Genomic DNA, 60948 nt, shown 5'->3' with positions numbered 1-60948 from the left:
CTGAGGCTGAGGGGCGGTGAGCACCATCAAGGACAAAGGTTGAACATCCACCATGCAGGGGAGAGAAGTTCCTTTTGCGAGCACGAGGGATTCACGTGAAGTGTTAGTGGCCGCTACTGTCGCTGAGCCGTTGCAGAACCTCACAAGACTAGACGGGAAGGCGATACCGCGTGCAAGATGACGATAAGACGGTGCGGTGAGTGCGTCCCCGGCAGTGATGTGGTCAGAAACAACGGTAAGCATTTTTTCGCACTGAGGAGGCAAAACAGTATCAGCGGCGGCAACGAGGAGATGATGTCGTTCAGAAACTTCAGATGAAAAATCGCTGTCTGTCATATGGATAACGCGGTCACCACAAGAAATTAACGCCGAAGCGGTTGACAAAAAATCCCATCCTAAAATCATCAGATGCGCACATGGTGAGAGCACAGCAAACTGCACATGATGGCGGACGCCGTCAATAACAATTCGTACGGTGCACTTTGCTAAAGGGCGCAAAGGGACGTCATTGGCTCCACGCAGTTCAGGCCCATCATATGGTGTCGTCACTTTTCGCAAACGGTAGGACAAATCAGCGGGAATGACAGAAATTGCAGCTCCTGTATCAATCAATGCTTCGACCGGTAATCCTTCAGCGAAAACATAAATCACATTATACGGGCAATCTGGAGGACTTGGTAAGTTCGCAGAGTGCAGTTTGACCTCCGGAAACTGCAACGCTTAGTTTTCCGGATGGCGGACAGGGATAGTTGTTGCGGGTTGGAGAGGGGAAACTGAGCGGCAGTATGGGGATAGGGACCGACGTCGGGATGCATGGGTTCCACGAGGCTCAGACGAGGATTCTGGAGGTGGGGATGATCTTTGAGGTGGGCTTGGAATAAACCGGCGTTGATAATATGACGTTGGAGGGATGCCACTTTCAAAGGTATCGTAACCACGGCGCTCGTTCTGGAGGCGGCGACGACAGACGCGGGATATATGTCCTCTAATGCCACAGTAATAGCAAATTGGTCGGGAGGGGCGCCAAGGTGCGTAATAGGGTGGTGCAGGTTGAGCCGTCGCTATTGCATTGACGTGATTGTAGGTTGGTGCCAGTCGAGGCGGGGGAACTAAAGGAGGGGGGGATGCTGCGAGGTGCGCGTAAGTCGGTACCGAGCGGGGTGCCGGAGGGCCAGATGTCATAGGTTCGGTGATTGTTGCCAGCTCTTCTTTGATGATGCTGCGGGGGCCGCCGTCATTAGATGTTGCGGAAGAGTGATCGCACCCGTGTCGACAGACAGGCTTGAGGGCCTTGAGCTCCTCGCGGATGATGACTCGAATAAGTGCCCGCAGGTCGAGATCAGCATAGGTCGGGCCAGTAGCGTTGGCGGGCTGCAATCGGGAGGACTGCAGCTGGTCGATGCGTTCGCAGGTCGTAATGATGGAATCAATAGTTGAAGGATTCTGAGCAACTAGGATGTTATACGCCGTAGAATTGATTCCTTTCAAGACGTGCTGTACTCGTTCATGTTCCGCCATGGTGGCACTAATACGCCGGCAGAGTGCACGTATGGCCGCTATGTAAGACGCATATGACTCATCAGGACCTTGAAGGCGTGAAGCGAGCTTGGTCTTCGCGATCTCAGTCCGAACTGCCGGGTCGGCGAAGTACTGTCGGAACTGCTGTTTGAAGGTGGTCCAGTTAGTTGTGTGGGGCTCGCGGTTGATGCACCAAGTCCTGGCGACCTCAATAAGGTAGAAAGAGATGTTGAGAAATTTCAGAGCATCGTCCCACCGGTTTTAGTCACTGCAGCGTTCATAGGTGTCAAGCCAGTCATCGACGTCTTCATCGCGACGACCAGCGAACAGCGGCGGGTCGCGCTGTCGTGTGGGCACAGTCGGAGGGGGTAGTGCAGCCGAGGTAGAGAGTCCGGCCTGTTCGTGGGTACTGTCGGTAGACATAGCGATGGTGGCAGTTGCCAAACGGCGACCGGAACGTAGCTACAGCGAGAGGCAGGGCCCAAGGCAGCAAGGGGATCAAATTTCCCCTCCACCACTTGTAAAAGAAGGCTAGGTCGAGACAGCGAGGTCGTGACGGCAAGGACAGCGAAGCCTTGTCTAGCGTTTTAATCCGATCACGAACCCAGGCGCGCGCCGGTGCCGGCGCCGCGGGACGATGATGATGGTATGTACAAATGAAAGAAAATTATGGCATGTAAAAATGAAAGGTCCACAGAAGGCTCACAATATCAATGAAATTTTCAGGGATGGCTTATCTTCCTCTCTTTGGTATATATTCTACGTTTCATCACCTTAGAAATTATAGAAAAATGTTGTAAAAGTCATAATGTGTAATTAAGTGTGTCGGAATAACAAAACTATGATTTCAAAAACCATGAATATGTGCTAATTCTTTGTGTTTGGATAACGTCTTGGGAGTTCATTGCGCAGGATAAGGACAATTACGGCTTCTTTATGAGCGTTATGTAAAATCTGAGCACTTTACCAGGGAATTTTTTTTTTCATAACATGTCATAATCTTGACGCTTGTTTTTCTTAGAGGATAACTAGGAATCCAAAAAGTGCCTTATTTTGTTCCCAACAATCTTTTAGTTCAGAAACCGCCTTGAAACAGCGTTTGGCAAAATCGTTTGGAGATGGTAATTTATCTCACAGTTGTGCTCTTACAAAAATGGCGAATTGCGAAAAATAATTTCAGAGGTTTCAGAACTTCGGAATAAAATCTAGGGCCAAAGTATTATATAAAAGTGACCTGGTGCATACGTTTGGCCATCCTTTTGAACAATGCACTGTTCTGTAGCGATTAATTGAGTTGCCTGTTTTTGTTTCAGCGTTACAGCTGTCTTGCGCCCGCATCTGCGTCCGTGACATGCTTTCCTTTGCTGCTTGACTCTTCGCCCAGGCTCTATCTCCTACTTTCCGAACACTTTGATTATTCTGGTTCCCAGTGGTGCGAAAAGAGCGTTCGGGTGTTCAGTCAGTTCAGTCGTTCAGTCGTGTCCGCCTCTTCGTGACCCTATGGACCATGTCACGCCACGCTTTCCGGTCTCTCACTATCTTCCTAACATCACATAACTTCATCTGCAGTGCCTCGAGGATGCCATCTAACCATCGCGTTCGCTGCGTACTACTTCTCCGGCGACCCTCAACCTTTCCCAACATCAAATCTTTCTCCAGCGACTCCTCTCTTCTCATCAGATGACCAAAGTAGCTGAGCTTAAATTTTAGAGTTTGACCCTCCAATGAGCAGTCAGGGTTTATGGTTGACAATATCGGCTGATTTGATCTTCTGGCAGTCCAAGGAACTCTTAAGAGTCTTCGCCAGCACCACAATTCAAACGCGTCAATTCTTCGGCGGTCAGCCTTTTTCACAGTCCAACTCTCGCATCCATACATCACAACTGGAAAGACCATAGCACGGGTTATACGGATCTTGGTTGGCAGACTAATGTCTCTGCTCTTTACTAGGCGGTCAAGGCTAACCATTGCTCTCTTTCCCAGAAGCAGGCGTCTCCTAATTTCATGACTGCAGTCTCCTTCCGAGGTAATCTTGGAGCCCAAGAACAGAAAACCTGTCACAGCTTCCACTTGTTGTCCATTGATGCTCCAGGACTTGATAGGGCAAGACGCTATGATCTTTGTCTTTTTAATGTTCAGTTTAAGCCCAAACTTCTCACTCTCTTCTTATACGAGCATCAAAAGTCTCGTTACTTGGCGCGTTTTATTCAATCCAAGCTTATATTTCTCTTAGCCAGCTAATCCGCTGTGGCCGTGTCACAAAATTTTGTTTTTCTACTTTGCGTTTCAGCTCTCTGCTGTACTCTTGATAGCAGGTCCTTTTTTTACTACAAAGCGCGGAAGACAAGCATTTTAACATGGGCATACACTCCATTTTATATTTATATGTTGTAAGAATGGGGGGTTTATTCAGCAGATCAACAGGACTTGATCAGCAGGACTGAGCAGATCAGCGGCGAAGACAGCGGCAGCGAACACAGTCAGATCCAGCACGCGCAGCGATCACGATGCCACTGACTGGCATGTTCCTTGTGCACTTCTTCCTCTTCACAATTACCCGCGGGACGAAGAGGAGACATCCTGGCAACTTACGGCGTGAGCAAGACGGCAGGGTCGTAATAGGGTTTGAGGCGCTGGACGTGAACAATCTCGCGTCCGCGCCTGCGTAGATCCTGGGACGGCGTAACAGGTTCCACCACATAATTAACCGGAGAGGTGCGCTCCAGAACACGGTATGGGCCATGATATTTAGCAAGAAATTTTGAAGACAGTCCAGGGGCATTGGAAGGTATCCATAGCCACACAAGAGCGCCAGACGAGAAGTGCGGTGTCGAGTGTTGGCTGTCATGGTTGGATTTATGGCGGTACTGGGTGTTAGCCGTGAATGCGCGGGCGATTTGTCGACAGTCTTCCGCATGCTGGGCTGCTTGAGACGCAGGTGTATACTCTGATATGTCTGGCTGATACGGGAGTATGGTGTCGATTGTTGCAGAGGGGTGACGGCCGTAGAGGAGAAAAAAAGGAGAGAAGCCAGTAGTTGACTGCGTTGCGGTATTGTATGCGCGCGTGACATACGGAACGACGAGGTCCCAGTTTGAGTGGTTGGAGGAGACGTACATAGAGAGCATGTCGCCAAGGGTACGATTGAAACGCTCAATGAGGCCATTAGTCTGGGGATGATAGGCGGAGGTGGTTCTATGAATAATGTTGCACTTGGTGAGCAAGGCTTTCACAACTTCACTCAAGAAAACGCGTCCTCTGTCGCTGAGCAGCTCTCGAGGTGCGCCATGGCGAAGAACAAATCACTGCAAAATGAAGGAAGCTACTTCTGACGCTGTGGTAGATGGAAGTGCGGCGGTTTCTGCATACCTCGTCAGATGATCAACGGCTACGATAGCCCAGCGGTTGCCGGCCGCATTGTAGGGAAGCAGCCCGTACAAATCAATGCCGACGCGGTCGAAAGGACGTGGTGGGCATTGATTTGTTATTTCATAGGTTATTTCAGCGGTGAGTGCATCACTGGAAAAAAATATATTTTTCAGATGCCCAGGTGCTAACCAAACTTCCTGACAATGTTCTTTATTATATGCACAATCCAGAGAAAACAAATTACCAACACGATTTTTATAGATATTGCGATATTAGCCCCACATTTCCCCTTAATGGCCCCCATAATTTCAGCTTCGTTGTGTGGCACAACGAAATGCAGGTTTGCAGTTACAGACAGACCAGTAGAATATGCATGACCAAATACACTAGAGCAAGAACAATTCAAATTTGGCGGTGAAGTCACATGATCACTGAGCCAGTGAGCGTTCTATTTCCATCATGCTTCCTGATCTTCTAAAAACAAGAATTCGTCTTTGCAGGGAATTTTCGTGAGATTTCATTTTGCCTAAGAATGTTAGGGAACTGCCTTTCGTTTTTTCGTTTTAAAAACTAATATTAAGTTATTATGTCCGAAACTACTATCTTGATTTTGACACTAATGGCAAATATAATTTCTTCTGAAAGCTACGTATTTGGTATCTCATACAGAGTCACTGTATTGCACGCTTTTTTTACGGCAAATTACATGTGTCTTGGCAACAGTATACTCCTGAAAATATACTTAGCAAATAAGAATTGCGCAAGTCTCCATGTCAGGCAATTTTAGGAATGGCAGTTCCCACAATTTTATGTTTGGGGAGGAAAACGAAAAAGTACCTTCATTTTTATTTTTTCTTGATTCTGTGCATATTTTTTTTCGTTCACATGTTCATCACATCGTCACATCACATCACTTTAGTACCTTAAAGACCCCCGGTTCGGGGGTATTACACAAGGGGTGGGTACATGTATGAATATTATATACAAAATAAACATAAGGGGTGGTACACGCATGAAGATTATATACAAAGTAAACATATTATTGGTTGAATATGGCAGTTATACAATCACAAAATGTGGATGGGCAGGTGATTCCAGCAATGTCGTGTGGAACGCCATTCCAGTCTACGGATGAGCGAGGAAAGAATGATGCAGCGAATGTTGCAGTATGAGACTTTGGACGCGCAACTTGCAGGGGGTGACCAATGCGGGGTGAAATGCGTGCCGGTGGGTTGATGTAGGGCGGAATTCGAAGTGATCTGGAAAGAAACTTATGAAACAAACACATACTGGCGATTCGACGACGACATGCAAGACTTGTTAGAAAGGACTTAGCTTTTAAAGATGAAATACTGGCTTTTTATGAATAGCAGGAATGAATGAATCTAGCGGCTCGATTCTGAAGGGGTTCAAGTGAAGTTATCAGATAGATTTGGTTTGGACTCCAGATGGGGGATGCATATTCAAGTTTTGTTCGTATTCGTGACTTATATGCGAGAAGTTTTACGTCTGGTGGTGCATGGCGCAAGTGCCGTCTTAAGAAACCAAGAAATTTATTAGCTGACGATGGGATGGTGGGGATCTGCGCATTCCAGGTTAGATATTCGCACAGAGTTACGCCTAAGTATTTATAAGATTTGGTTAGTTCTACTCGGGCGCCTGAGATTAAGTAGGAGAAAAGAGTGGGGTTACGTTTGCGGTGAAACGACACGTGCTTGCATTTAGTTGGATTAAGTTCCATGAGCAATTGGATGCACCAGCCAATGGCTCATGTTACACCCTTTGTTGTCACATGAGCGCATATTCAAACTCTGGGCAACCTAAAACGCCATCCATTGAGGCACTTTCAAATAGGCTGCAAACATTTGTTGCCGCTGTTGTATGCAGCTGTCTGGCCGTAGTCGGCACTTCTGAAATTCACGAATTTCAATTTTCAGTTCTCATTGAAAGCGTAGTGCAGTGCTTTGAAAATTTGCGCTTCGACGCATTCCTTGCGGCAGGTGCGCCTGTGACGGCATCTGTCGACAGTAAAACGAAACTAAAACTCGCTTCCTGGAAAGCTTACTTTCATACGTGACCCGCTTTGGGGTAGAGAAAAATGCTTTCAACGAATTAGCGATTAGACATACCGAAAATGTCAGCAGCACTAACATTTCTTTCAGAACTGACACAAAAAGGCTTAAATAAAACAGAATACGCTTATTCAACTGTACTTTTTTTTTCGTACAAACCGGGGCTGCTATGGTGACAATTACTTCAGTCCATTTTATTATAGCGCTAGTAAAAACAATGAGGCAGCGAGCTTTTCCCCGCTGTGCATAAGCACACTGTGTACAAGTCAGGTAGCGAAAATTGCTATATGTGCTAAACATTTGCAAAAAATATATATAACGAATTCAAATAGGCCGCAACGTAGTACACAAATTCATTTCTATTGTTCATTTCCGTCAGTTATTGCACCGCAGTAGACATGCCACAAAGAGCAGCCTTCCGGGCACAAAATTCAAGAATTTGGACAATTGTGAGCGTGTGGATCAGCTGACGATGGGCCTGGATTTCACTAAGCGCCATCCTGAGTGTACAGTAAGTGGTACCTAACTAAGTTTACACTCTAGGTAAATTATTAAGGCGACCTTTAAAGGCGGGGGCATAAAGCAGAAAAAATAAAAAAAATTGAGGAACTCAAGTCATAGGAAAATCTTTTATTTATCAATATTATTGATAACAACGTTTGGGGAGATAAAAAAGAATTTTATACATCAAGCATAGAGGTATTTGCTTGGTATAAAATAATTTGCGCCAATACCAGTGTCTGGTTCAGCGGACGATGAGCCTGCAGTTCAGTAGGCAGAATCCCGACAGGACCACTACTTGCATCTCTTAGATTTTACAAAGGCAAAGCAATAGGAAGAAGCGCAATGGTTAGAGCACTTAAGGTAAAAAAAATGGATGAACTCGTCACAATTGCCACTGAAATCTGGCAGTCATAGGGAAATATATACGCAAGTAGGTATCAATAATATTGCTCCACGAATATTTATTGAAGAGGCAAACATCACGCGCATTTCCCATGCTATTGCGTCAATGACTTCACTTATTAAAGTTGCGTAATTTAGGCTATCCTAACGAATAAATAGATGTCATTAAAAATTTTCAGACCTCAAAAATCAGGGTATAGAGTCTCAAGTAAATTTTTTTGACTGTAAATATTTTCGATGCAATGAGAAATTTGCGCAAATTCATGGGAAAAATACTCTTGCGTGTGTATGCCACTGTAATCGTGGAGAACAAGAGCGCAAAAAAACAGGACGCAAGGAACTCTTAGAAACAGGACTAGCGAAGTCCTGTTTCTATGTGTTCCTTGTGACCTGGTTTTTCGCGCGCCTGTTCTCCACGATGCTTCACCGCCTCGCCCACACAAAGGTATCAATCGATGCCACTGCTATGCTAGAATACAATAATTCTGGAGATACCTTCTCATAAACATGATTTTCCAATCATCAGAGGGCAACTTCGGTACCCATGGACGCTGCAAAAAAAAATGTGGCAGCGGAAGTCAAAATGAAATTCAAACACGTGCATCTTGCTTGAACGCCGCAGTGCCAATGCCTTTTTGAAAGCAGGTGACATAAAGTGCCGATTGATGGGGAAATTTTTGCATAGCCCTTTGTGCAATTCCAATGGCTACATCCAAAAAATGCCGCTAGGTCCGAGTGTATTGTCTGGGCTACCCCACGCCGCACATTCAGAGGTGCGATCCCGCTACTGCAGAGCGTGGGAGCTTTTGCCTGCCGCGTTTCCGCCCTGGGCCGGTTCGCTCCTCCTTAGGCGACCTGGTCGCCACCGAGCTCCCCCGGGGCCACCATATCGGCGCCCAGCTTAGCGCGGACACCCGATTAACATGGCCAGACATGGGGCAGGCCTCCCAGCCTCAACCCGTCCTCTAACGCCAGCCTCCAAGCAGCTGGATTACAGGAGCACGCCACTAGCCCCGGCGGGGAAGCGATCAATACGGCCGGTTCTTATATCCACCATTGTGTAATTCCCTCATAATTACAATCCTTCTTTTTTAACTGGATGATGTCTCCAGTGCACATGTGCTTTCATGTTCTTAAAAGAAAATTTCTGGGATCAGTTCTGGTTGACAGCTGAAATGTCACAGTTCTGAAACATACGCTTGCGCAAGGGCGTCTGGTTTTGTATTGAGCTCAACAGATGCCGCGCTAAGCGCAGCGACCTAACCTCCTGTCTAGTTCACTCGGTGGCGCCAAGCTCGGGCCTAAAGCGGAGCTTCGATACCCGTTCGAAAGATGGGAGGCCGATGCAAAGAGCGCGATATTTTGAATGGCCATAGCACAGTATAGAATGTGCTCTCCTTAAGATGTCTTTGTTTAGAAATTATGGACGCGAACAGTGTTGAACGTGCATATGAAAATCCTGAATCGTACTCGGTGGAAAGACGCTTCGTCTCGACGAGACCCCAGTTTGAATATTTTGATATGCAAGAAATCGGAGCACCACTCGTAATATGCAAGGAATTTACATTATTGTAAATCACCCAAGTTCGTTTAAGGGAATTGGCGTTTTCTGCCTCCCGAGTTATTCGGGTTATGGGTTTTTCCAACGTATTATCCGCTTTACATAAATAAAATTATTTGCGATTATTTTCTCATTTTTCTAAATGACATCAAATAGTCTCACAAATTATTATATAGCCTTGATGCTCGCCTGCTACTGTATTCCGTGCAAACATTGTTACTATTGAGCAGCCTGAATTTCCATAATGAATAAATAATGCGCAAATGCAGAGAATTCCCTTTAAACCACCTCAGAGGCAAAAGCAGTGCCATGATTAAGAAGGATATTTTTCCCTGCACTACACAGACCATACCGAACAAGTGTATCAATGCGCTCGAAGGTGAAATGTGTTTAAGTAAAGCTTCGTTCATTGCACCATGCTTCAGTGAAATGGCGTACAAGAGGAAACCGTTAAGGGACTTTATTATTTTACATTTCAAATACAAAATTTCTTTGTCGGAGATTTTCACTGTTTCTCCTTGGTGTAGGTACGTATTATCCCAGTTCGAGCATTATAGTGATAGAAATACGAAAATTTAAGACAAAACACTTGCACGAGTCTCTTTTTTTTTTGTCGTTGTTTCCAAAGTGTTCTGAATTAAATTCTGTGCAGTTATCCTTTTCATTCCATCTTTTATGCCCAAATAAAAACAATAAAGTAACTGAAACTGACTTGTTCCCTGCAGAGTGCTCATGCGATGCGGTTTCTCTCTTCTTTATTAAAGGGTGCTCTCCTGCACAGGAACCCTTATTGTATCAAAGCTCCATTTACAAGCTGTTAAAATTAGCCCCTAGTGTAGAATATGCCCCTCCTTCAAATCAGTGCCTTTTTTCAAACGAACGTTTTACGAAGGTGGCCAAAATTTTCCTCTAATAACACCTATGTTTTCTCGAAGCACAAGTCACCAACGCCTAAGCGCTTTATCGTTAAGCTCTACGCTGCAGTACTAGAAGCCTGTATGTAAGTTGGAGGGCCACATGGACAAGAGTGGTGGAAGCGGTGGGTTTTCTCAGGCGTAGCTGCAAAAAAAACATAAATGAATGCTGCAAAAAAAAATTACCAAAAGATTCGGTTTTCTCCTTTAAAGGGTACTCTGCTGCACTAGAATCCTTATCCTGGCAAAGCTGCATTTACAAGCTGTTAAAATAAGCCCCTAGTGTAGAGTATACACCTCCTCCAAATCAGTAACTAATTTTTGAAACGAGCTTTTTACAAATGTGGCCAAAGTGCTCCTTTTATAACATAAAAAAGGCAACATTGAAAAGGGGTAGACTAGACCAAAAACGCCTATGTTTTCTCTAAGCACAAGTCACCAATGCCTAAGTCCTTCATCGTTAAGGTCTATGCTGCAGTACTTGAAACCTAGATGTAAGTTCGAGGACCACGTAGACAAGAGTGGTGGAAGCGGTGGGTTGTCTCAGGCGTAGCTGCAAAATAACCATAAATGAATGCTGAAAAAAAAATTACCAGGAGGTTCTGTTTTCTCCTTTAAGGGGTACTCTGCTGCACTAGAATCCTTATCGTGGCAAAGCTGCATTTACAAGCTGTTAAAATAAGCCCCCAGTGTAGAGTATACACCTCCTCCAAATCAGTACCTAATTTTTGAAACGAGCTCTTTACAAATGTGGCCAAAGCGCTCCTTTTATAACATAAAAAAGGCAACTTTGAAAAGGGCTAGACTAGACCAAAAACGCCTATGTTTTCTCTAAGCACAAGTCACCAACGCCTAAGCGCTTCATCGTTAAGGTCTATGCTGCAGTACTTGAAACCTAGATGTAAGTTCGAGGGCCACCTGGACTAGAGTGGTAGAAGCGGTGGGTTGTCTCAGGCGTAGCTGCAAAATACCCATAAATGAATGCTGCAAAAAAAATTACCAGGAGGTTCTGTTTTCTCCTTCAAAGTGTACTCTGCTGCACTAGAATCCTTATCGTGGCAAAGCTGCACTTACAAGCTGTTAAAATAAGCCCCTAGTGTAGAATATACACCTCCTCCAAATCAGTACCTAATTTTTGAAACGAGCTTTTTCACAAATGTGGCCAAAGCTCTCCTTTTATAACATAAAAAAGGCAACTTTGAAAAGGGCTAGACTAGACCAAAAACGCCTATGTTTTCTCTAAGCACAAGTGACCAACGCCTAAGCGCTTCATCGTTAAGGTCTATGCTGCAGTACTTGAAACCTATATGTAAGTTCGAGGGCCACGTGGACAAGAGTGGTGGAAGCGGTGGGTTGACTCAGGCGTAGCTGCAAAATACCCATAAATGAATGCTGCAAAAAAAATTACCAGGAGGTTCTGTTTTCTCCTTTAAAGGGTACTCTGCTGCACTAGAATCCTTACCGTGGCAAAGCTGCCTTTACAAGCTGTTAAAATATGCCCATAATCTAGAATATACACCTCGTCCAATTCAATACCTAATTTTTGAATTGAACCTTTTACGAATGTGGCCAAAGCGCTCCTTTTATAACATAAAAAGGCAACTTTGAAAAGGGCTAGACTAGACAAAAAACGCGTTTTCTCTAAGCACAAGTCACCAACGCCTAAGCGCTTCATCGTTAAGGTCTATGCTGCAGTACTTGAAACCTAGATGTAAGTTCGAGGGCCACGTGGACAAGAGTGGTGGAAGCGGTGGGTTGTCTCAGGCGTAGCTGCAAAATACCCATAAATGAATGCTGCAAAAAAATTACCAGGAGGTTCTGTTTTCTCCTTCAAAGGGTACTCTGCATGACTAGAATCCTTATTGTGGCAAAGCTGCATTTACAAGGTGTTAAAATAAGCCTATAATCTAGAATATACACCTCCTCCAAATCAATACCTAATTTTTGAATTGAACCTTTTACGAATGTGGCCAAAGCGCTCCTTTTATAACATAAAAAGGGCAACTTTGTAAAGGGATCCACTAGACGAAAAACGCCTGTTTTCTCTAAGCACAAGTCACCAACGCCTAAGCGCTTCATCGTTAAGCTCTACGCTGCTGTACTAGAAGCCTAGATGTAAGTTCGAGGGCCACGTAGACAAGAGTGGTGGAAGCGGTGGGTTGTCTCAGGCGTAGCTGCAAAATAACCATAAATGAATGCTGCAAAAAAAATTACCAGGAGATTCTGTTTTCTCCTTCAAAGGGTACTCTGCAGCACTAGAATGCTTATTGTGGCAAAGCTGCATTTACAAGCTTTAAAATAAGCCCATAATCTAGAATATACACCTCCTCCAAATCAATACCTAATTTTTGAATTGAACCTTTTACGAATGTGGCCAAAGCGCTCCTTTTATAACATAAAAAGGGCAACTTTGTAAAGGGCTCCACTAGAGGAAAAACGCCTGTTTTCTCTAAGCACAAGTCACCAACGCCTAAGCGCTTCATCGTTAAGCTCTACGCTGCAGTACCAGAAGCCTAGATGTAAGTTCGAGGGCCACGTGGGCAAGAGTGGTGGAAGCGATGGGTTGTCTCAGGCGTAGCTGCAAAATAACCACAAATGAATGCTGCCAAAAAAATTACCAGGAGATTCTGTTTTCTCCTTCAAAGGGTACTCTGCAGCACTAGAATGCTTATTGTGGCAAAGCTGCATTTACAAGCTTTAAAATAAGCCCATAATCTAGAATATACACCTCCTCCAAATAAATACCTAATTTTTGAATTGAACTTTTTACGAATGTGGCCAAAGCGCTCCTTTTATAACATAAAAAGGGCAACTTTGTAAAGGGATCCACTAGACGAAAAACGCCTGTTTTCTCTAAGCACAAGTCACCAACGCCTAAGCGCTTCATCGTTAAGCTCTACGCTGCAGTACCAGAAGCCTAGATGTAAGTTCGAGGGCCACGTGGGCAAGAGTGGTGGAAGCGGTGGGTTGTCTCAGGCGTAGCTGCAAAATAACCATAAATGAGTGCTGCAAAAAAAATTACCAGGAGATTCTGTTTTCTCCTTCAAAGGGTACTCTGCAGCACTAGAATCCTTATTGTGGAAAAGCTGCATTTACAAGCTGTTAAAATAAGCCCATAATCTAGAATACACACCTCCTCCAATTCAATACCTAATTTTTGAATTGAACCTTTTACGAATGTGGCCAAAGCGCTCCTTTTATAACATAAAAAGGGCAACTTTGTAAAGGGCTCCACTAGAGGAAAAACGCCTGTTTTCTCTAAGCACAAGTCACCAACGCCTAAGCGCTTCATCGTTAAGCTCTACGCTGCAGTACTAGAAGCCTGTATGTAAGTTCGAGGGCCACATGGACAAGAGTGGTGGAAGCGGTGGGTTGTCTCAGGCGTAGCTGCAAAAAAAACATAAATGAATGCTGCAAAAAAAAAAATTACCAAAAGATTCGGTTTTCTCCTTTAAAGGGTACTCTGCTGCACTAGAATCCTTATCCTGGCAAAGCTGCATTTACAAGCTGTTAAAATAAGCCCCTAGTGTAGAGTATACACCTCCTCCAAATCAGTAACTAATTTTTGAAACGAGCTTTTTACAAATGTGGCCAAAGTGCTCCTTTTATAACATAAAAAAGGCAACATTGAAAAGGGGTAGACTAGACCAAAAACGCCTATGTTTTCTCTAAGCACAAGTCACCAATGCCTAAGTCCTTCATCGTTAAGGTCTATGCTGCAGTACTTGAAACCTAGATGTAAGTTCGAGGGCCACGTAGACAAGAGTGGTGGAAGCGGTGGGTTGTCTCAGGCGTAGCTGCAAAATAACCATAAATGAATGCTGAAAAAAAAAATTACCAGGAGGTTCTGTTTTCTCCTTTAAGGGGTACTCTGCTGCACTAGAATCCTTATCGTGGCAAAGCTGCATTTACAAGCTGTTAAAATAAGCCCCCAGTGTAGAGTATACACCTCCTCCAAATCAGTACCTAATTTTTGAAACGAGCTCTTTACAAATGTGGCCAAAGCGCTCCTTTTATAACATAAAAAAGGCAACTTTGAAAAGGGCTAGACTAGACCAAAAACGCCTATGTTTTCTCTAAGCACAAGTCACCAACGCCTAAGCGCTTCATCGTTAAGGTCTATGCTGCAGTACTTGAAACCTAGATGTAAGTTCGAGGGCCACCTGGACTAGAGTGGTAGAAGCGGTGGGTTGTCTCAGGCGTAGCTGCAAAATACCCATAAATGAATGCTGCAAAAAAAATTACCAGGAGGTTCTGTTTTCTCCTTCAAAGTGTACTCTGCTGCACTAGAATCCTTATCGTGGCAAAGCTGCACTTACAAGCTGTTAAAATAAGCCCCTAGTGTAGAATATACACCTCCTCCAAATCAGTACCTAATTTTTGAAACGAGCTTTTTCACAAATGTGGCCAAAGCTCTCCTTTTATAACATAAAAAAGGCAACTTTGAAAAGGGCTAGACTAGACCAAAAACGCCTATGTTTTCTCTAAGCACAAGTGACCAACGCCTAAGCGCTTCATCGTTAAGGTCTATGCTGCAGTACTTGAAACCTATATGTAAGTTCGAGGGCCACGTGGACAAGAGTGGTGGAAGCGGTGGGTTGACTCAGGCGTAGCTGCAAAATACCCATAAATGAATGCTGCAAAAAAAATTACCAGGAGGTTCTGTTTTCTCCTTTAAAGGGTACTCTGCTGCACTAGAATCCTTATCGTGGCAAAGCTGCCTTTACAAGCTGTTAAAATAAGCCCATAATCTAGAATATACACCTCGTCCAATTCAATACCTAATTTTTGAATTGAACCTTTTACGAATGTGGCCAAAGCGCTCCTTTTATAACATAAAAAGGCAACTTTGAAAAGGGCTAGACTAGACAAAAAACGCGTTTTCTCTAAGCACAAGTCACCAACGCCTAAGCGCTTCATCGTTAAGGTCTATGCTGCAGTACTTGAAACCTAGATGTAAGTTCGAGGGCCACGTGGACAAGAGTGGTGGAAGCGGTGGGTTGTCTCAGGCGTAGCTGCAAAATACCCATAAATGAATGCTGCAAAAAAAATTACCAGGAGGTTCTGTTTTCTCCTTCAAAGGGTACTCTGCATGACTAGAATCCTTATTGTGGCAAAGCTGCATTTACAAGGTGTTAAAATAAGCCTATAATCTAGAATATACACCTCCTCCAAATCAATACCTAATTTTTGAATTGAACCTTTTACGAATGTGGCCAAAGCGCTCCTTTTATAACATAAAAAGGGCAACTTTGTAAAGGGATCCACTAGACGAAAAACGCCTGTTTTCTCTAAGCACAAGTCACCAACGCCTAAGCGCTTCATCGTTAAGCTCTACGCTGCTGTACTAGAAGCCTAGATGTAAGTTCGAGGGCCACGTAGACAAGAGTGGTGGAAGCGGTGGGTTGTCTCAGGCGTAGCTGCAAAATAACCATAAATGAATGCTGCAAAAAAAATTACCAGGAGATTCTGTTTTCTCCTTCAAAGGGTACTCTGCAGCACTAGAATGCTTATTGTGGCAAAGCTGCATTTACAAGCTTTAAAATAAGCCCATAATCTAGAATATACACCTCCTCCAAATCAATACCTAATTTTTGAATTGAACCTTTTACGAATGTGGCCAAAGCGCTCCTTTTATAACATAAAAAGGGCAACTTTGTAAAGGGCTCCACTAGAGGAAAAACGCCTGTTTTCTCTAAGCACAAGTCACCAACGCCTAAGCGCTTCATCGTTAAGCTCTACGCTGCAGTACCAGAAGCCTAGATGTAAGTTCGAGGGCCACGTGGGCAGAGTGGTGGAAGCGATGGGTTGTCTCAGGCGTAGCTGCAAAATAACCACAAATGAATGCTGCCAAAAAAATTACCAGGAGATTCTGTTTTCTCCTTCAAAGGGTACTCTGCAGCACTAGAATGCTTATTGTGGCAAAGCTGCATTTACAAGCTTTAAAATAAGCCCATAATCTAGAATATACACCTCCTCCAAATAAATACCTAATTTTTGAATTGAACTTTTTACGAATGTGGCCAAAGCGCTCCTTTTATAACATAAAAAGGGCAACTTTGTAAAGGGATCCACTAGACGAAAAACGCCTGTTTTCTCTAAGCACAAGTCACCAACGCCTAAGCGCTTCATCGTTAAGCTCTACGCTGCAGTACCAGAAGCCTAGATGTAAGTTCGAGGGCCACGTGGGCAAGAGTGGTGGAAGCGGTGGGTTGTCTCAGGCGTAGCTGCAAAATAACCATAAATGAGTGCTGCAAAAAAAATTACCAGGAGATTCTGTTTTCTCCTTCAAAGGGTACTCTGCTGCACTAGAATCCTTATCCTGGCAAAGCTGCATTTACAAGCTGTTAAAATAAGCCCCTAGTGTAGAGTATACACCTCCTCCAAATCAGTAACTAATTTTTGAAACGAGCTTTTTACAAATGTGGCCAAAGTGCTCCTTTTATAACATAAAAAAGGCAACATTGAAAAGGGGTAGACTAGACCAAAAACGCCTATGTTTTCTCTAAGCACAAGTCACCAATGACTAAGTCCTTCATCGTTAAGGTCTATGCTGCAGTACTTGAAACCTAGATGTAAGTTCGAGGGCCACGTAGACAAGAGTGGTGGAAGCGGTGGGTTGTCTCAGGCGTAGCTGCAAAATAACCATAAATGAATGCTGAAAAAAAAAAATTACCAGGAGGTTCTGTTTTCTCCTTTAAGGGGTACTCTGCTGCACTAGAATCCTTATCGTGGCAAAGCTGCATTTACAAGCTGTTAAAATAAGCCCCCAGTGTAGAGTATACACCTCCTCCAAATCAGTACCTAATTTTTGAAACGAGCTCTTTACAAATGTGGCCAAAGCGCTCCTTTTATAACATAAAAAAGGCAACTTTGAAAAGGGCTAGACTAGACCAAAAACGCCTATGTTTTCTCTAAGCACAAGTCACCAACGCCTAAGCGCTTCATCGTTAAGGTCTATGCTGCAGTACTTGAAACCTAGATGTAAGTTCGAGGGCCACCTGGACTAGAGTGGTAGAAGCGGTGGGTTGTCTCAGGCGTAGCTGCAAAATACCCATAAATGAATGCTGCAAAAAAAATTACCAGGAGGTTCTGTTTTCTCCTTCAAAGTGTACTCTGCTGCACTAGAATCCTTATCGTGGCAAAGCTGCACTTACAAGCTGTTAAAATAAGCCCCTAGTGTAGAATATACACCTCCTCCAAATCAGTACCTAATTTTTGAAACGAGCTTTTTCACAAATGTGGCCAAAGCTCTCCTTTTATAACATAAAAAAGGCAACTTTGAAAAGGGCTAGACTAGACCAAAAACGCCTATGTTTTCTCTAAGCACAAGTGACCAACGCCTAAGCGCTTCATCGTTAAGGTCTATGCTGCAGTACTTGAAACCTATATGTAAGTTCGAGGGCCACGTGGACAAGAGTGGTGGAAGCGGTGGGTTGACTCAGGCGTAGCTGCAAAATACCCATAAATGAATGCTGCAAAAAAAATTACCAGGAGGTTCTGTTTTCTCCTTTAAAGGGTACTCTGCTGCACTAGAATCCTTATCGTGGCAAAGCTGCCTTTACAAGCTGTTAAAATAAGCCCATAATCTAGAATATACACCTCGTCCAATTCAATACCTAATTTTTGAATTGAACCTTTTACGAATGTGGCCAAAGCGCTCCTTTTATAACATAAAAAGGCAACTTTGAAAAGGGCTAGACTAGACAAAAAACGCGTTTTCTCTAAGCACAAGTCACCAACGCCTAAGCGCTTCATCGTTAAGGTCTATGCTGCAGTACTTGAAACCTAGATGTAAGTTCGAGGGCCACGTGGACAAGAGTGGTGGAAGCGGTGGGTTGTCTCAGGCGTAGCTGCAAAATACCCATAAATGAATGCTGCAAAAAAAATTACCAGGAGGTTCTGTTTTCTCCTTCAAAGGGTACTCTGCATGACTAGAATCCTTATTGTGGCAAAGCTGCATTTACAAGGTGTTAAAATAAGCCTATAATCTAGAATATACACCTCCTCCAAATCAATACCTAATTTTTGAATTGAACCTTTTACGAATGTGGCCAAAGCGCTCCTTTTATAACATAAAAAGGGCAACTTTGTAAAGGGATCCACTAGACGAAAAACGCCTGTTTTCTCTAAGCACAAGTCACCAACGCCTAAGCGCTTCATCGTTAAGCTCTACGCTGCTGTACTAGAAGCCTAGATGTAAGTTCGAGGGCCACGTAGACAAGAGTGGTGGAAGCGGTGGGTTGTCTCAGGCGTAGCTGCAAAATAACCATAAATGAATGCTGCAAAAAAAATTACCAGGAGATTCTGTTTTCTCCTTCAAAGGGTACTCTGCAGCACTAGAATGCTTATTGTGGCAAAGCTGCATTTACAAGCTTTAAAATAAGCCCATAATCTAGAATATACACCTCCTCCAAATCAATACCTAATTTTTGAATTGAACCTTTTACGAATGTGGCCAAAGCGCTCCTTTTATAACATAAAAAGGGCAACTTTGTAAAGGCTCCACTAGAGGAAAAACGCCTGTTTTCTCTAAGCACAAGTCACCAACGCCTAAGCGCTTCATCGTTAAGCTCTACGCTGCAGTACCAGAAGCCTAGATGTAAGTTCGAGGGCCACGTGGGCAGAGTGGTGGAAGCGATGGGTTGTCTCAGGCGTAGCTGCAAAATAACCACAAATGAATGCTGCCAAAAAAATTACCAGGAGATTCTGTTTTCTCCTTCAAAGGGTACTCTGCAGCACTAGAATGCTTATTGTGGCAAAGCTGCATTTACAAGCTTTAAAATAAGCCCATAATCTAGAATATACACCTCCTCCAAATAAATACCTAATTTTTGAATTGAACTTTTTACGAATGTGGCCAAAGCGCTCCTTTTATAACATAAAAAGGGCAACTTTGTAAAGGGATCCACTAGACGAAAAACGCCTGTTTTCTCTAAGCACAAGTCACCAACGCCTAAGCGCTTCATCGTTAAGCTCTACGCTGCAGTACCAGAAGCCTAGATGTAAGTTCGAGGCCACGTGGGGCAAGAGTGGTGGAAGCGGTGGGTTGTCTCAGGCGTAGCTGCAAAATAACCATAAATGAGTGCTGCAAAAAAAAATTACCAGGAGATTCTGTTTTCTCCTTCAAAGGGTACTCTGCAGCACTAGAATCCTTATTGTGGAAAAGCTGCATTTACAAGCTGTTAAAATAAGCCCATAATCTAGAATACACACCTCCTCCAATTCAATACCTAATTTTTGATTGAACTTTTACGAATGTGGCCAAAGCGCTCCTTTTATAAACATAAAAAGGGCAACTTTGTAAAGTGGCTCCACTAGAGGAAAAACGCCTGTTTTCTCTAAGCACAAGTCACCAACGCCTAAGCGCTTCATCGTTAAGCTCTCACGCTGCAGTACTAGAAGCCTGTATGTAAGTTCGAGGGCCACATGGACAAGAGTGTGGAAGCGGTGGGTTGTCTCAGGCGTAGCTGCAAAAAAACATAAATGAATGCTGCAAAAAAAATTACCAAAAGATTCGGTTTTCTCCTTTAAAAGGGTACTCTGGCTGCACTAGAATCCTTATCCTGACAAAGCTGCATTTACAAGCTGTTAAAATAAGCCCCTAGTGTAGAGTATACACCTCCTCCAAATCAGTAACTAATTTTTGAAACGAGCTTTTTACAAATGTGGCCAAAGTGCTCCTTTTATAACATAAAAAAGGCAACATTGAAAAGGGGTAGACTAGACCAAAAACGCCTATGTTTTCTCTAAGCACAAGTCACCAATGCCTAAGTCCTTCATCGTTAAGGTCTATGCTGCAGTACCTGAAACCTAGATGTAAGTTCGAGGGCCACGTAGACAAGAGTGGTGGAAGCGGTGGGTTGTCTCAGGCGTAGCTGCAAAATAACCATAAATGAATGCTGAAAAAAAAAATTACCAGGAGGTTCTGTTTTCTCCTTTAAGGGGTACTCTGCTGCACTAGAATCCTTATCGTGGCAAAGCTGCATTTACAAGCTGTTAAAATAAGCCCCCAGTGTAGAGTATACACCTCCTCCAAATCAGTACCTAATTTTTGAAACGAGCTCTTTACAAATGTGGCCAAAGCGCTCCTTTTATAACATAAAAAAGGCAACTTTGAAAAGGGCTAGACTAGACCAAAAACGCCTATGTTTTCTCTAAGCACAAGTCACCAACGCCTAAGCGCTTCATCGTTAAGGTCTATGCTGCAGTACTTGAAACCTAGATGTAAGTTCGAGGGCCACCTGGACTAGAGTGGTAGAAGCGGTGGGTTGTCTCAGGCGTAGCTGCAAAATACCCATAAATGAATGCTGCAAAAAAAATTACCAGGAGGTTCTGTTTTCTCCTTCAAAGTGTACTCTGCTGCACTAGAATCCTTATCGTGGCAAAGCTGCACTTACAAGCTGTTAAAATAAGCCCCTAGTGTAGAATATACACCTCCTCCAAATCAGTACCTAATTTTTGAAACGAGCTTTTTCACAAATGTGGCCAAAGCTCTCCTTTTATAACGTAAAAAAGGCAACTTTGAAAAGGGCTAGACTAGACCAAAAACGCCTATGTTTTCTCTAAGCACAAGTGACCAACGCCTAAGCGCTTCATCGTTAAGGTCTATGCTGCAGTACTTGAAACCTATATGTAAGTTCGAGTGCCACGTGGACAAGAGTGGTGGAAGCGGTGGGTTGACTCAGGCGTAGCTGCAAAATACCCATAAATGAATGCTGCAAAAAAAATTACCAGGAGGTTCTGTTTTCTCCTTTAAAGGGTACTCTGCTGCACTAGAATCCTTATCGTGGCAAAGCTGCCTTTACAAGCTGTTAAAATAAGCCCATAATCTAGAATATACACCTCGTCCAATTCAATACCTAATTTTTGAATTGAACCTTTTATGAATGTGGCCAAAGCGCTCCTTTTATAACATAAAAAGGCAACTTTGAAAAGGGCTAGACTAGACAAAAAACGCGTTTTCTCTAAGCACAAGTCACCAACGCCTAAGCGCTTCATCGTTAAGGTCTATGCTGCAGTACTTGAAACCTAGATGTAAGTTCGAGGGCCACGTGGACAAGAGTGGTGGAAGCGGTGGGTTGTCTCAGGCGTAGCTGCAAAATACCCATAAATGAATGCTGCAAAAAAAATTACCAGGAGGTTCTGTTTTCTCCTTCAAAGGGTACTCTGCATGACTAGAATCCTTATTGTGGCAAAGCTGCATTTACAAGGTGTTAAAATAAGCCTATAATCTAGAATATACACCTCCTCCAAATCAATACCTAATTTTTGAATTGAACCTTTTACGAATGTGGCCAAAGCGCTCCTTTTATAACATAAAAAGGGCAACTTTGTAAAGGGATCCACTAGACGAAAAACGCCTGTTTTCTCTAAGCACAAGTCACCAACGCCTAAGCGCTTCATCGTTAAGCTCTACGCTGCTGTACTAGAAGCCTAGATGTAAGTTCGAGGGCCACGTAGACAAGAGTGGTGGAAGCGGTGGGTTGTCTCAGGCGTAGCTGCAAAATAACCATAAATGAATGCTGCAAAAAAATTACCAGGAGATTCTGTTTTCTCCTTCAAAGGGTACTCTGCAGCACTAGAATGCTTATTGTGGCAAAGCTGCATTTACAAGCTTTAAAATAAGCCCATAATCTAGAATATACACCTCCTCCAAATCAATACCTAATTTTTGAATTGAACCTTTTACGAATGTGGCCAAAGCGCTCCTTTTATAACATAAAAAGGGCAACTTTGTAAAGGGCTCCACTAGAGGAAAAACGCCTGTTTTCTCTAAGCACAAGTCACCAACGCCTAAGCGCTTCATCGTTAAGCTCTACGCTGCAGTACCAGAAGCCTAGATGTAAGTTCGAGGGCCACGTGGGCAAGAGTGGTGGAAGCGATGGGTTGTCTCAGGCGTAGCTGCAAAATAACCACAAATGAATGCTGCCAAAAAAATTACCAGGAGATTCTGTTTTCTCCTTCAAAGGGTACTCTGCAGCACTAGAATGCTTATTGTGGCAAAGCTGCATTTACAAGCTTTAAAATAAGCTCATAATCTAGAATATACACCTCCTCCAAATAAATACCTAATTTTTGAATTGAACTTTTTACGAATGTGGCCAAAGCGCTCCTTTTATAACATAAAAAGGGCAACTTTGTAAAGGGATCCACTAGACGAAAAACGCCTGTTTTCTCTAAGCACAAGTCACCAACGCCTAAGCGCTTCATCGTTAAGCTCTACGCTGCAGTACCAGAAGCCTAGATGTAAGTTCGAGGGCCACGTGGGCAAGAGTGGTGGAAGCGGTGGGTTGTCTCAGGCGTAGCTGCAAAATAACCATAAATGAGTGCTGCAAAAAAAATTACCAGGAGATTCTGTTTTCTCCTTCAAAGGGTACTCTGCAGCACTAGAATCCTTATTGTGGAAAAGCTGCATTTACAAGCTGTTAAAATAAGCCCATAATCTAGAATACACACCTCCTCCAATTCAATACCTAATTTTTGAATTGAACCTTTTACGAATGTGGCCAAAGCGCTCCTTTTATAACATAAAAAGGGCAACTTTGTAAAGGGCTCCACTAGAGGAAAAACGCCTGTTTTCTCTAAGCACAAGTCACCAACGCCTAAGCGCTTCATCGTTAAGCTCTACGCTGCAGTACGAGAAGCCTAGATGTAAGTTCGAGGGTCACGTGGGCAAGAGTGGTGGAAGCGATGGGTTGTCTCAGGGGTAGCTGCAAAAGAACCACAAATGAATGCCGCCAAAAAAAATTACCAGGAGATTCCGTTTTCTCCTTTAAAGGGTACTCTGCTGCAGAGCTGTTAAAATAAGCCCCTAGTGTAGAATATACACCTCCTCCAAATCATTACCAATTTCTCAAACGAACTATTTACGAATGTGGCCAAAGCGCTGGCCAAACTGTATGTATATTAAGTTACATCATAAGACAGGTTCAGCCGATTACGCATAAAGGAAAGTTTTATATTATACATGAGATTCAAACTCAGGACTTTTGTTTTGACAGCCGGCCTCGCTACAGCCCAAAAAAAGCATTTTTGTAGGTCTTGGGAGCTAGCGGAGATTAATATTCATGTCGTGTTGTGTTTTACATGCATCAGTGGCACCTGGCGATACTGTGTTGATGAGTATGTGGATAGAAACATGCACCGAAGGACGCAATATTGTCACAGTCTTGTCAAGTGGAGCTCGGCATGCGAGAATGAGGGCTGAACTTCAGAACAGTTGCACCACTTAGAATAAAAGTTTGAGGGATGGCTTATCTTACTTTTTTTGGAATATATTCTAAGTTTCATCAGCTTAGAACATATAGAAAATTGGTAAAGAAGTAATAATGAGTAATTAGGTGCTTCAGATTAACAAAACTATGATTTCGAAAATCATGAATATGTGCTAACTCTTTGTGTTTATATATCTTCTAGGCAGTTCATTGCGCAGGATTAAGACATTTACGGCTTCTTTATGAACGATATTTAAAATCTGACCGCTTTAACAAGGAACTTTTTTACATTTTTCTTAGCGGACAGTAACTTATCTTGTTCCCAACAAACTTTTAGTTCAGAAACCGCCTTGAAAGCAGCCTTTGGCGAAATCATTTGGAGATGGGGATTTATCTCACAATTGTGCTCTTACAAAAAGTACGCAATGAGAAATATTATTTCAGAAATTTCAGAACTTCCTATTTAAATATAAGGCCAAAGTAATAAATTAAAGCGACCTGGTGTATACGCTGGGCCATCCTTTTGAAGAATTCACTGTTCTCTAGCGATTAATTCTAGTTGCGTGTTTTTGTTTCAGCGTTACACCTGTATTACGCCCTCATCTGCTTTAGTAAAATGCTTTCCTTTGTTGGTTGCTGGGCGTGAATTTTCGTCCAGGTTTCGTTTCTATCTCCTACGTGCCGAGCACTTTGATTATCAGGGCTCCAAGTGGTGCGAAAAGAGCGTTCGGACGTTACGTGGCGCGTTTTATTCAATCCAAGCTTATATTTCCGTATGCCAGCTAATCCGTAGTGGCCGTGTCACCAAGTTTTTTTTTTTACTTTGTGTTTCAGCTCTCTGCTGTACTCTTTATAGCAGGTCCTTTTTTACTAAATAGCGCGGAAGACAACTATCCTAACATGGGCACGCACTATTTTCAATTTCTATGTGTTGAAAACAGAGTTCATAGCTTCTTTCAGCGGTGAGGACATCCCCTTTTGGAAAAAAACATATTTTTCGGCTGCACAGGTTTCAACCAAACCTCCTAACAATTAACTTTATTACATGCATAATCCCAAGAATACAAATTACTAACAAGCTTTTTTATTGATATTGCAATTTTAGCCCCGCATTTCCCTTTAATGGTCTCCATAAGTTTGGCTTCTTTGTGTGGCGCCACGAAATGCAGGTTTCCAGTTACGGACAGACCTGTAGAATAGGCATGATAAGATACACTAGAGCAAGAACAATTAACATTTGGCGGTGCCGTCACATAATCACTTAGCCAGTGCGCGTTCTATTTCCATCATTCTTCCTGATCGTCTAAAATTAAGAGTTCGCCTTTGCAGGGAAATATTGTGAGATTTCATTTCGTTGAAAAAGGTAAAGGAACTGGCTTGCGTTTTTTCGTTTTAAAAACCAATATGAAATTATTGTGTCCGAAGCTATTATCTCGCCTTTGACACTAACGGCAAAAATGATTTGTTCTGAAAGCTACGTATTTGGCTTCTCATAAAGAGCTATTGCATAGCAAGCTTTTACGGCAAATTATGTGTGTCTTGACAACAGAATACACCTGAAAATATACTTAGCAAAAAAAAATTGCGCAAGCCTCCATGCGAAGCGATGTTAAGAATGGCAGTTCCCACGCTTTTATGTTTTGGGAGGAAAACGAAAAAGTACGTTCATTTTTATTTTTATTTATTTCTGTGCGTATTTTTTGTTTTTCGTGTGTTAAGCTCTTTGTAGACACATGAGCGCATATTCGAATCCTGCGCAGCCTCGAACGCCATCCATCAAGGCACTTTCAAATAGGCTGAAAACATTTGTTGCCGCTGTTGTATGCAGCTGTCTGGCCGTAGTCGGCACTTGTGAAATTCACTAATTTCAATTTTGAGTTCTCCTTGTATTCATAGTCCAGTAATTAAAAACTTTGCGCTCCCGACGCATTCCTTGAGGTAAGTGCGCCGGCGGCGGCATCTGTCGACAGTAAAACAATACTGAAACTGGTTTCCTGGAAAGCTTATTTCTATGTGTGTCCCGCTTAGCGGTGGAGAAAAATGCTTTCAACGAAATAATAATTACACATACCGAAAATATCAGCCGCACTAACATTTCTTTCAGAACTGACAATAAAAGGCATGAATAAAGCAGAATACGCTTATTCAAGTGTTTTTTTTTTTTCCGTACAAGCCGGGGCTTCTATGGTGACAATTACTTTAGTCAATTTTATATAGCGCTTATAAAAACAATGAGGCAGCGAGCCTTTTCCCGCAGTGCATAAGCACACTGTATACAAGGCAGGTAGCGAAAATTGCTATATGTGGTAAACGTTTGCAAAAAATATATATATTAACGCCTCGAAATAGGTCGCACTGTAGTATACAAATTCATTTCTATTGTTCATTTTCGTCCGTTATTGCATCGCAGTAGACATACCACAAAGAGCAGCCTTCCTGGCATCATATAAAAAAGTTTGGACAATTGTGAGCGTGTGAATCAGCTTACGACGGGCCTGGATTTCAATAGGCGCCATCCAGAGTGTACAGTAAGTGGTAGCTAACTAAGTTTACACTCTAGGTAAATTATTAAGGCGACCTTTAAAGGCGGGGGCATAAAGCACAAAAGGTTAAAAAATTGATGAGTTCAAGTCATAGGAAAATCTTTTATTCATCAATATTATTGATAACAACGTTTGGGGAGATATAATTTTGAAAGGAAAAAAAAGCATTTTATACACAAAGCATAGAGGTATTTGCTTGGCATAAAATAATTTGCGCCAATACCAGTGTCTGGTTCAGCGGACGATGAGCCTGCATTTTAGTAGGAAGGATCCCGACAGGACTTTCTGAGATTTTACAAAAGCAAAGTAATAAGAAGGTGATTTGGTTTGTAGGGTTTAACATCCCAAAGCGACTCAGGCTATGAGAGACGCCGTAGTGGAGGACTCCAGAAATTTCGACCACCTGGTGTTCTTCAAAGTGCACTGACATCGCACAGCACACGGACGCCTCTCCGTTCCGCCTCCATCGAAACGCAGCCGCAGAACGCAATGGGAAGAAGTGCAGTGGTTAGAGCACTGAAGTTAAAAAACGGAACGAACTCGTCCCAATTGCGGCCGAAATCTGACAGTCATATATACGCAAGTGAGTGTCAATAATATTGCTCCTCGATTATTATCAAAGCGGCAAACTTCACGCGCATTTCCCATGCTATTGTGTCTCACGACTTCACTTAAGGTTGCGTAATTTAGGCGATCCTAACGAATAAATAAATGTCATTATATATTTCAGAGCTCGAAAATCACAGTACAAATTCTCAAGTTGTGTGTGTGTGTGTGGAGATTTCCGATCCTGTGAGATAATTTGCGCAAATTCATGGGAAAAACTCGTACATGTGAGCGTCACTGTAACACTAGAATACACTAATTTTGGTGATACCTTCTCATAAACATGATTTTCCATCATCAGAGGGCAACGCCTGTACCCGTGGATGCTGAAGAATAAAAAATGTGGCAGAGGAAATCAAAATGAAATTCAAACGCGTGCAGTTTGCATGAACAGTGTAGTGCGAATGCCCTTTTGAAAGCATGTGACGTAAAGTGCCGATAGATGGGGAAACCTTTGCAATAGCCTTTTGTGCAATTGCAATGGCTACTTTAAAAAAAAAAGGCGCTAGGTCCGAGTGTATTGTCGGGGCTACCCCACGCCGCACATTCACAGGTGAGATCCCGCTACTGCAGAGCGCGGGAGCTTTTGCCTGCTGCGTTTCCGCCCTGGGCCGGTTCGCTCCTCCTTAGGCGACCTGGTCGCCACCGAGCTCCCCCGGGGCCACCATATCGGCGCCCAGCTTAGCGCGGACACCCGATGAACATGGGCAAACGTGGGCAGGCCTCCCAGCCTCAACCCGTCCTCTAACGCCAGCCTCCAAGCAGCTGGATTACAGGAGTACGCCACTACCCCCGGCGGCTAAGCGATCAATGCGGCCGGTTCTTATATCCACCATTGTGTAATTCCGTCATAATTATAATCCTTCTTTTTTAACTGGATGATGTCTCCAGCGCACATGTGCTTTCATGTTCTTATAAGGAAATTTCTGGGATCAGTTCTGGTTGACAGCTGAAATGTCACAGTGCTCAAATATACGCTTGCGCAAGGGCGTCTGGTTTTGTATTGAGCTCATCAGATGCCACGCTAAGCGCAGCGACCTAACCCCCTGTCTCGTTCACTCGGTGGCGCCAAGCTCGGTCCTAAACCGGAGCTTCGATACCCGTTCGAAAGATGGGAGGCCGATCGAAAGAGCGGGATATTTTGAATGGCCTTACCACAGTATAGAATGTGCTATCCTTAAGATGTCTTTGTTTCAAAATTATGGAAGCGAACATTCTTGCACGTGCGTATGCAAATCATAATTCATGCTTGGTGGAAAGAAGTTTCGTGTTGATGAGACAGCAGTTTGAATATTTCTATATTCAAGAACTCGAGCACCGCTCGATAATCTGCAAGGAATTGACATTATTCTAAATCACCCAAGTTCTTTTAAGGGAAAAATCCTTTTCTGCCTCTTAGTCTATTGGGCTTATGGGTGTTTCCAACGTATTATCGTCTTTATATAAACAAATTTAAATGCGAACAATTTCCTCATTTTTCTAAACGATATCGAATAGGTTTCACAAGTTATTATATAGCCTTGATGCTCGCTATGAACAACACGAGCACCTAGAACCGAAGGGTTAACCGTTTATTGGTCGTCATCGGCTGCGCGCGCGATCAAGCAACGGTTGGGTTCACCTGAGCAGTCCGCCTGGCTTCGTGGATGCGTCCGATCTCTTGGCCCGTCCGGTCCGCACTGCCTTCGGTGCACACACAACACACTCACTCACTCACTCACTCACTCACTCACTCACTCACTCACTCACTCACTCACTCACTAACTCACTCACTCACTCACTCACTCACTCACTCACTCACTCGCCGTCCATTGCGCCGCCGCCGAGGAAGACAGAGGGAGAGCCGCGAGGGGAACGGCTAAAGCCCCTCTAGGCATAGCCACCTGCAAACGCTTTGTTAAAGGGGCAGGGCTCCACAAGGTTAATAAAAAAGAAACTAATGAACCATGTCACTTGCTTCATAAAGCCGTCAAGTTTTGTTTTCATTTTCCTTGAAGTCAGCCCGCTCAATTCTGTACAGTCAAATGTTTTTCTTTTTGTGTTGCACTGGCCGAGTGGGAAACAAAAAACGCCTTTCGCCTTCGCCTTGTCGGTTGCAGACACCGAAGGCGCAGCAGCACGGCATCGCGATGAAGCTTTCACATGCAGCAGTTTCCTCGCGCTGGTTCGAAAATGGCGATCAGCGCGCGCCGGGAGAGAACAAATATACAAAAGTGCAACGCTCGTTTACACGTGACACGCACTGTGCAATGGAAGAGCGGAGGAGGCTGGGAGGCAGGAAGCGGCGAGGAACAAACTCTGGGGTAGAGCGCGGTGGCGGAAAGATCTAATAATTGCAGTACTTTTCGAAGGATACAGGAGCTTTAGGGACGGCCCCTTGCCATTGGGCACCACGGGTGGGGCGCCTTCCCCACGTTCTTCGCCGCAGAGGACACCGGCAAGGCGACAGCCCCGAAAGGAGAGAGAGGGAAGCAGCCACGGGCCCAAAGTGTGAATGTTTTCCTCAAGAGAATATAATACTGTACGACCGCAAGCAGGTAATCCAATTTAGTCGCATTGTCAGACATTCATGTCATCAGTATGCTTGATGTTTTTGCGAGTTTTCTCTGAACTCTCATGGCTGACTAAAAAACTTGGCTAAAAACAAGGCATCTAAATGAGCCAGACGAACCGCCCACGTCGCTCGTGTCTGGAGGCCTTCGGACTGCCTGTCACCTCGCTGCCATCATCGCGCTACTCAGTAAACATAGAGCAACAGATGGAGTAGAGGAAGCTTCAAAACAACACGTTTCCTAAGAAATACCAAATTTCCAAAATGGTTTGTACAAATTAGGCCGACCTGTCGCTTCAGCGGCGAAATTGGAATAACAAATCACATATTACTTATTTCTTTGGCCCATTTAGCGCCTGTGGAATGCATACCTGACGGAGTTGTCTACCAAGTGGTCAGTTCGTCTAATGCGCCCAGTTTCAGTTTTCTGCACGAAAGTCCGATGAAACGAATTTCGCTGGAGAGCTTTGGAGAATCAGCTCTTCATTTTTAAAACTGAGCCCTACGTTAGTTTAATAAGAGGTTGTACTGCGATTGTAATACTCTCTTAGTTATAATATGTGACACAGTGCGCTGTGGCATGGAGTATATTGCTGAAAATAATTCCTTCCCCGAGAAATCATTTCAGCAAGCCTCTCGGAGATCGACAGCAATATGACTTACTGGCTGAATATTTTACTACTTTCCGAGCTACACAAAATATAAATTCATTTATTTTTTTACGTGCTTCCGTGTATTCAGTTATTATTTGCTATGCGCTAAGGCGCTGTTTCACAAATAAGAAGAATTGATAATCGGGCAGCCAGTCTTGTTGCAGAAGCTTACGCCACATGGAACATGGAACATCTGCCTATCATATTTTCTTCTACCAATATTTCAGTAGCCGCTAAGCATCATCACTTATGCCTTTCATGGGTTTTAAATCTAATTCTAATTAGATGTGTGTTAGGATTGTATCAAATCTTGCGTTTGGGAAGCTTACCTAGATATTCCTGCACACGCTTTGGCGTCTGTCATCGGCAAAAAAAAAAAAGCGATTGTGCTTTTTGTCAATAATGCTTCCGCAGCCTGCATTAAGGCTATTCAAATTTTAAATATAATAATTTGTGATGCAGAAAATTCCGTCATAAGAGACAATATTATTTTAAATTCAAATGAAATCTATCACGCAATTATTATGTGCACACGAAACATGATGTCTTGAAAGGGACCACGAAAAGTTATTTACTGAACTAATAAAACGCGCACGACCATCAGGTATCCGTTCAATCCTCTTCGCAATACAAACATTTTTAAGCTGGCTTCATTAGCGCTGTTTAAAAGCGGTTGATTGGGCGAGTTGGTGAACCATAACGAACAGTAGCATATGAGTGCAACAAGAAAGAGACAAAGAGAAGAAGAGGACCACAACGGCGCTGAACTTACAACTGATTTAAAGAAATAACGGGAGACCATATATTTACATACACTTGGTGGATGAACATGCGCATAGTCAAATTTGATGTTGTGAAAAAATATTAAAACACATGTAAAACAAACCCAATCACACGCACGTGTTTAAACTGGTGGTGGTGGTGAAAAGGTTTATTGTATATTTGGAAGTTTGACGCGTGTTTAAACTCGCGACATGCTATCCATTGTGCAGCATGGTCATCTCCTTTACAGTCAACGCTATAAAGTAGAGGAGTAGAAGGAAAGCTATCACCTTCAATTGAGCAAATATTTCGATGCTCACGTCTAAAATATCGACCACACTTGTCAAGAGCTCTCGAGTGCTACTTGGCGAAGAAACGTTCGAAGCATATACCGTGTTTTAAAGATTACAGTTGCTTTGTGACGCAGCGGCAAAGTAATTTGACCCGCGTATCCAGAAGCACATTGCTCCATATGCAGCAGTTGCGTCAAGGTTGGAATAGTTGGCGCACCACTGGAGCACTCTGAACAAGCGTGAGCGACTCTCTACATGATCAATAACCCCGCTCAGGAGGCGCAATGATTAGGGCACTCGCCTCTGCGTACCCAAGGGCGCAAGGTCGAATCTCGAGGTGGATGCTTTTCGATGGAAACGAAAAGGAAAGCTCCTCTGTCCTGTGCAATATCAGTGCACGTTAAAGAATCCAGGCGTTCGAAATCTCCGGAGCCATCCACAACGGCTTGTCTCGTAGCCTGAGTCGCTTTGAGACGTTAAACCCCATAAATCAGAGTAATTACTGCTTGATTAAGCATTTTCGCAGCACTGAACCCAAAGGGTCAGTGGTGACTTCGATTGGATATCTGAGAGCCTCGTTCTTGGAAAAACTGTTTATTTTGAGCAACACAACTTAAGAAAAAAGCAAAAATAATCAGCGCAGCGCCACGCGACAAGCCTGTATTTTTTTCTTTGGTTCGCAGGCACCATGATAACGAATAAGTCAAACCCTGCTCTGGCGAGGGATGACCTAGCCCGCATAGCTGCCACGTTACGTGCTGCATCGCGAGCACTTCCGCTGATTCTGTATTGCGGACGTGTAGTCATTCGATGCAGCCACCCGATCCCCTCAGTTCAGTAACTAGACGAAGGCACCGTCAGCAAAATTCGGTCTTCAAAAACAATGTCTGTTGCTTGCGCAAGCCACTAATATTTCTTGCGACCGAGTAGTAAAACGATGTTGAAAAAAGAATTTAGTTTTAATATTGTTAAGCAGTTGTAGATAATCAGCACCCGTCTGCCAATGGTGTCACATAATGTATATACAATGGCATTCAGTATCTGCCGACCAACAAAGTCAAACAAACATCAAAAGTACAATAGCGTGATTTCACGGGCAAGTTGGTTCTGCATGGTGATGGAACAGCTGCAAGATACAGGCCACAAGGATACGAGGAAGGACCTGTGTGTGTCCTTCCTTTCCTTGAGTCCCGTTCCCTTCGCTATCACCGGTAAATAAGCTACACAAGTGAGAACAGATGGGGTCAGGCAGCAGATATCGAGATCCGCGAGAAATGAAGTGAAATGTGGAGCAGCCTCAAAGGTACTACAAAAAAAAATCAATACACCTGAGGATGCCTGCAAATATGCATATTAACACCGAAATGGCGCAGCAACCACGAGGACGTAATTCCGATATCTCAACAGTAAGGTTCCGAAACGTTTTTCTCAGTAGTTGTATATAAGATAGGTAAACGGCGATTGCGGCGCAGAACCTTCTGTGAACGTGACGTAAAGGTAACAACACCCACTCTAGACCAAAAAGAAGTATGGAAATAAATACTGCAAGCATTGCCATGCCCCAGCATCTGCTGTCACCTCCCGGCTCGTTCGCTACGGTTTTATTGCTACTTTTATTAATACCAGCAAATAATACAGTCAAAAAGAGAATACAGCCCCGTGTAATATGTTAGAACTTGTTCTTAACGTTATGAATTGTAAAAACGTGCGCGAAAGAAGTCCCAAGAAGTTGATTCGAGCTGATGATTCGATGGCTAAATATGTAGGGTTAATGCATTGCTCCATGGAAGCTTTCTGTTTTTTTATTACCAGTCACGTAAGTACAGAACAAGAAAAGAAGACACATTTCTGTTTTAGAACTTAACAGAAGCACTGGTAGTGTAAATTCTGAGAGTAATGTGGAATCTACGCTGTAGAAATAGGAAAACCGCAGCATGGCTGCTGCACACGGTGCATCACGGTTAAAGCGTTCGGCGGGGATCCGAGGGATGGAGGCTTCATTCCCAGTGAGATAGGACTTTTATTTTCCTGATGACTTTATCAGGATGGCTGACAAGTGACACATCAGCGTACAGATCCGATGCACAGATCCGACGCACAGATCCCGCTCACAACTCTAATACATATAATTTCGTTCTATTAGCCTAGGAAGGTTTTCGTCTTAAGAAGTCAAAGCAAAGCTTCACGAAACCTCATGCATCAGGGTTAAAATTGCTTGAGAAATACCAGCTGGTCCAACGTTGGTGACCAGTCAGGGCCCACACTCAGGGATTTCAATGCATCACAAATGTACACAATATGCTCAATGAAATTAGCCTGCCGTTTAGCCATTCCCGCTGCTTCCGTAGCGCGAGTCATAAGATGTAAGGCTGTGTGACTTGCGCTACGGAAACAACGGGAATGTCGAGCTTAAACTGCGGTCTTCTTTGTTTTTACAATGCATTTCTGCTAGTTATCACAAGGTGGCGCTGCTCAGAGGACCCTAGCATGCCTGATGCATGCTAGTAACAAGGACGGAGAAATAAAGAGCATTAAGCAACAGGTGAAAAACACAGAAGGTAAAAATTGGATAAATTCGATGGAAAAAAAAAACAGAGTGTGGAATTATACCGAAAGTGGAAAATGCAGATCAGGAAGGAAGATTTCTTTGATAAGTCAAGAGGCAGCGCCCTACTTTTTGAAGCTAGATCAGGGTGCCTTAGAACACGCAGCTACAAAAAGAAATTTAATAATGGAGATGACGCATGTGCTGTATGTGGAAACTCCAGTGAAACAATTGACCATATTATACTCGAATGTAATGGTATCCATCCGGAAGTTGGTGCAGGCGCAATCACTGTTCCTGAAGCTCTGGGGTTGAGAGATAACAGTGGCCGGGTGAATAAACCGGCGGTGGAAATTAGCAAAAAACTACTGGAAGATTGGTCTTAAAAGCAGAGAAGTGATATAATGTTAGTAATGTAGGAACAAAATTTAATAAATAGAATGGTGGTTTAGTTAACCATTCTAAATCAGTAAGGGAGAAAAATGAGCATGATAGCTACTGCTACCACCCCGTTTCAAAGGGGACGCTCCTATATTCCATCCATTCCATCCATCCATACCAATTCTAGAACGAAATTATCCACCGCTAGGCGCGACAACTTGGTCGTTTCAAGGAAAAAAGAGCTCAGACCTCATTTTGAAATTAGCGCCAATTGTGGAGCTCTTGCTGTATACTATCTTCCAGCACACGGCGCTTCGCCTAACAATCAACAGCTGTCCGATCCGAAGTAGTATTATAAGTCAGCTAATGTGCAGTGACGAGGATTAAAGCGAAACTTTGCAGATGCGCTACGACGTTTGATCGAACCGAAGTTGTGACTCCGCTGATAGCTGAAACAGCCCAAGCCAGCGTTGCTATGTGCTTTAGTGGGCCCACACACGCCCCGAAAATGAGCCGAGCGTGAGCCATTCAACCATTGCACTCAACACCATAGTCGCATGGACCGTTTCAGGGTATTGCGGCGAAAGCCTTTAATGATGTAAGGCTGATAAGCGTGTCGAAGTGATAGCAACGAAAGTCTGCGAAAAGTGTCCCACTTCGCAAGATTCTGTAGGACTCCGCTGATCAGTCATCCTGATTACGTCATCACAAAAATAAAAGTTCTTTCTCCACCAGGAATCGAACCTTCGTTCCTCGGATCCCCAGCAGAGCGCTTTAACCAACTGAACCGCAGCCGCGTTTATTTTCGTTATTGCTGGTCAACAAAGTACATAGAGGCTTGGTTTGGTTTGTTGGGTTTAACGTCCCAAAGTGACTGAGGCTACGAGAGACGCCGTAGTGGAGCACTCCGGAAATTTCGATCACACGGGGTTCTTTCACGTGCACTGACATCACACAGCACACGGGCGCCTTACTTTTTGCCTCCATCGAAAAGCGGCCGCCGAGGCCGGAATTCGATCCCGCGGCCTTGGACACAGTAGTCGAGCGCCGTAACCACTGGGACACCCCGGCGGAGTGTACATAGAGGCATCCCTATGTACTTTGTCGCTAGCTAAAATTTAGCTTGGCTGGGATCGTGGAACGCACAAAATATTTCTTCTGCTGCGTCCCTTTTATACTTCGCACATCTGCTACTTCTTCATACACCTAGTAAACTATAGTCATACCATATATATCTACAATTACACAACACTGCTAGACGCATTGAGAGCCTTCTGTCCCCTATCTACCCTTTCTCTCAAGATCCGCCACTGCCCATTGGGCTCGCCTCATGCTGCTGCACAGGTCCATCGACGCGGCAGCCCACTGCTGGTGCTTCGGCACCTCCGCCCTCGCGCTGTTGTTGTTGCTGTAGGAAGAAGGAAAAGAAAATGCACGGGCCTGCTACTGGCTCTGTAGCTGAGCCACCTCTGCTGCCTCGTGCGGACAGAAGAGAAAAAAAAACTGATTTATTTATAGGAAGGGAAAGGCGAGGTAACTGTCTCACTTTTTTTTTCGAAGTTTATTGCCTTAGGGCATAAAAGGAATGTTATGATCGATGAAGGGTGTGGTCAAATAAATGAAAAAAGGTTGGCTGATGCAATGAAATCGAGGAGTGAACGATGATGCGGTCCCAGTGTCCAAACAGCATATGACTGCGGATTATGGGGGAGAGGCCAGCTGCCACCAGGTGCCGGATCCGCGTTGGCTTCAACGCTGGAATATCCCACAATAGGTGATGAATGTCAGCTTCTATAATTCTAGACTTGCAGATGGGGCACCCAGGGTGTGATATAAATACCGAAATTGTGGCCACTTTCGGATCACTGCTGGTGTTAGGGCCACCCCAACTCTAATCCTCCGAAGCGCCACCTCCTCTGCACGGGTTAGACCGCGGGGGAGGCTTACCATACACGGAGGTATAAGAGCACGTGTACTGCGCCGGAGGTGCTCCTTTCTTGTTAAAAGCAGGGTGGCATTGTCCAATTTTATGATGTTTGGCGATGTCGAGGTTGAATTTGAAAGGCGGGTAGCAGAATCCACTTGGCTTTGAGCACTTAAAAGGTCACGCGGGGTCCATTCAATACGAATTGGATTTGGTATGCGAGCCGCTAGACTGTGTATGTTCTGGCAGAATTCCGCCCTACTGAAAAAATCCGCATATATGGAATCCGTATTTTCCGTTCATACGCAATTATTGGAATACGGAACTCTGTATGATACAGAAATCGTACGGAATTCCGCATGGTACAGAAATCGTACGGAACTCCGTTGATACAGAAATCATACAGATTTCGTACGATACAGAAATTGTACGGACTTCGTATGATACGGAGTTTATACGACTGCGCGTATATAGAAATATGGTTCTACATGTTTTGCAGCATGCCACTCTAGTGACAGGGATTCGACTGCTCCCAACACTGCGCCGCTCGCTCATCAGGCACCCGAGATGTTTTGCATTTGCTGCCCCATTGAGCAGTACAGCTAGAGCGAGTTTTAGATGCCAGCAACAAATGTTGCAGATGCTCTCCTTTCCTTTCGCGCGCTCTTCATTTCCGCACACTTCTCGCATTTCTTTTGCTTGGAGAAACTAAATCCAGCTTTGAGCCTTCATGCTTTTAACCCTACAAAACTGTTAGCCAGGCAAGAGCTATTGTGTGACCTTTTTTTGTGGGCGTGGGTTTCACAGACCTCCCTTTGAAAAAGATTGGTCTACAGGCCCTATGGTTAAGAAAGCCACACCTCGGCTTCAAGGTTGGAGACCTCAAAACAAAGGTGCAGGAAGCACAGAAGCAGCAGCGTCAACAGTAATAATTTTTTTTTTACTTGGCCCTCATTTCTTAACTTTCAACATGTCTGCGAGACAGCGGTTGACAGAGCTGCGCCGCTTCGAATTTGGTGTGCTCTCCAGGAACTTCAGGGTGTGCTGCTCAACTGCATCTGAAAAAAAAAAAAGAAGCTTTTGATTTCAAGTGCAAAGTGTTTTCAGGCAATCAGAGTTCAAATGACATCTTTAAAGCTATGCAGAGCTGAACAGTATTTGGACTACCCTAAGTACTAACTCAGTGAAGCTTGGCTTACTCTATGGTTGTCAAATGTTGCAAAAGATAGCTTAAAAAAGAAATGAGCTTATGCCTCTTCTCATATGCTCAATTTGTGGCAACAATCAACTTTCTGCTCAGCAGTGTGTATAAGGTCTGCTCTGCAGCAATGTCTTTCACGTCTTTCATTAGCCGTTCTTTTGATTCGCGGCATTCTATGGTCACAAATGAATTTCTAGGTTGCAGTCCCTGGGTTGCTGCTGCTGCACACATTTATCACAGGCCTGATAAAATATTTTTCACATTCTCGAATAAGCTTTATGAAGCGAAGCTAAGTTTGGATCGCTGCCGTCTAACGAGCAGTGACCTCGCAATCATGCCAGTTTGCCGCGTCCAGATTTTCCGAGAAGCATTTTTCCCGAAAGAGGACACACTACCTGCCCCTGCATTAGCATCCTTTCTCAACCCATAAAAAAAAAATGTTTAAAGAAATTGGGCGACTCATAGGCATTAGCGCTATCTGCATGGTGCCAATTAGCATGCCCGATAAATGGAATGAACGTCTACTGCGACCGCCGTGCGCGCCCAGTGGCCCGCGCTCGTGGGTGCAGTCGTTCATTGCATAATTTTTATTTAAGCTGTCCTGCGGTCTATATTTCAGTCTACGATAGCTTGCATAAGCACCAGTACAATGCAGAGCAATCAACGGGAAAGAAGCGTTTTAATTGCGCATTTACAATGTCTTGAGCTTAGTTTCGTGAATTTGGCTTGGCAAATTTATTTTTTTGCTTGCTTGCTTTCAGTATTTTTTCCTGCCTCTCAGCTCGTTCCTTTTTTTTCCTTCCACACCCTTTCCTTTCACGCTTATGCCGCTACTTTCCTTCTCTTGGGCGGTTTCTTTTGTCTATCCCCCAGCCTCACGAAAGGGCTCTAAAGAATGTGAGAATAACGAACTGTTAGGAAAAGAAGTTAAAATAAGCTGAAATGAAACTTAATTTCATGAAGACATGTTACGCAACATAGTAAACACGGGAAGCTGCCGAAAGCCTTGACAACCTACATTAGACGATTGGCCGATGTGTGACCCGCTTTAATAATTTACTCAAGTATTCGCTAAAACTTTCAGCTATGTAGATGAACCCCTTGTCTTCCTGGAATGTAATGCAAACCAAACGAAAGTATCTAAAAAAACTTCCCTATCTGACGTCGAAGTGAAGTACTAGCTCTCCGCTTCGCCCTCCTCTGTAGATGTGATTCATAAAGCCCCTGTCTGATTCCATATGCTTTATTCCTTTAGTTGTGTTAATGACATTTCAATCTCTACTGAAATTTTGAACCTCGAATGATGAGCTGTTTATCATGCCATACTGCTCAATCGAGACTATAGTAAAAGATAAGTAAAAAAAAAACAACAACAAACGTTAGTTTTTTTTTTACTTATTTGTAGATGCTTTGAGCAATCTTTTATTTATTTATTTATTTCAAAATACTGCAGTCTCAGAAGACCAAGCAGGTGGGAATATACAGAAACAAAGCAGGTCAGCTTAAAAAAAAAAAAAACATACTTGAAATGGGCGCTTGATTTAACAGAAGAAAAAATAAAGGGATCACACAGCAGCAAATCCAGACCAGTAAATGAATGCCGTACAAGAGCACAAAATATAACATTACACAACAATAGGACACGTAAATAAGGGTAAAAACAGCAGAAAAGTAAAAAAAACATCACAACTTTAATGCGTTTGTTACACCATAATCAAAACTTTCCAAAGAAAAAATGGCTGCAGGCAGTTTGTTCCACTCTATTATTTTTCGTGGAAAAATGGAGTATTCAAACAAATTAGTGCGCGCAGTATAAGGGAGCAAATCATGGGCATGCCTGTGTCTTAATGAGCGCGATAAAAATGGCTGAATATAATTTTGTGAGTTGATGTTCAGATACTTTTTGTAAATTGCAAATAAAAATTTAAGTCGTGCAATGTTCCGCCTAGTTTCCAGTGTTGGGATGTTATCTGACAGAACCTTTGATATAGAATCAGTAGCTCTATATTTATTAAATATGAAGCGAACTGCACATCTTTGGACCAATTCCAGCTTTTGTTTGTCTTTTACGTAGAAGGGATCCCAAACCACTGAAGCATACTAGAGTTTCAGCAAGATAAATGCTTTGTAGGCTTGAAGTTTTAGGTTGGAAGGTGCCTGTTTTAGCTTGTGTCTTAAAAAGCCGAGTTTACGTGTAGCAGATGCGCAAATGTTGGTTATATGTTTAAACCACGAAAGAGTGTTAGTAGTTGTAATTCCCAGGTATTTGTATTCATCTACTTGCTTTAAAGGGTGACCATCGATAACATAAGAAAATACACAGGGATGCTTTTTATTTGTGACGCAGAGCAGTACTGTTTTTTGGGAGTTCAGTGTCATGCGAGATACCGCACACCATCGCTGATATTCGTTAGACTGTCAAGTAAATTTCTTTGGTCTTGTTCACATGTTATTTGTTTATAGAGAAGGCAATCATCTGCAAAGAGGCGGATGTTATTATCGGGATGAATGTGAGTAATTATGTCGTTAACGTAGATTAGGAAAAGGATAGGCCCTAAAACGCTTCCCTGTGGAAATCCCGATGAAACCGGTAAAGTATTGGAACAATGCCCTCTGATGTCGACAAACTGGGTACGATTTGAGAGGTACGCATTGATCCAATTTATTATGATGGAAGGAATACCGAAATGTTTAAGTTAAAAGTTTTCTATTAGGAACCTGATCAAAAGCCTTGCTAAAGTCAAGAAAAATGAGATCGACTTGGCCAGCTGAGTCAAGAACTTTAGCAATGTGATGGACTGTTGTTACTAGTTGGAAACACGTAGATAATCCTTTACGAAATCCATGTTGGAATGGAGACAGCAAATGGTTACTTTCTAGAAAATTTGTAAGAAAATGAGACACCATATGCTCTAATAATTTACAGCACGTGGAGATTAAGGATATAGGACGGTAGTTTTCCATTAAGAGACGATCACCTTTCTTTAAACCGCGATAACGCGAGCAATACGCCAGTCATCCGGTAAAATAGCAGTGCGTAACGAGAGGCTAAAAATGGACACTAATATATGCGACACTGGTTCAGCATAGCGGCGAAGGAAGGAATTGGGAATATTATCTAGACCTGAAGCCAATTTTTCTTTCAGGTTTAGTACGAGTGACAAGACTCCTTCAAACGTAATAAAGTCTGGGTCTGAAGTGGATGGCAATAATATGTTACCTGTCTCATCTCTGGGAGAGAACACAGAGTGGAAATAATTGTTCATAATATCAGCAACTTTGCTTGGGTCCATAATGGTTTCAGAATTTTTTAATATTCGACGAATTCCAACACTTTCAGTGCCAAGGTAGCATTCATTATACCCGCCATCCTGCTCCAAGCAAGTTGTCGAGCGGCTGGCTGCCACCTGTTACCTCCCGTCAAAACTTAATTTTGTGACAGAGGACTTGAAAGTACTGTTAAAGAGGCAAATAAGGATCGTTAAAAAAAACGAAAGAAAACTAGCATTCAAGTCGGGATTTGAGGCAGGACGTTCTTTCAACGAAAGAGAAAATTAGACTTGCTACAATTCTGACAAGTGGCAGAGAGTCAGACATGCATGTGTATTAGAAACTCTAGATCACTTGCTGTGCCGTGCTGTAAGGTAGTTTTCATTCTCATAGCTGTGTCATCTGTCATCCTTTCCTTTATCGTCGAGAAAAGTGGCAACCGCCTCACCAAAAAACAACTAAAGCTCTTCAAAAGCCATCTGCTTAATATCAGTGCCTGCAGCATTTTCAGGCCCCGGTAATCTCGTTCTCGAGTTTCCAGGCTTGTCGCTTTTTTTTTGGTGGTGGGGGGGGGGGGGGGGCTTTTTTATCTTCTTCGACTCCAGTTTCATTAATTCCTATTTTTCTTCCATACTCGTTCCATCCTTCTCGGCCGCTCAATTCCCCGCAGCTTTCTTTCATTTTTTTCTGCAGCCACACTAGCTTGGGAGGATGTTCGCCACAAATGTTTTTTGTATTTATCTTCATTTTTACCATGTCTTTTACGGCTCGGCTGCTATCATCTATCGACTTTTGCCAGAGCTAACAAGGGTTCCACGCGTGGCTGCACTACAATAGACGCTATCTCCCTTGATTCATCCGGGGACATAGTGCCCGATTCCCTGCCTTCAAAGTCCTCTCTGTCGCTGACCTGAGCCACTCCGTCAGAATCTGACGCTACCTTGGTTTGCCACTGCCTGGCCCATCGCGCGAGAAAGCTTATTCTTCTTTCGGCTTAGTTCAGATGCAATTTCGCGGGCTTTCAATCAAGTGAGCACTTGGACGGCTCGGTCACTAAAGCTACGACCTTCCTCCTGCAGCATCTGCTCTGACCTGTTCGAAAAGAGGTACGGAAACTGCTCCGGCAGGTTCCGTGATACTGCTGCCTCTATTTCCAGAATGCTAAATGGGCCTATTCTGGCACGTGCGACCGGCAGACATGCGTTATTCTTTACGGCAACCTGTTTAATACACGCACAATCCCTCATTAAGTCAGCTGCCTTCACGTATGTGGAGTGGATTACGTTCATGGTGGCCGCGGAATCTCTCAGAACCCGACAATGCTTCCCATTAACCTGCATCTCTTTTAGGTATGGTTCTAGCAGGCGCATGTTTTTTTCATCTGCATCCGCCAAAGAGAAAAAAAACCTTCAACTGCCTGCATGTGTTGGCAAAGTGGCCGGGCTCGTTGCATCGGAAACAGACCGATTTTTATCTCGGTTTCCTTCCTGTTGTCGGCTGTCACTTTAGGGTAGTTACTCGACTCTGCCCTGTGGCTTTCGTCTTGCTCCAAGGTGCCGCTTGCTAGGTTTGCAGTCTGGGTTCGCGGAAACTTTTCGTTTGCTTTAGAGTTTCCCCGAGAACGCGATCACTCTGTTTCCCACCTAGCATGAAATTCTTCGGCCAGCTCTGCTGCACGTTCTAAGCTTTTATTTCTCGGCCTGTCTTGCACCCACACACGCGTTTCTGCTCCTAGACAGCTATAAAATTGTTCCAGGCAGATCACTTCTATTACTTTGTCATCAGTTCCGAAAGCCTGTTCTCCTCTTTTACCATTCTGTCAGGTCTGCCTTCAGATTGTAAGCGAAATGCGGAAACAACTGATTACGTTGTTACCTGGTTTCCCTGAAACGGCGGCAAAACGCATCTGAGGGATAGGCGGTACTTTTTGAGAAGTGCTGCCTTTGCTTTAGTATAGTCGGCCGCTTCTTTTGTCAGCCGAGCAAGCACTTGGGCTGCCTCACATGGGAGGACGGTCAGCAGTTTCTGGGGCCAAAACTCAGACGATAACTCAACATTTTCACATGCCCACTCGAACTTTACGAGAAAAAGCCTTATATCTTCTCCTAGTTTGTACGGTAGCAAGAGGTTTTTTATTTTAACACTTGATGCTTCCTGACTCACAACGAAGTTTGGTGTGTGTCTCCCAGTGTGTTCTGCCTGTGCTAACTGCAGATCGAGCCGTTTTTTTTCTCGATCCCCCTTTAATTCTATTCGTCTTCAATATCCTTTTTGAGCTTCTCCTGTTCCTCAGCCTTCTTTAACTCTTCTTGAATAAGCTCCCAACATTCTGCTATCCCCTCCGCGTCCGCACCGATGTCCTCAATTGCCCTAATCAGTTCTGGTTTTCTGCGGATGGGCCCACAGTCAATGCCCAATTCCCCAAAGATTAAAACCAGCTCCGGTTCGTGCAACGTTTTTCAGTCCATGACTACTGCAGCAATGGCAAGTCCCTGCACTATGTGGTTAGAGAAAACCAATCTGCCTCTAAAACCACCCTTCATTTGCCGAAGCTTACAAATATCTACAAGTTGTAAAACCTGGCAATGTTCCAAGAGAATAAGGACCGTGTACTTACCGTACCAGAGTCAGGACTGGGGGCGCAGACCATTACACCGCAGCCATCCACTTGATGCGATCAGGTTCGGGGCCAAGGCTTCTGGGTAGCATGATCAGGCGGACAAAACATCGGACGGGGAGCAGCAGGTAGAGCTGGCAAAGAAGTTTTATATACATTATTTACATGTCAAAACAGGAAGAGAAACTCAGACGAGGAGAGCAGAGCCGAGCTGAACTCCTTAGCTACCGAACTGCTACTTAGCTACCGTGGATAGCTCTGCACATTAATAAAGCGTCCGCAATCCAGTTCCCTAGCTGGGGAAATGAAGGTCAATTGGGCCAGTCAGGGGGAGTAAAATTATGCTATATCCAGCTTTTAACACTAAACAGCATGACATACGGTAAAACAGTGATGAATGGTTTTGTAACGTATCGCGTGTAAAAAAAAAAAAAAAAAAAAAAAAAGGTCACAGCTCAGCGGTGCGCTAGTACACTGCGATGCAAGCAATGACTTCCTCTTGCTCCTTTAGAAAATTAATATCTAGCCACACTAGCATTTTTATTTTCCTTTACTACCCTCCCTACCAAGCTTTTACTGAATTGTCTCGATGCGCTCATATATGCATGGATCAGACGAAGTGAGTGTCTGCAGGTTCTTCGCTAAAATCGGACTAGGAAAACCAACTTCGTTCACGAAAAAAAAAAAAAAGAACCAGGACGGAAATTGAGTAGCCCAAAGCCTTCTGCGATTGGCTGCCTAGCGAGCTGCTTCTGGGTGATACGTGAAATTTTCTACAAACCCAGAACCTGAGCGCGACAGCGCCGAGCGGAATGCTTTGGCGGCCCTCGGCCTGTCACGTCCGTCAACGCTCCACTGCACTAAGGGAGCTTTTGTAATAAACGGAAAAGAATTCTCAGGAAAAACTCAACTTTATAATTTTTGAAGGAAGAACTGGGTAATGCTTGCCCGCTTCGCGTTGGCATTCGGCCCGACAAAAGCGTCCTCTAGCTGCTAAACGCATCGCATAAGCCGTTGGTCGCCGCCGCTGCATTCAACTATTTTGCGAACACCACATACACAACAAAAATCAGTCAATGCTTCGTGAATATGGCGCGACAAAACAGAACCATACAATCACTAAATTGCTCTTGCCAGTATGCACGTGCAGAGGGCAGCTGAGTGAACCACGCCCAATAAGATCCATCAGCCCTCGCATGCGATCGGTGCTCACGTGACTGCTCCCAAGGTGAAAAACGGCTGCGTCTCCGGGAATTTTGTAATCGCTCAGCACTGCATTCAGCACTTAATATAAGAACAAAGTGCTCGCTTGGAGCCCCTATCACTTTTCGGTAATGACCTTTGCCTTCGATCTTTGTGGTCAAAAATTCGACATATCCGCATTATGCCCGAAAAATGCTTCGAGATAAACGGGAGTTAATACATAGTACCTATGGGAGGTGAAAGCGCGACATAGAAAATTTTCAGCTTAACCGATTTTTCGAGATATGCGAGTTCGTGTTAACGAGGGTTTACTGTATTTTTTTTACTCACATACCTCACAGGCTCCAACTGGAGTATTATGTGAGGGGGGTTACATAAAAACCTGGGGTGCGAAAAGAAGCAAATAGAACACAGTTACTTGAACATTGTTATACAAATAGTTAACAACCAACCAGAAAGTTGAATGCAGTTAGAAAAACTTCAGATCAAGAGCTGAGCACCCCACCAATCAGCCACTCAAATGACACACTAAGCAATGCATTTTTAGCAAATAGAATCACTAGCCGCTATTTACAACAATGAATTAAGAAGTGAAGCTCTCATTTCCTATTTCTGCCGATTCATTTGGCCGTGCAATGCAAAAGAAAATACTCTTGGTAATGATATTTTTACTTCCATGACCACAAGCTATATAAACAGGTAATAAAAGAAACTGAAGGAAAAGGCCTATGCTTATGTGTAGCAGACTGCGCACAAAATATCATGCAGTGGAATGTTTACTTCATGTGCCTACACTATGTACAAAGATACTATCCATGTCTACCTTCTGGCTTCTTAAGTGTTATGGACAAAAGGCTGCCATCAAGGACAAAATTTACTGGACCACTCCACAGCAGCATATCATGCACACTCATGGTAACACACCAGGTGACGAGACTGGCTCTAGGACAATGCGTGTCGTTCGTTACCAACAAGCATGCTATTTTTCTGTCACTAAGTGCTGCTTATTGATTGCCAGGGGCGTGCTGCAAGGCACTGTTGCAGCAGTGGCATTCTGCTGACTCACCAGCGCGAGCAGGTGCCTCTTGTTCCCTTGCACACCATTGTGATAATGTACATCTTCGGTACTGTGTATTAGCATAAATACACTGCCCCATGCAACGCATTCATTACAAAAAATTCCAGTCTGCACGTCGCTGCTTCTTTATATTTGCAGAGGCAGACAAATGTTGCAAACTTGAGCATGCACTGGGGAGCACCTATACACAATACCAATGAATCAGGGTAATATTGTAGATAAAAACAAAATATAAAAAACTAGCTGTGTGGGTATTGCTCATACTTGCTCAAGGTATCAATTGCATCTGTCCATGAGTTATCACTTATGCCTGGTGCCGAATTCTCTAAGGTGCTGTATGTTTGGTGACGACCCCTTAACTGATGCAATAAAAGTACCAACCATTTTCCTTGTTGGTAGATCATTTAATATGTAGCTCTATTGCAAACTCTCTATTGAGCTCTATTTAGAACTGTGGCAGTGTCCATTCATATTGATACGCATGGAGTGTGGTGGCTCATAGAGGCACAACTGCTTTTTGCGACATTTGAATCAAATTAGCAGATAAGGAAGCTTGGGCAAGTTGGTGACAGTATTCTTGGTACCAGTGGCATAGCCAGAAATATTTTTCGGTGGTGTTATACAACAGAATACAACAGACAAAACAGACCAACCGGAAGGGGAGAGCGTGGAAAGGAATGTGGGTGCAATGTTCAGAGAATTTCTCTATTCTCCTCAACGTTACACCAACTTATGGTTTCTGCTTGTATATAGATCCCAAGTACTATATCGAAACCACAGTTCTTACCTGGCCCTTCAAATGTAAGGAGACAGTAAATAACCATTTTAGAAATGTGCTGTTTACAGCACTGCACTTGTTGTTTTATTTTCCTAATATGGCCGTTTATTAAAATGCGTTTAAAAGTGCTGAAGGCAAGCATAATCATAATTGCATAAAAGCTCCGGGGTAAGTGCATGAGATGCGCCTGACCATGCCAGTTAGTCAGAAGGGTGCCAGTAGTGCAACAAGAACCTAGAAGCACATTCTTGAGGACCAATAAGAAGCAACCCGAAGCATGAAAATTGGCATGCTTAAAGGGAAGGATTGGGCATGCTCCCAACATTGGCCTTGCCACAAGGCGTCTCACTGTTAGAGTATGTGCAGACATCTAATTAATGAGCAGCTAGTCAAGTTTAGGAAAGTAACCAACATCTTCAATTTCTTTTAGACACAGAATATTGCTAAGGACAATGAAGATGAAGCGAGCAGTGGCACAGGCATGAGCACTTGCTCCAGGCCTGCTCTCATTATTAAAAACCATCCCATCCCATCACCATCGGTCATGCTCTTTCTTCACTAGCTTCCCATCTTGTAACAATGTTTTTCTAATCTTTAGAGACAGGTAAAACTCAACACTGGGGCCCCAAAAGCCCTTCAAAAGAGGTATTCCAGCTGCACAGCATCATGGCTTAGCCAGCTGCCAAGCAGCTCATCTTTGGGACTGCTGCAGGTACCACTTCTTACGTAACAGCAAAAGAAGAAGGCAATATTCAGAGATAAACACAGGGGTTTCAATCCTCAGTGCACTTACCTCTTGCTTCTCCCTGCCCTTCCGCCATGTGCAAGATGGGTATCCAATTCTATTTCAATATTCTCTGCAAACACATGCAAACAGAAACAAGTCAAGTAGAGTTTGCAACCTCGTTATAGGTAATTAACAAGAATCTGATGTTTGCAAGCTTACTTCATGCACTGCACAAACAGAGTAATGCATGCATCAATGCCAAACACTTTTTACAAGTGACCCACATTTGACAACTTGCGTGCAAGCTACAATGAAAAACATTGTTTACAGCAAAGAGAAAGCCTTAATAGAGCTTCAAAATGCTTGTTAAGCACATTGTTCTGCCTCTTGGTTACGTAGATAGTGACACTATAACTGGTGGTTGTTTTGTGTATTACCAAGCATTTAATGCTTTAAGTTGCTCGCGAAAAATGAGTTCGGGCCACTGCGGGTGCTGGCACACAATGGCCGTTTTTGGCAGCGGATGTGTTATCACTGGAGTGGGGTTCGATGATTGGACGAACAATAAATTCATAGCTAAAAGGGCTCATAAGTAAATATATGTTCTGTCATATGTTTGTGTTTTCTATAGTATCTACAAAACCAGCATGTTTGCTTTCGTCAAAGTACTCCAAGTATTACAAAAAAATAAACATTGCTACAGGCTCTGGCTATTGTTCTGCCTCGGGGAACTTTGCGTCTCTCTACATAAATGGCTTTGGCAAGTATAGCTACCCTCTATGCACATGCAAACTCTTGCCTAAACAGCTGATTTCTCATAGGTGATGTCTCGAATTCTGTACTGCCACGAGGACGAAAACTAGGCAGCACCATGCTACTCGAGCAGCGAAGGCAGTGGAAGAATGTTTTTTTTTTATATATTTCCCTCTCAGCATGAGCGAAAAAAATATGGATGGAAGCTCTTGGCATTCACAAGCAACTGAAGCGGCGGGTGTGCTCGGCACATTTCACTCGAGCACGCCCTCGAAACTCCTCTGAAGGTTCACCAAAGATTCGGCATTCGCTGGCTACAAGCAACGGCGGCAACAATGCGACACGGTGCTGGCGGTGGCAGGCACTTATGCAAAACATCGATTGAAAAAAGTAACTATCGTGTGCATTGGCTGAGCAGTGAAAGCTCGTTCCGATCAGAGCTATCGATATTCATACATAATAGAGTTTGCAATGTTTTCACTGCTGTTCTTTTCTCAAAGACTCACCATCATGAGTAACGTCCCTGGCAGCAGCTCACTGTGCTCTCGCCTGTCTGCTTAGTTTTCAGTCAGATTAACGCGCGTGAGCACACTTGTTGAGAGCTTACATCCCTTTGGATTATTTATAATATTGCGTTACCATCGGCTGCATGGATTGTCAGCGCCAGGCTACAGTTGAGCGCAGGAAGGTCAGCGAAATTTACCGCAAGTGCACCATTCCTTTTTTTTTTCTTTGCTTCATTGTCACTAGCAAAAAATACTAACGTATTTACATCTATGGGACACGCATTTCTTTTTTTCTTGCCAAAGCGTCTGTTGACGCAACATGGATAAAATGTATTTTCAGCCAATCCTGCTGTTGTTTTTTTTCAATAACTTGAACCCATGCATGCCAAATGGAATTGATCAAAAACTAAAATGGGAATTTATCACCTGCGTGCTGGGTGCTTTTTTTTTTTTTTTTGGAATGTGAACCTTTTGATTTTCCGTCGCAGGACGCAAATTCGGAACGCATTCACAGGAGTGAACCAGGCTGTATTCCATTTGAAGCAATGAAGTAATATGTCTTTTGAATGCATCTTTGCAATAGTTTGATACCTTGCTTGAATTTGCGCAACTGATTTAAGCCTCATCCTCAGTATTACTGGAAATGTTTCACTGCCCTTTGAGGTGTGCAGGCAATTTAAATATTAAGGCCATGAAAGATGAGTGTACACAGACAAAGCCTCTATTCACTGAAGATGGCCGCATCAAATGCAAAGCTGGTGGCACATCTGATGATGCCGTGGGCTCCTCACTGTAGATTGTTGGAGACTCCATCCTCCCCCCCCCCCCCCCTACTGTTGCCTTAACACAAACCCCGATAGGTATGTACTTACATACAACTGGGCGCCGTGCGCACCGCTCTGAAAAAGTCGCCGCAAGCCACCAGCTGACAGCCACTTGCCCCCCAGTGCTACGTAACGTGCGTCCCGATACATACAACTAGGCGCCGTAAACAGCGAGCCACCAGCTGACGGCTACTTGGCTCTTTCACTAGGGGACCCAGCAACTCAGCTTCCGACAATAAAGTTTTGTTTCTCTCTCTAGTGACGCGCAACTGCTGATACTGCTACTGCTAGCCCTACTGCCATTGCAATAAGAAACAGGAATAGGGAAAAGGTTCGCCCGTGTAAACATAGTTACAGCACTTACCTGCCAATTCTTCACCATTCCCATGATAAAATTTCTTCTCTTGCGGTCATCTCCTGGCATGCCAACACCAGTAAGCCTGCCTTTCGCAGCATTCTTTGTAGTCTGTGGCTTGTATGCTTTCACAAGCGATACGTTCACGAAAGCTTTCCCCCGTCGTCGCATACCGCATAGGCTATTGTGGAGCTTCCATGCCACGCGATAAACTGTCTGCAGGCAGCGACTGGCAGATATGAAACAATGAATACTTGCGTACAACAAGAGCATCGCACACCATGACCGCGCACAAACACCGCCATTAACGCAGCCTCCCAGACTCTCTTGGCTACAGGAATGCCTAAAGCTTTGGATGGCTCTGGCTTCGTTCGTTTTGCGACGGAATATCGTCTGCTAGTAAATTATCGTCTTCAGACAGGAAAACCGGTTAGGTCAGAGATTTGTCATGTAGTTTTAACAGATAAGAAGCTCTTGCTGCTATTTAAAGTAAAGAAAATTATCATTTTATTACTGATGTCCACCGTGGTCATATGGCCAAAGGAAACAAATATACACTCTCATAATCAAGGAGGTTAACATGACCGCGCGTTCACATTACCCCATTTTCTATGCGCTTTGGTGGAGGACGTGTTGCTCATTAACGTGTGCATTCATAGCAGCATACATACTACCGCGGTATTATTATATCACGTGATGCAAATTTTGTGCTATTAGAGATTTTTTTTTTTTTTTGACCACCACATTACTGCGAAAGGCGCGGTCGCGATTCTACTGTATATTATACCATATATAGTGTATATATCTCTATTTTCTTATTTTTGCCTACCCTGTCCTTTCTCTCTGTCGCTCTTCTTTGATTTCCTCTACCGCTTCCTCACTATCCTTTTATTTTCGCCGCCTCAGCTAGGTGCTGCAGGGGATAGCAAACATCTTTTCCTTCCTTATTGATATCTAATGATAAATAACCACATACTACTGTTTAATTTTTGTAGCACAGTACGTCTATCCAACGTCGATACCAGCGTAATTTTGCAGTAAATCTAAGTGCCCCAGCATATGTTAAGTTCAGTATCCCTGCATTAAATGTACAGTCCAATACCATATCTAAAATCGAAGGGTTGGTCCCCAACATGGTCTTCAGAATGGCGCAAGCTGTAACGAGGCCTGGAGACGAAGTGTTGTCGCGTTTCACGCCTTTAATATATAGCTTTTTTTGCATGCAATGCTGCTATGTTCAAGTCCGACTTGCAGACTGCCACTTGATATATGACTTGATTCATACAGCTGCACAAAAATGAAAGTTTGAAGCCATATCAAGCCCTGTATGCCCGATGATATCAGCACACATTTTTTACCATAGGTTTCCTCTGCAATTATAATGATCATCACCTTAAATGCTCGTACTTCAATTTTGTCTCATTGCATTCAGCATTAACTCAGGAAAACAGAGCATGCAGTTACTATACGTCCTGTTACTATACTTAATCCCTCCCTCATAACATAACGAGAGAGGTGTCCCTTACAAAGATTAGGGCCCTTGCCCCGTCGGTGACGGGGCTCTGAAGAGGATGCAGTGCAAAGCACATGCCCTAAGTTTACAAGGCCAACTGCCGAGGTGGATCTTCGCCCCCTTTTATGGACGTGCCCAGGAATGCAGCCGTCAAAAATAAGACAACTACAAGAAGTTGGACAGTCGGCTACAAGGGAGAAACATTTACACTTGTGGACAATGGACAATATTAAGAGCCGGAGCTTGCTCCGGTTTCTTGAAGAAAATAGACTGCATGACTTCCTTTAAGAAGACAGCCTCATTCTATGCCACATGGCAAGCCTTTGAATAATAATAAGAAAAAAAATGAGTGCACTTCTGGGTGACCATCTTCCTACTTGTGAAATGCAGGCCATGATTGGGGGGGGGGGGGGCATTGTCAAAAATTGTCAAATTTACAATAATTTATTTCTCAACTTTTGGTGTGAAATTTTCTCGCAATATTTTCACATCTGTCTGAAACAAGGCAAGGGAGCAAATAATACAAGTTGAAGTTCATATACATATATGTAAACAACACTGTTTTATACAACTCTGTTATCATTGTAGTATATGCTCTGACACATTATTGACCTGAGATGTACATGCCACTGCCAACCGGTGGCGAGATGTGGCTCCTATTTTACACTGTGCTGTGCTGTTCAGGCATCCTTCCCTAACCGAATTTAAACCATATTTCATGCTTTTTGTTGATGCAGTATTCATACTACTTTTAGAAGAGTTGAGTGAAGAACAGCTACAGCATACTGGTAAGTTGAAAACTTTTATTCAGCTATGTTGTTTCAATATTTTAATAGTTCACACTTTTCTAACAATTATGCATGACATAAAAGTAAATAATAAGAAAGATACATACTACATATATTTCAAAATGTACAGGGATTGCAATCGCTGGTTTCAATTAAACTAAGTAAGAGTTGTAAGTATTGTCATTTACACATTCCTCAGACAAAGCAGTTGCTGGATGTCACAACGTAATAGTAACAATATAATAATAGTCACAACATAATATGTCACAACATAATATGTCACAACATAATATGTCACAACATAATAATAGTAGCTGTTCAAATACTAAGTAACAGCTGGTGGATTTGCCCCTCTGCAAAGGATCATTGGTTAGGGCACTTGATTGCTGTGCCCAAGGATGCAAGTTCAAACACAGGACATGACTGCTGCTTTTCATTGGAGATGAAAACCACGGCACCCGTGTACTGCATGACGCCAGTGCGCTTTGAAGAACCCCAGGGGGTTGAAATGACCCAGAGCTGTTAACTGGTATACGTCTACTATTGTGGATATTGCGTGTTAAATAATGCAGTGCATTTTACAAAGCATGATTTCAGTTAACAAGGTATCATTTCACTTTAATAGGGATAAAAAATTTGTTAAGCCATGCAGAGTATCAAATTTGATATCTGTTGGACAATTGAACCAACCAGAATCCATGTGCGAGATTGTGCATGAAGATGCCGATGTATGCTTTATAGTCATATTTTAGCATATAGCTAAAATGAATAATATTCCCCAGGAAAATAAAATGGGCACCCAGTCAAATTCAGCAGATCCTATCACAACAGGCTGAACAAACCAAACTTTCCTGCCTTTGCAATTGTTTTGCTTATTGCACAGAATGTTTTTTCCAGTGCTAATACATGCTTTTTTTGTTTTTTTCTGTGGTGCAGGTCACTTGCTACAGGAGTTTGTTGGATGAAGACTCTATAACCGACAAATGATGATATTCAATCTGAATCAATTGCTTCACCTCGTAACAGCTATTAGAAACTTTGGATATCTGGGGACATAGTGTTTTTGTTTTTGAGAATGGGAGTGGCAGGCTCGTTAAAATGATAACTGGTGCAAAATGGGTGCCAAATTAGGTGGTGGAGAAGCTGGTAATGCTGTAGCAGCTGTAGCTCAACACTTCATTCCTTTGAGAGATAAGTGAAAGACCTCATTAATGCAATGCTAGCTAATCCACTGACTGCTACAGCTACACACATATTGATGGAGCATGTCTTCTTGGTCATGCCAACTGCACACCTAGCCTGTCAGCAGAGGCCATCGTTTTGATGGTACTAGTACTATTTTTTTTGTAAGAAACTGGTGTGCATTGATAGTACACACAGGCTGCCAGGACACATTACTGAGTGCTTTTTGTCTCTTGTAACTGCTCCGTCAATATTGAAATTGAATGATATTGCAGCATCATGCCTTCTCATTGAATTTTCAGTGGATGACATAGCATATATGTATGTGATTTGCCAAATCTTATTGAGCGGGATTAAGATTTAAAACTTTGCTTGTACTCTCAGTTTGGCTAATAGGGTTTAACATCCCAAAGCGACTTAGTCTATGAGAGATGCTGCCATGATGGGTTATGGCAATGTTCAAACATCGTTGCGCTTAAGAAAAACCGACGTAAAGAACGACACGAAGCACAAGAGCGCAAACTATCAACTGAAATTTTATTGCTATGAATATATAGCATTACACATACCAACATCACAAAAATCGACAAGTCAGCAAAATAGCTATTGTCTCAAGGGTGAACGTGATATCTCCTTCACAAAAAAAAAAATATGCACGCTCTCATGCGGTCGTGCATACGTGGGGCAAACGGGAAGATGCCTTAACGAAAGGCTCAGAGAGCACAGGTACAACTGTAACCAGATTAATGTATCTGGAAATCTAGTGCCGCACTGCGCTAGATGCAAAGATTGCACACCACTTTTCAATGAGACGGCGGTTCTTTTTAAATCTAAAGACAAGCTAACAAGGGAACTGTGGGAGGCCCACTGTATCGAATCCGGGAATGGGACATGTGTAAGCGACCCTTCGGTCCCCCTATCGAAAGAAGAAAGGGTATACTTGGGAAAATAAAGAAAAGGAGACAAACGTTTTTTTTTTGTGAAGGAGATATCACATTCACCCTTGAGACAATAGCTGCTTTGCTGACTTGTCGATTTTTGTGATGTTGTTACGTGTAATGCTATATACGTATGTTCATCGCAATAAAATTTCAGTTGATAGTTAGCACTTCTGTGTTTCGTGTCGTTCTTTACGTCAGTTGTTCTTAAGCGCAACGATGTTTGAACATGTCAGTCCCCAACTAGCCCAACTAGAAACCCTCTTGATGGTTATGGCAATTTCAATCACCTGTGGTTTTTTTTTTTAATGTGCAGTGGAATTGTACAGTAGACAGGCACCATGCTTTTCACCTCCATTGAAAAGCAACCACCGTGGCTAGGATTGAATTCTTCTTTGGGTTTATATCAAGCCCCGTAACCACTGAGCCACCATAGTGAGCATGTGTTTTGTACAGTGCACTCTGACTAGATTATGATGAAATGTCACTCAGTATGGCCCACAATTTTTAAGACGCAGTTACTGTTAATAAACATGTGGGAGTGCAGTGATAGCAAAACTTTGCTGCTAGCTGCTAACAGAATATTTTCAGTGTCTTGCTGTTTTGTATTAAGGTGTATTGAACTACTCTAAAGTTCAAGCTGGTTACTGTTTTCTTGAGCATGTTGTAAATCACATTATTGTCATTATACTCTACAGGGTACAGGGTGTTTCTAACTGTGACTAAATACCAGCTGCTGCTTTCTCTTTAGTTGTACCCAGCAATAAATATGCCATAGATATTTTGAAGAAGTGCCTGCAAAATGAAGCTTATACACTTAGCTAAACAAAACTACACTTAGGCAAGTAAATTAGGTCTACTAGAAGAAATAGGTGACGTGAGGGATTGGCAGGATGCTGGTATACAATGCTATTGCCTTGCGGGAATAGCAAAGATTCACATTGATTTCCTATTTATGAAGTTATTGTCTGATATCAATGCTATAATTCAAAAAGCAGATGCCTCCAGGTTACAGCGCTTACATTGTCTTGCCTTTTTTCGCGTGTTTAATACTTCATGCATATAACATAGATTTGTACAACAGTTTCGGCATCATTTACATATGGTATGTTGTTATTTTTGTTTTTCATATTGTTCCGTTTAACCCATGCACTATTTCTCTAGTTTCTGTTTTCTTGTTGTTCCAATGTTTTCCCGTTCTTGTTCGCATTGCATATTGAGTTTGCTCCGCCCTTATGTAATGCCCTCGGGGGAAAATAAATGAAATTAAATTGCAGAGGACGAACCCTTTCAGAAGGCTCACATGCATGCCGATATTCTTGTGAATCTCTTAATAAAACACATTAAGCACTGTTTTCAAATCCCTTCGGTCACTCAGCTTTTCAGGTACAAGCAACTCATCGCAGCGTCACCAAAAAAACGCTTCTAAGCGAACGGACTGCGGAGAAGAATGAATAGGACCGTGCTATTTTTTTTCTTCCGAAGTTCGCGATAGTTTTCGGTACATATCCATGCGTTCAATGAACGCTGATAACATGCAAAGTGATAGCGGCCAAGGCGTGGCGATGGTTCACGCTACCGATCGACTGCATTGCGTCTGCAACTGCTATTACCGCCGCGCGAGCCACTTTTTGTGCGTCTTATCACCGCGAGCCATATTCTTTACGTGGCATATACATATATGTATGATTCTCTCAATAAATATATAAAAAGTTTGAGCGAAACAGCCTCATTAATTATTTGCAACGACTGCGTTCGGGACGTACGTGGCTCAAGCGACTAGCTGTGGTGAAGTCCGTTTCTTCCGCATTTGCCGGCCTGTACGGCGAGGTTTCCGCATACGCGGAACGGAGTATCCGCATCAACCGTACGCACTCCGTAGTTACCGCATCATGTCAGTGAGGAATCCGTATGCTCCGCACACATCCGTCCGCAATCGCCGTACATGCTCCGTACACTCCATTAGGACATCCGTATCGATTGCATGACGTCTATATGTTTTCCGCACACGACCATCCGCATCCGCAGCATGAATTCCGTACGTTCCGCAAGGACTTCCGTAACGAACGTATGAAATCCGCTCGTTTTCTGTAAGTGTGATGCGGAAAACGTACGGAATCCGTACATTTTCTGTACTGCTGCATACGGAGTCGTTTCAATAGGGCGGGCTACTACTAACGTGTCTAAGTAACTTTGTCACCTGGAGGACATCTGTACGTATGATTATGCAAGCCGTGGGAAGCATGGGAATGGCGGTCACAGAGCGAAGCGCCTCTTGCACTGCAAGCAGTTCCGCACAAAAAGAAGATGGAGGTTCCGGTAATTGAAATGTTGACGTCTTGTTCAATGAAGATTTGCTAGGACAGTAAACTGCTGTTATCGCTTCACAGGCTTTGATGCTTGCGTCGACGTAAATTATAATGGAACCATGTGGTAAGCGGGCGTCTTGTTCCATAATTCGGTCGCGAAGTGACGACGCCGTTTCCTGTGTTCTTGGTCGGCGTAAATCAGTTGGCTTGTTATCGCTCAGCTGTACAAAACACCAAGGAGGAAGAACTGGCAGTGGCGGTGGTAGTAGTGAATGTGTCGAACCATAAGCCTTCACAGCGCACGTTGCGTGAGAGAGTGTGGCCTTAAGTTTGCGTGCATCACGTCGCTGCTGCGCCAGTTCATCTATTGTGTTTAGTTGTGCGTTTTCTTGGAGCGCCACGATTGGTGTAATGCGAGGGAGGCAGGTGATGACCCTCATTGCCTCTCGATTTATAGCCTCAAGACGATCCCATTGTGCCCTTGTCAAATGCTGAAATTAGGCTTGATAAACAAGGTGCGGTTGCACAACTGCCCTCACCAATTGTCTCGCAACATCTGAGCGAGCGCCGCCCATTTTTGGAGCAATGCGTCCAATCAGACCCAGTGTCTGTAACGCCTGTTTTTAGCGCCAGACAGCCATGTAGTTCCAGTTCCTGACTCATGAATTGTTAAGCCCAATATTTTTACTGTTGAACTTTCCTCACTTGTTTTCTGTGGACACCGCAACCGCGCCGTAAGGGAAGGGAGGAAGGTGGGAGTGAAAGTAGAAAGAGAGAAAGAGGAGCCGTAGTGAAGGACTACGGAGTAATTTCGACCGCCTGGGAATCTTTAACCTGCGCTGACATCGCACAGCACACGGACGCCTCTTCGTTTCGCCTCCATCGAAACGCAGCCGTCGAGGTCGGGTTCGAACCCGGGTACTCCGGCACAGTAGTCGGGCGTCTTACCACTGCTCCACCCCGGCGGGGCGGACAGAAGAGAAAATAAAGAAAGAAATAGAGGAGGGAGAGAAAGATACGCGCAGCAACAACCATCGTCCACCACCGAAGCGATAAGGGTGCAATGACGGCCTACAACAGATAAATATTTGGTGGCAGGCTAGCCCCCGTCGCAAGCGGCGATGACCTACATGTCCCAGCCCCATCAGGGCTAGGATCAGCCACCCCTTCCCTTCTCGCGCCACCCCACCAGGGCAACGCTTTCCGGAGAACACCTGATCCCTCAAGACCATCCTGGTTCCTTCCCAGAGCTGGGACGCTCGTCGAGAAGCATGCTACTCGCATCGAAGCCGTACTACCACCAGGCATGGCCATTTTTGGCGAGGACGACTTTCAGTGCGTGCTGAACAGTGGGCATCTGCAAGCAACCAGGACAGCCCAGCCGTGTCTGCGTTGTGTACTCTGGCTGTGGCCGTGTCCCTGCCCTCCGGACTCCTTTGTGTGGATATTCATCCTTCCCGTGATATTCCCTCCCAAACTCCATTCTCCGCATCCCACCTGGTCGCCAAGACAGCCGCCGCAGCTATAGGCGGGCATAAATCAAGACCGAACATCCGCTCCCGCGCCGTTAAATTATTCATAGTAACCACCACCACCTCCTAGAAGCTCCCCTTTCAAAACTTTCAAAATGACCTCAATGCCTTCCAGTTGTCTAGACACGGCTGTAGAGTTCTTCCGGTTCACAGATAGCCATGGAGGACTTAAAGCACAGCAAACCGTTCCAAGAGCAAAGTATGCAACAGTTGCATCTTACCCGCACTTACCTATGGGGCAGAAACGTGGCGCTAATGATAAGGGTTCTACTTATGTCGAAGACAACTCAGAGGGCTACGGAACGAATAATGGTCGGGGCAACATTAAAAGATAGAAGTATGCAGAGTGGGCCAGAGAAATAACTCGAGTTAATTACATTTTAGTGGAAAACGAGAAATGGGCATTCGAAATGCATTTATAGCAAAGATAGGATAAACGATGGTCACGTAGGGTAACAAATTGAATTCCAAGGGAAGAAGAGCGTTGCAGATGCGGCGGAAAGGTAGGCGGATGAGGTTAAGAAGTACACAGGGGTCATTACCTCGTCGGAGCTCATTACGTTTCAACGAAATGGCCAATTGAGTGCAGCTCGCAGAAGACAGCGTTAAATGGAAGAATATGAGAGGGGCCTTCGCCCTGCATAGTCCAGTTGATGATGATGAAATCGTGTCTAGCCATACTTAATCAAGCTTCTATGAGTTATCTATTGAGTGTAACGTGGCTCAGAAGCAGCGTAACAACGTTTTCGCTTGCATTACCCGGCTTAGCTGAGCTAAGTCGCTGGCATTTTTTTTTTTTCATGTACAATCTGTGTGCAGTGTGTTCCGCCAATTGGTGAGAGACGAATGACACACCCAGGGCGAGGGCAGCGGAGCGGAGGTGGGGACCATACATCTGGCGCCTGAAAGGGGGCAAAAAGCGAGACAAATCGTTGGCTTCTACAAAGCACAAAACCCAGCGGAGAGATGTAGTCCTAGATAACCATGATCTGTATATCAGGGATGATATCGGACGCCTGGTACGGCCGAGGGTCTTCTGCCATCGAGAAGAGAATTTGGTAAACGACGAACCGGAAAGTGACACCAAGGGCTTGAAGGGGGACCTCGAATTAGAGAGCGCCAACGAAGTGAGCCTCTCACTGCGAGTGGATGGAGAAAAGACCTGAGTTGCCGAGTGGAGATACCGCGCTCTGAGTGTGATGGCGTGTCCGAAAATGTGTAAGTTGCTTGCAATCTGGAATTACGAAGTATGAGAAGCCTCATTCGCGGATTTGGAGAGCGGCTGAGTAAGAAACCTGCTGGTTGATGCGGCCGACAGAAACTCCGACGCTAATTTGAATTGACCTAGCACTGGCAGACGTCGGCCCATAGCTGATTGGACCCCTTGGACGTTGACGAGCTAGTGATCTGCACCTGCATCGCAATATTAACTAGTTGGGTATCCTGTTAGCTCCCTTTGAGGGCACTATAGTAACCACTGAATATAACTTACGTTGTCGCGAGGGCTAAGTATGGGACTGAAGTCAAGAAGGGGACAAACAAATGGAGCTGGTGGTGACTGCCAAGGTAGGTAGCGTTAGCGAAAGGTAAGTAGTGTTCATGGCTGACCAGGTATTGTCGCAGGCAAATCTCAAAATCGTGGGAACTGAATTAGAAAACACAACACTGAGCAACAACGGCGGTGCCAGTACTGCGAGGGCGGCTTCACTAAGTGCAGAGGAATACATGACACAAACATCTTGAGGGAGGTGCTGTTGATATGCCAGTTGAGAAGACTCCTAATTCTATGCTCGTTCAATGACATCGAGGCAGCCGTGGATGTGTACAGTGTCTACACGAATAAAGAGTGGGCCTCTTCTTGCCTAGAATGAATGGAAAGGCTGGGGGAGTCCTAGATCGGCTATCGTCAAAGAAGCGTCGCGTTACCGCAGCACTCAAAGACGCTATTCTGAAAGGTCTCCGATTGTCATCGCATGAGCGTAAGGGACTATTTTATCACTCAGAAAAAGCGTGAGATGAATTGCTGGGGCAGTTCGCAACATGACAGAAAAATTATTTTAGTGGTTGGTAAGGCTACAACACAGCTTCTTGGAACAACTGCCAGAGCAGAAAACATGAAATGTAAGTAGATGCCCGTTCAATTGGTATCCAGGCGGTACTACACGGAAACCAATACACGCGAACGGAGTTGTAAACCTCACTGAACAATTTCACAAAATCTAGATAGTTGAAAGTCCTAGACAATATTGGTACATTTGGTAAGCGGCATTGCGACCTCTGTAAGAAACGAGAAAACGCCAATGCCTCTTCTAGGGTGTGAAATTACGATGCCGGAAGTTCGGCTGCATATCTTAGGGCACGAAGGTTGTGCTATGAGTATGACATCTCTGGTGATCGATTTCCCGGATGCCCAAAACAGACACCAGTGCAGACGAATAGTTTGGAGAGCATGTTATGGAACAATATCTGCCTTTGAACCTACTGGATGCATCTAAGGACATCAGAACAGCCACCGCTGCAGCATAAATTAGCCCTAATGCATTTTTGAGCCCTGACAAGCAGACAGTTTCAGAGAGAAACAACCATACTTCTGCAAACAAAATGAAGCTGGGCTAGTTCCTGTTTCATACTAGGAAACCAGACAGCACAAAAATGATACCCACAGAAGGAAGACGCTTCAGCGAAGAACGCTATCAACCGATTCATTTGTCTGATAGCCAGATTTATATCTTCGTCACACCCAATGAACTTGCAAGATAGTCACATGAATAAACGTGTCGCCTCAATTGAGAAAAATACTCTGAAAATTGCGGGTTTTATTCTCTCGACATCAATGGGTTCCTTTTGAGGCACAATGGGAAAGATAGCTGCAAGGCTGGAAAGGGTTACTTATTGAAGGCAACACAACAAACGTAGCTCACTGGCTATGAAACTTCTTGTAGCAGTTTCGTGATGCCGTTATGCACAAGCATACTTTCAATGTCAAGCATCGAAACATGATGCGAACATCCTGGATTCCTGTAGTGAGTCGATGATTCCTGTTTAGCAAGCTCAAGCATGGGTCGTGCACTACAAATTTTTATTCCTCTGACGGACAAAGGTGTCTATGCTCATGGCTTTGGCCGGAGGTTGGTCAAATAATATCTGGGTCAGTATACTTCATTTGCAACAAGGTAGTGTGAGAGAACAATCTTGAATGCCAGCAATACTAGAAAATCTTTCTGTGGTCTGCACAGAAGAAGCAAATTTTCTTTGCTTTGCAGCCATGTATTTATTACAGCCAGATCTACCATGAAGGCAATGGTTCATACATTCCACTTTTGATCTTTTTTTTGCGCTGGGATACTGACTCAGCATGAGATCCGAGAGATTCACTCCACCCTTGTTGCTGTTGCACTCGTCTACTGCAGCTGGCTGGTACACTTTGTAATTTTTTTCTTTCATGAAATACATTCGGTGTTCTCCCATTTGCGTCTGACCTAAGGGAATTGAGGCCAAAGTAATTACTTTCTTTTCCGCCCATTTTAGAAACCACATACCTGAAGCGTTCGCTATCAGA

The 60948-nt window shown here is 43.8% G+C and overlaps 2 non-coding genes across 2 annotated transcripts; both read right to left on the bottom strand.

The window, feature by feature from the left end:
• Positions 1–8584: 8584 nt before the first annotated feature.
• LOC146180552 (signal recognition particle RNA) lies at positions 8585–8883 on the bottom strand. The gene has a single exon (XR_014700506.1).
• Positions 8884–27205: 18322 nt separating this feature from the next.
• Positions 27206–27503, bottom strand: LOC146180551 (signal recognition particle RNA). Its single transcript, XR_014700484.1, has one exon.
• Between the last annotated feature and the right edge of the window lie 33445 nt (positions 27504–60948).

The sequence above is a fragment of the Amblyomma maculatum genome, chromosome 8, assembly GCF_055883805.1.
Source record: "Amblyomma maculatum isolate TAMU_Amacu chromosome 8, ASM5588380v1, whole genome shotgun sequence".
Taxonomy (NCBI): Eukaryota; Metazoa; Arthropoda; class Arachnida; order Ixodida; family Ixodidae; genus Amblyomma; species Amblyomma maculatum.
This window is presented reverse-complemented; position numbering and strand designations above follow the sequence as displayed.